General features: G+C 43.4%; 4 protein-coding genes and 1 long non-coding RNA gene across 5 annotated transcripts in view; 3 read left to right on the forward strand and 2 right to left on the reverse strand.

The window, feature by feature from the left end:
- Positions 1-17,478: 17,478 nt before the first annotated feature.
- Positions 17,479-30,204, forward strand: LOC309673656 (embryonic protein UVS.2-like; the record flags this gene model as incomplete). Its single annotated transcript, XM_082485505.1, has 11 exons — positions 17,479-17,547; positions 17,716-17,740; positions 18,673-18,810; positions 20,250-20,367; positions 20,916-21,094; positions 24,791-24,872; positions 25,573-25,700; positions 27,446-27,561; positions 27,988-28,213; positions 29,321-29,439; positions 29,974-30,204. The coding sequence occupies 11 exons, from the start codon at positions 17,479-17,481 to the stop codon at positions 30,202-30,204; spliced, it is 1,431 nt and encodes a 476-aa protein (XP_082341631.1).
- Positions 19,196-35,523, reverse strand: LOC309673657. The gene is made up of 3 exons (XR_014269331.1): positions 35,513-35,523; positions 33,345-33,414; positions 19,196-19,467 (listed from the first exon to the last, which is right to left on the reverse strand). It is a non-coding gene; the product is annotated as an uncharacterized lncRNA (long non-coding RNA).
- Positions 35,524-36,016: 493 nt separating this feature from the next.
- Positions 36,017-48,155, forward strand: ZFYVE19 (zinc finger FYVE-type containing 19). The gene is made up of 11 exons (XM_082485567.1): positions 36,017-36,128; positions 37,159-37,280; positions 39,708-39,761; positions 40,273-40,433; positions 41,369-41,514; positions 42,411-42,525; positions 43,068-43,277; positions 43,759-43,838; positions 44,552-44,662; positions 46,081-46,223; positions 47,630-48,155. Exons 1-11 carry the CDS (start codon positions 36,075-36,077, stop codon positions 47,694-47,696), a joined length of 1,263 nt encoding a protein of 420 aa, XP_082341693.1. The 5' UTR covers positions 36,017-36,074; the 3' UTR covers positions 47,697-48,155.
- Positions 48,156-53,270: 5,115 nt separating this feature from the next.
- PPP1R14D (protein phosphatase 1 regulatory inhibitor subunit 14D) lies at positions 53,271-60,255 on the reverse strand (the record flags this gene model as incomplete). Its single annotated transcript, XM_082485568.1, has 4 exons — positions 53,271-53,357; positions 55,397-55,429; positions 55,643-55,738; positions 60,073-60,255. The coding sequence occupies 4 exons, from the start codon at positions 60,253-60,255 to the stop codon at positions 53,289-53,291; spliced, it is 381 nt and encodes a 126-aa protein (XP_082341694.1). The 3' UTR covers positions 53,271-53,288.
- Positions 60,256-70,110: 9,855 nt separating this feature from the next.
- Positions 70,111-71,106, forward strand: part of SPINT1 (serine peptidase inhibitor, Kunitz type 1) — a gene marked incomplete at its 5' end in the record, with an annotated part of 18,091 nt that continues 17,095 nt past the window's right edge. Inside the window, one exon of the mRNA XM_082485323.1 lies at positions 70,111-70,540. Within this exon, the coding sequence (XP_082341449.1) occupies positions 70,111-70,540 (430 nt within the window). The remainder of the gene's footprint in view (positions 70,541-71,106) is intronic.

Here is a 71,106-nt window from a genome sequence, read left to right on the forward strand (position 1 = left end):
GCAGTAGTTGTCTCATGTGCTAAAGGGTCCTGGTAGAAAGGAAATTATTTCCAGACAATGAAGCTGCTGATCAGTAATGACTGTAGCATTTACAACTCCTCCAGACATCTCTGTTCCAGATCAAAAAATGCTCCCTTACCTTGAGAAAATAAATTGGCCGCTGGCCTTATCAAGCATCCCAAGAACACCCAGCAAACAAATTAGCCACAGTTTTGTAGAAAAGTAAGCAGTAGCCTTTCTTCATGCTTCGTCTTCGTGAAGGACTTGTGTATTGAGATAGCTACCCTGAATTTCTATATTTTATAGGCTTATAGAGCTGTCAGTACAGCAGCATTTGAGTCTCTTTCCTAACTTCACCCTTAGAACACCCCTGCATTGGGTAGCCGGATATTGGAGAACACTCCAACTCCAGCAGAAAATTCATAAAATTCTCTCTGAGAATGAAGATCAGATTTCTTAAGGCATAAAGGTGACTAAACCAAAGGAACTTACGTATCTACAGCTGTCAGTTGCCTAAACACTACCATACATTGGAATCTGAATGAGGTATTAGGTGCCACAGAAAACATCTCTGGCAGAGCAAGGAGCATCACTTATAGTCTCCTACGTCCTGGACTGCTAACAGCCTAATTCAGGAACTGACTCCTTTTAAATACTTGTCCCTATTTATTTTAAAACATGAATAAATCACAGAGTCACAGAACAGTCAGGGTTGGAAGGGACCTCTGGAGATCATCTAGTCCAACCCCCCTGCCAGAGCAGGTTCACCTAGAGCAGGCTGCACAGGGCGGCGTCCAGGCGGGTTTTGAATGTCTCCAGAGTGGGAGACTCCACCACCTCTCTGGGCAGCCTGTTCCAGTGCTCTGCCACCCTCAAAGCAAAGAAGTTCCTTCTCATGTTTAGATGGAACCTCCTATGTTCAAGTTTGTGCCCGTTACCTCTTGTCCTATCACTGGGCACCACTGAAAAAAGACTGGCCCCATCCTCTTGGCACCCTCCCTTTAAGTATTCATAAGCATTGATAAGATCCCCCCTCAGTCTTCTCTTCTCCAGACTAGAAAGACCCAAGTCCCTCAGCCTTTCCTCATAAGAAAGATGCTCCAGTCCCCTAATCATCTTCGTGGCCCTTTGCTGGACCCTCTCCAGCAGTTCCCTGTCCTTCTTGAACTGGGGAGCCCAGAACTGGACACAATACTCCAGATGCGGCCTCACCAGGGCAGAGTAGAGGGAGAGGATGACCTCCCTTGATCTCCTGGCCACACTGTTCTTGATGCAGCCCAGGATGCCATTGGCCTTCTTGGCCACAAGGACACATTGCCATGACATGGCTTATGGTCATCCTGTTGTCCACCAGGACTCCCAGGTCCCTTTCCACAGAGCTGCTCTCCAGCAGGTAATCCTAATGGTCTAACAAGAAAAGCACAGACAATCTTGTGCTTTGGCTGTGGCAGTGGAGGCCACGAATCATAGGAAAGGAGCATTCAGAGGTCCACAGGTCTCTGTCTGCCCTCTCCTGAGAGGAGCCCATGGCACTCAAACTGAAGAGTTTGGGATGCCAAAAGCTCACATGCGATAGGGGTTTTTCATCTGTGAGGATTTCAGTGTTTCACATGGCATTTTAGTGTTAGGTGCAAGGTGCATGGCTATATTTAAAAGCAAAAGAATGGCTTGGTGTTGCATGAAATAAAGATAAGCCATGGTTCCCCGAGGAAGAGGGAAGTGTTCTTTATCAGTAAAGATGAGAGGTACCAAAAAGGGGAACAGAATTCAGTGTAGCCAGGCGACCAGCATATTCTTGAATGCCTGTTTAGGGGATGGTAACAATAGGAGATTTATTGACAGTTTCTGAAATTCATTAGAGCTACATTTGCTACATTATTGCCCAGCTTTGTATAGATGACTTCTGGGTCTTGCAGATGGAAACAAAGAGATTTTGACATTTCTAAATAATCTGTTACACTCCTTATGTTTAAAGCAGATTTGGTGACCGTAGGCTATTAAAATGTACAACAGTACTGCTGTGCAAATTAATGCAAGCAACAGCAAGATTTGAGAGCATTTCAAATCTAAAAATAAGGAAATATTTTTCTACCAATATCTTTTCAATATCTACGCTATAGAACAGATCTGTTTAATAAAATACTTCATAATAAGAGTAAGGGTAATGTCGTGCAACAAAACATACTCATGACTGAACACCGATGCTGCATTATTTGGCAATAACAGGGAAGGTGGAGACTATACAGCCCAAACAATGTCCCTGCTATATCTGCATGTCTTAAGCCTTACTGAGAACAGAATGAAAAGTTGGCAAGGGGAAAACAGATTTAAGTAGCTGTTTTCACCATCTGAGGTGAAAGGCAAAATACAAAGACCAGACAGTGAGAAACGTTCATTAAAATAGCAAACTTCTTTCCCCCTTACAGATAATAATTGTAAGAATAAATTATTTGAACTCTCAAAGCTATTCTCTTCATGGATATTGCACACAGCTCAACATATCTGTCATTAGTTTAGAGTTCATTGTTTCTCCAGGTTTTTTGCTTATAGTCACACCTCTTGCATGCATGAAGAGACAGTGCAGTAGCTCCACTGTGAAGTACCAAGAAAGTTTAAGAGGTATTTGCAGAACAGCATAGTAGACTCTGCTGCTGCCAAGCCTTCAGAATTTGATAGACCTAATTCTCTTATTCTGCATCTCAGCTTCAGGTCACCGTGAGCTCCCCTATTGATGGGAGAGTGAATAACAAAGCTATTGACAGATTTGTCTCTTGTAACTAATTTTTACTATTGATGGCAGTAATACTATATTCTCCTTTTTTACCATAAGTGTTTAAAATAAGGTGAAAAACGACTTGTGATTGACCTTTGCTTTCATCATGTTTTAAATTCCTCTTTTCCCCCCTCATTTGGTGTTGTTACGTTAATAACAGGTTTGGGCATGTTAAACACAACCTTATTTTTCTTACAGGGGAACCCTAAGCACAACTATAAAGATGTGATGTATACAATACTGAAAAATGGCAGTAATAAAAAGAAAAATATATCAGCCCTCTTAGTAAGCTGAAATCATCTAGCTATCAAGTAGATATATGAAAAGAACTCAGTACATATTGCTGCTTTGGATTACAAATGGTACTTTGGCTTTACGCTGTGGGGTTTTTTTCCTCTTATTGGGAAAGTTTTTCTATAAAATCTATTTCACATATATTTATTACAGATCCTTCTGCACATGGATACAATACTTACCCGTTACCTTCTAGAGCTGTACTTATCAGTCTGCCCACTCCTCTGAATGCAAATGGTTTTTGCTCAATCGTGTAAAACCCTGAACTCCAAATATCAGCTTGGCTTATTGTGTCATTATTTTTGGTTCTTTGTTGTGTTTCTTTATAGCTCTTTGGAAGAGCATTGTTAAATGAGGCTAGATGTTTAATGCCTGTGACAGAGCTTGTCACAAAATGTTACATGACAAAAAGATAAATACATCAAAGATGATATGAGGAGACACTGAACTATGTCCATGGTCTGCTTGTTCTCAGAGCACCAGGAAAGAATGATTTTCTATTACACTATGGCAGGCAGTATTTCATATGCATATATTAAATGGCCAAAGCACTTCCACCAACAGATGATGGCATCTTCTAGAGAGATTTTTACAAAATGGGTTGTATAAGAAAGGGCAGATTGTTGGCAACCAAGGATTCTTACAGCCTGATTTTTCACCTGCCATAAATCTTGTATCATGCACATACCTGCAAATATAGTACACACTTGATTGATAGAAAATACTACCACCTGGAAGGACAGCATAAAAGACAAAGTTAGAATAGCCATTATAGATGCGTAACTATAATAGTTGCACCTCTTGCTCATTAGATAACAGTTATAGGAGCATTCAAGGAATAAAATCCTTTCATCACTGAAGTCATATGAAATTCCCACTAATTGCAATAGGGCTGGTCTTTTGCTTCAGTTTGATAGCAATATATCAGATACACCATCTGTTTAATTCTCAGACTGGTCAAGAATTGTATTTTGTCTGAAGTTCACATTTTTTCTCCTTTTTGTTATAATTTGCCTTCTTTTAGAATGAAGAAGATACAATTTTAGTTTAATTTTAAAATTTAATAAAGGTAGTCAGTTTGTTCATATAATAGATGGTTAGCTTTGCATCACTTTGAAAAATAAACTGACAAGATTTGGAAGCAATTTATACCAAATAAATTGTGAAAGCATCTATGTTTATATGGTTCCAAAATTAAAACTCAGATGAGATTAATTGAAAAATCTATAGAGATTCACCAGCCTTAAAAGCAACTGGAAGCTGCATCTCATAAAAAGCCACGTATTTGGCAATGAAAACAGGTTTTGATAATTCTAATGAGGAAAAAAAGTGAAAATAAGTGGGTTTTGAACTTTTGGGTTCAACTTAAACAAAGCTGTTGTATTTCATATGCCTTTAGTTGTAGAGCATGAAGGCAATTTATTTTTTTATGTAGGCTTCAAAGTCTTGCAATAGAAAATCATCTCTGCCAAAATGCCAGGATACATAACTGGATTCACATAAGGTCTTCTCAGACTTCAGAAATTTTCAGATTCGTTTTTACTTTGAACTCATGCCAAAGAGTCGGAACTGTAGAGGCGGCAAAGCCCTGCTAGTAGATTCTGCTGACATTTGGAAGCACCAGTGATTTGTTCTAAGGATGCCAGAACAAGGCTCTAGATAATATTTCACCCCTATCACGAACAACAGAATTTACATGGGCACATCTCTCTTTTCAGGGTATTTTTGACCTTTTCATTTTAAGTTTTGGGGTTTTTTCCACCTACATAGGCAGTAAGATTATTTTACAGGAAAGAGACATTGACATGATAACACTTGCAAAGTTATGGTGTTTCTTTAACCAGTGCTTCTGGCCGAAATCCTGTGATGAATTTATCATCCATTTGGTGATCTCCCCTCCCTGCAGTAAAGTTTCTTAACATTGCTAACAACAGGGATGAGGAGTCAAACAGCCTTCAAGCTCAGGATCTGTGGTCCCGAAAGAATAATACTAGTGGCACTGAACTGAGATAGTGAGACTTTCATTCTAGCATAAATTGTTCCTTACAGTGTTAAGGCTTAATTAAATATTGGCCTGGTTAAAATTCTGCTGAGTTTCTGAGCTGCTTTTGGAGTAGGTGGAATTTTCCCTTCCCTCATTCTTCCTGTGAAACACTTTCTTCTTTCTGCCATCTTGCCACTGCTGCACACACATGGACATGTGTATCTCTTTAAATTAAATTGCCCCACAGTTGCAGATGGGAAAAGGAGAGCAATCTGTCCCTGGAGACGTCCTAAAGAAGATCTTCTCCCAGATTATCTCCTGGCCATATGCTGCAGCGGTAAATATGTGGAAAAATTATTTTCTCCTTCATTTTTTGGCCTTCTTTACAAATACTGTTCTTGATGATCACTCCAGGAGTTCATCATGGCAGCTCTCGCATGTAGCATTTGGACTCTTGAACTTATTGTGTAGTTTGAGTGGGCACTATTGCCCAACCAACATGCATTCCTAACATACCCACATTTCCAGCACTTAAGAAGTCAAGGATGATACACTGACATTCCTCAGGCTCTCTCTGGTGCCCTTTCACAGGTAAGAGCTCCTGCCCCCAAAACACTGAGTCTCAGGCCCCTGCTCTGCTCATTGTCCCTGTGGAGACATGCCTGTGCCCAATTAAGCAGTACTGGGTATTTATAAATTATTAACTGGTGTGTCATTCCCTCTACTTGCTGTTAGATAGTGGGAACCATGGGGAAATAACATCATGTGGCACTACAGCAGGTAGACTTGGGATGTTAACCTGTGGCTTCTACATACTGTCAGTGGAGTTTTGCTGCTTCTGTCACCAGCTCTGTAGCTCCTTCTGCATCAAGGATCTGCACCCTGAGATTCCAAGGATTTTGTCTTACAGCCCAGTTCTGCTAGGCTGAATTGCATCTCCCTTACCTGCAGAGGTATCTACCACTAGATTTAAGATGCTTGGCAACATTTGCAAATCTGCATCTTGATTAAGCGCAGTCACATGGCTTTATGCAAATTGTGTTGCAAAAGTAGACTGATGGCCTAAAGTACCTGCTGTCAAAAGAGGAGATTCATTTGTTGTTGGCAGTGCTCTCAGTGGATTCTTCTGTCAGGCCATTAGGAAAAAGGCATTAGGCTTGGTGGGGCTATCCCACAGTATGACATCTTGACTTGTACCTGTTTTTTAGACTGCACAACAGGAAAGGATTGCATAAGTATTTTTCCTAATGACAGGTAGGTTCCAGTGCACTGATCCCATTACTTTTTGATCAATAAGTGAGTTTTGTAAAAATTAGTACTCCTAGAGGGAGAGATTAACAGCAGTGGCTTGTTTCTCTGCTGGGCACTGTGTGAACTCTTCCAAGCTCTACAGGTACACTTGGGGCTGTAAACTAATTCCAGATCTGCTTGTCCACTGCAGCTTTAGCCACATGCCCTTGTCCTGGCATAGTGCCCTGTCATGGTTTAGCCCTAGCCAGCAAGGAGGATCACATAGCTGCTCACTCAACCCACACCCTCCCCACAACCACCCCCCCCCACACACACAGTGGGATGGGGGAGAGAATCAGAAGAGTAAAAGTGAGAGAACTTGTGGGTTGAGATAAGGACAGTTGAATAAGTAAAGCAAAAGCCACACACTCAAGCAAAGCAAGACAAGGAATTCATTAGCTACTTCCCATCAGCAGGCAGGTGTTCAGCCATCTCCAGGGAAGCAGGGCTCCATCACATATAACAGTTACTTGGGAAGACAAAACACCATAACTCCAAATGTCCCCCCCTTCCTTCTTCTTCCCCCAGCTTTATATACTGAGCATGATGTCACATGGCATGGAATATCCCTTTGGTCAGTTGGGGTCAACTGTCCCGGCTGTGTTCCCGCCCAAATTTTTGTGCGCTCCCAGTCTACTTACTGGTGGACAGTGTGAGGAGCAGAAAAAGCCTTGACTGCTTAGCAACAACTGAAAACATCAGTGCGCTATCAACGCCATTCTCATCCCAAATCCAAACACAACACCACACAGGCTGCCAGCAAGAAAGTCAACGCTATCCCAGCCGAAGCCATTACATGCCCTCTTACTGCCTTTCCCAGATCTTCTTTCCCGCCTGACCACTGATCCACAAAGCATCCACTGCTCTGGATTAGACCCATATTAATGTTCCAACACACCCTCTGGAATAGCAACGGTGTTGTTGAACTGCCTATTGAAACAGGCAGAGACTAATTACCTGGCAACCTACAGTGAAAAGAGGAATGTCAGTGCCACTGTGCTGATACAGTAACTGGCAGAGATGCTTCACTTCTCCCACAGGCACACTTTGTGTAGCTTTAAATACTACATACATTCAACAGCTTCGGCTCAAAGCAAGTTTCCACTGAGAGCAGCTGACAATACACATTAATATTGAGGGGAAAGTCCAACCACTAGGCAAAAATTTTCTAAAGAAAACCCCAGACAGCTTCCAGAGATGCAGGTCTATGTTCAAGCTACCCATTGTGTTAGACTATGGTGGAAGTCAGCACCTGTAATGGTGTCTAGTCCCAGAGGGTGTTGAACGTTTCAAACCAACTATTTGTAATCACAGAATGACTAGCACTAAACAAGGAATGGGGATATGCCTTCCCTTATTTGGTGTAATATGCAATCCACATGTAGCTTTTGCAGTTTATGGTCAACACAGATATTGCTGGCTGCCATAGGTGACTCACTCCTGTTTTATAGATTAGGTTTAGAGTCAGCTCCAGTCTTTGACTGATAAATGAAATCCAGAGTACCTTCTTTTGTTCTCGAGATGCTGGTCTCACTTTTAGTAAGAACAGAGGCTCCCACATAATGACTCGGAGCAAAAGCTGCATGAAAGAGGGAATAATTCACCATGAATTAAACCACGCTCTGGGGATGCTGTGTGAACAGGAATGACGGGGGCATACATACAAAAAAATGCCTGGCAGTACATCAGTCACAGGATGCGCCTTCTTATATTTAAGAACATTTAATTGAAGTTGCACACAAAGTAGGCGACAACAATGCTTCAGAGCTGACGGTATAATACATAACCACCGTTTTGACAGGAATCCAGTTCCATCTCAGACCCAACTCACAGCAGTGGATTAAGGGGGGTGGGGGAAGGAGATTCCTACCTTATCGGCACCACAAAACCACATAGAAGTATTTTGCACAGACTGTTTAAATTCCTGTTGAAGATCTTATACACTCTTAAAAATCCCTTGCAGAGCAAATATTTGTTGATGTTTGTATGCTTATGTGCTTGCAAGAGACAGCGCCCATATTCAAAACTCTGTTTCTGCATTTATGCATTTATGCATGCACTTATGCTTTTATGCATGCACATGGGGATTAGCATGTACGATTAGTCCTTTTTCTAATTGTAGTGAAATGCAGTAGGACGATTACTGCCAAGAAAGGGAACTTTCCCCCCCTTCATACCCTTCATATTATTCTCCACTAATGGGCTGTGCCTTGGTAATTATAGCTGTAGAAGGAAAAATGTTGACCTGGGTTACCTGCTGTAGAGCTGCCATGGAGACAGGATATTAGCATTGCCCTGGAGATAAAAGCACAGGCAAGTTATATGGATTCTAGTAACTGTTGAAAAAATATATGAACTATTTAAAAAGCAAAATGCTTAAGGTGTAAGGTCTCAGTTCTCTGCTGCATCCAGGCAAAGTACTAAGTTTGCACAGCAGAACTGCAAAAGATGCCATGGCAATCCCACAGCTGGCAGCCAACCTTCCTGAAGCACAGGTTCAGATACAAGACTCCTATTCTGCCATATTCTTTTTCTCTTCCTCCTTTCCCTGCTTTAATTTTACTGTTCCCAAGGTATTCAGTTCTTCAGCTGATGGAGATAGCCACGTACCTTTATATAGCTGTTTCAGCCCCTTTTTAGTCTCCAAGTGAAAGACAGTGACCAACCGAAATACTTCCCTCCCCCCTGTCGAATGTTGGGATCTAAAATGCCTGACTTTAATATCAACCAGCACTACGATAACACAGTAGACTCTCAGATTTGCCTTTTCAATGATTCTTTTTTCTCCCTACTTCATCTATTCCACTGACAAAAAGAGCCTAGAAATCAGCTGCTATTCATAAACATCAGGCAGGCAAGGCAGAGGATCTCTGGGAAGGGATAACACACTAGAGAGAGCGACGCCTCTCCAAGAATCCCACCAACCTATTAGGAAAGCAGGTAGAGTAGATGTGTGGGCTGAATCCAGCATGGCTCCAGAATGCAGCTGGAGATTATTTTCTGTACCAGCACAGGCTATAGGGCTGCTTCCACGACATGGCCCCAGCGTGGAAACTGCTCTTGAATGGATCACCAACAATATGCAGTTGAAAAGACCCAGTTTGAAGACTTCTGGGATAATGCAACTCCAATCTTTGAATTGCTTCTATTATCAAATCCCAGCAGTGCAATAAACCAAACTCAAACTGCTAGATGTCTAACTCCTGAGAGTCTCCAGGATTAAGGTTATAACTGGCATATCTCCTGTACAAGCTGTAAGCCCATCAGGTTTCAAAAGCAAACAGAAACCTGGAAAATACCTGTGTAAAATCATTTTTCAGATAGTCAGATAAATAGAAGAAACTGTGCTGATTACTAAATATATTCTTTTTCTCCTGTGAATTATAACCAGCTGATACTCACAGCTTGGTGTTTGAAGTACTTTTTGGCTGCAAACTCCACATTTCAGATGAGATTAAAGTTAGGGCCTCAAATATTTATTTTCATGCAAGCTGTCCTAGTATGTGATGTCAGGTCTTAAGCTGTTGAAAACATACATATCCCAAAACTGAGGAAGGATAATGGGGTTATACTAGCTCCTAAATTTCGCTTCTTTGCTTTTGCAAAGAACATTATCGTTTTCCCAGGGGACAAGTAAACTGTCTTATGTCTCCATGTTGCCCCATTCCTCCAGCACACCTGAAAATATGCATCCCTCTTGCGGAGCATAAATCATTTCGCTGTTTGACCGTTTATGCCTTTTTGTCTCTGTTCTGGGCACTTCAGCTCCATTTAAGCTGCCTAATTTTTCTGTGGAAGGTGAAGGATAGGAATACTCAGAGACCACAAAAAAAAAAAAAGCCTCAGAAGCTGATTTTTTTCTAATTGAAAATACAAAAATTCTGCCTAAGACAACCTAGACTGCTCTTTTTAACACTGTCCTTCACAGCACAGTGCCCTCAACATTTTTCCTCACTTGAGAAAAGGGCACCTTAGAACTATTGGACTGTAGAGATGTATCCCCTCAGGTAAACAAGTGCTCTAACAGTCAGCAATGGCGACCAGAATACAGCTATTTTAGTAGTAATGATATGCTAATCACCTAACCCCGAACTGAGCTTCTTGTTACAGTCCATCTTCATTACCAGTCTTTACATCAAACAATAGTTTGGGTCATTAGCCATGCTTCCTTGGACCCTGTCTTCTCCCAGGAACTCTCAGTAAACCATCATTAGTACCTGCTCGATTCACAGAATCTACTTTCAGAATAGTAATCTAACAAGACCGCATGTGTGATGGGGGAAATGGGGCAAATTTTAAGTTAAAAAAAAGCTAACCTATTACATTAATATCTGGACCAGCAGAAGCTGGACTAAGTGGCCCTAAAGGGTCCTTGTAATCCTTTACTTGTGCCCACTTATACCATCAAGCATCCACAGCGCTTGTTTTGTGCTGACAGACTTCACTGTACATACTATATTCTGATTGAGACTTTTCAGCACTAAAACGACAAGTATTTACTCACTTACAATGGTGGCACAACCCTCTCCCATCACATAGGAAAAGCCCATGCAAAAGACCCAGTCCCTGCTGTTAATTACACACGATCCAGTGCCACAGCAACTACTACCTGCACTCCTTGGGATTCAAGGCAAAGTACTTCACTGGCAAGTACAAAGAGATTAACCAGAGAAACACTGACTCTGGCAAAGCTTCCCCTGTGCAAAGCTAGACCTAGACAACTCCTTCGATACAACTTTTTCAAAGCTGCATCCCTGAACTCTGTGAAAGTCACAGGTATTGAGCACTCCTGAGAAGTAGCACATCTGTTTCAAATCCTAAATGTGGCTGAAGGTGCTTCTCTTTAGCAATCAGCTTTGAAAACCTGACCTTAATTGCTTGCCTAGAACAGAGGTAATAGCACCCAACTGCTTTATAAGTGCTTGCAACAGAACACTCGGAGACTGGAGGCTCTGTTCCTTTGCCGAATATTACTTGTCAGGGAAGTGGAGCAATCCCCATAAAGAGGGATGATATGGGACTCCTGGCTTTTAATTCTCATTCTGCTACTGAGAGATCCTGGATAAGCTTTTTCATGAGTCAGCATCTGAATTTCTTTATTCATGAAATGTGGCTAAACATCCCATTTTTCAGTACAGTATTTCAATATGTATTTCAAAATAGTTTGCATGAGACACGCTAAGAAAGTGCTGAGCATTTTTACCTGCTTGTACGTTTTTCACATTGTTTTTTTAGCCCAGCAGTGTATATTCCCAAGAGGTACTGTCCCTACACACACACAGAGAAAGCAAACCCATTCTATTTCTGAAGCTTCATCCTGACAGATTTATGAAAGAAATGTTTGTTCCTGCCCGCTTCCCTGATGCTCATCTGTTAAGAAAATTCATCTGAAAGTAGTCTGTCGTGTATGGAACCAGTTTTGTTCCTCAGCAAGGTTTCAGGTTTCTTTCCCTGAAAGCTGCTGTGGAAATGCATATGTACATGTATATATGTTTCCATATTTGTATAAAGTCAAAGTTCTGGTTACACAAAATGCACAGTTGTAACATGACACTTTTAAAAGTGTAACACCCTAAAAGCAAAGAAGCTAGATGAAAGGATAAAAACTTGGAAATGGCAAGAAAATATCATTATCTGAGATAGAAATAAAAGGTATACTAGACATTGTAAAAAGATAACAATCATGCTTAGACATGGGGAGCGGCAGAAATAAAGAGTGGAAGTCATAGCTGAGTGGTGAAAATAAAGAGCAGTGTAAATTCTGACAAGTGACAACATCTAACACAGGTAAAAACATTTTTTTTTTTTTTTCAAATTGGAAATCTGTCAAAGTTGTTGGAATCAGTAGATAAGCAAGATATAGAAGGGAAAGATAAGGCTATTGCAGAAAAGCAGTGCATCCCTTAGGCTGACATGGGCTATGGAGAAGGACCAGGATGTTCCTGATCAGATCATTCCTTACAGGGGTTGATCTGAGGAAATCTCAGGTTCAGGAATAATGTTTCAGAGAAAATATCATTGCTCAGAAGAAAGGGGTTTTCAAATCAGTGCAGTGAACAGTAACAACTTGCTTGGAGCAGATGACGCTCAGGAGTTCAGAGGCAGCTCACGTATGACGCTGCTCAGCTGCTGAGTGAGCTCAGTAAGTGCCACTTAAATCACCGCAGTGCCAGAGCCACGGGAAAGTGCAATCAAACTTTAAAAAGGATCCAGGATGAGTGATTGTATTTCTTCCATAGCCAGGGTTGGAAGAAATATGTAATAAAAATGGAAGTAGTAGACTCAGGGATAAATATCATCTGTTGGGGCTGAGTCAACATAGCTTTCACAGAGCCTGAAATACAATCTCTGAGAGGTCTCTGAAAAGGACAATGATGATCCAGTAGGTGATCCAGTGGACATAGTTATCTAAGCTGCAGTTGTGTTTACTGGACAGTCCACACAAGGGCCTAGGGAGTGAGGAAGGCTGTTGCAACATGTTGTATCTTTTAGGGATGGAGGATGCCAAAAACCAGTGGCTCCTGACTGGCCTCCACCCACAGCCGCTGTCCATTGGCCCGGGTGGTCCGTTTAAATTTTGGGCTTAGCCTTTGCTACCTGTTTGGGCTGTGCTGTAGGAGTACATACAGGACCTTGGACCTGTGTTGTACCCTTGCCTTTAGTCTTCTCTCTGCCTTCAGCTCCTGGATGTGATTCAACACCTTGTCACCAGGCTGTGCTAGCTGCCCATCCCTGTCATCCTGAGGTGCTGTGAGACTGTGCTGTGGCCACAGCTCCTAGGGAGCCCCCCTTACAGAGCAGCCCTTTTCTTACTGCTCCCCTCTGGCCCATTTGTCTTGGTTCTTTCAAGGCGAACCAGGGAATGGGGCAATGACCTATGTTGTGAAGTCAAAGTGGAGCTAAGGCAGAGCCAGAAGAGTATTTGGGTTCTGCAGTATAAGCTTTCCAAAAGCTTTTAGTAAGACTCATCAATAAAATAAATCTTAAGATTTAAAAATCCTTTAGGAAAAATGGTGCAGGTAATCAGCTCCTTTTCCTAATGGGCCATCAGAGCATCTCAGAAATATATCGTGGCATCTGTATGTATAACCTATAAGTATCTGGAGAAGTTGAATAGTGAAGTAACAAGCTGCAGATGCTCAAACAAAGTTTTGTAAGATGGTTTGGGCTAAAACTGAGGCATCACTTCTCAGCACAGATTGCAGGACAGACTCTTCACGCTTGCAAGCATTTTCTGCAGGAAGCAGTTATTGGTCCATACTGTGCAGACAGGGATCAAAGGAGTGAACTGGCTCTGAGTGGTGATGGGGAGTTCCTGACTGTTACTGGAAACATGTCCCTATTGCACAAATGGCAAACCACTAGAGAGCAGCATTAGATCAAGACTTCTGTTAAAAGTGCCTGAACAATTTGTGAATAAAACAAAGCATTAGGGAGATATTTGCAGTTGGACACTAGTTTCAGATTAGATTTTATCAGAACCAAGGACGCTATAGACCAGCCAGTCTCATTTGGCTCAGCCCTGGGGTACTTAGATACTCAAATACTGACACCAACCTGTGTAGCTTGTCTCCAGGAACCCAACTTTCCGCATGCATCAGTTTCAAAAACGATAGTAAAATTCTCTTCAGCCTACAGCTACTGCAAACCACATAAAACCAAGTTAGCTGTAAAAGTTTCAGCTGATTCTTGTCTCTAGCCATTATCTCAGGTTAAGGTTCACTGACACTTGTCATTATCTCCAGCGCAGAGTCTTTGGACTTGTGCCTTACTTTTCTAGCATTATGGTGTCATTCTGACACGGAAAAGGTAAAAGACAGATGGAGGTAAAATAGCAGAGATCACACTGCTGCGGGAGTGGTTTAGGAGGAACAGAGTCCAAACACCAGTTTCAAACTAATTTCAAGACATCTCAGTTAGTATTTAGACTGGATATTTTTTTCTTTTAAAGAATAAATCCTTCATTTAAATAAACAAGTACCTAAAATGTGGAAATATGTCAATATATGCTATGGCATAAGATACCCTAACCTACACTAAAATTGACTAATTGCATAAGCACTCGAATGCTAGTTTTAATATACCACACATACATGCTGGATAGTAACCTTTTCTGTGAAAGGTTTGCTTTTGCTAGCGGGGAACTGGAACAAAGTAAGGACCAGGCACCAGGGACCAGATTTACAAAATCTTATTTTTGTGATTTTGACCTTTTCTGAAAAGTCAAAACATTTTTATTGTATTGGATCAAGGTCAATGATTTAATTATTCTAAACTGATTAACTGACTGGCAACTGAAAAGCAGGGAAAGCTCATTTTCTTCTCCCAATCAGTAAATAATGAGGCATGAATGCGTGCTTTCACTAATCCTAGCATCCTGAAGGACACAAAAGCTGTAAACAGATAACTGTTTAATAATATCATTTTAAACACAAAGGAAGTTTTGTGCATGTTTTTATTATTTAACTCTTTTCAGCCTGTTATAGTATAGTATAATAGTTTCATGTAATGGCTACAAAGTTATTTTTAAATGCTCTTCAGCAGGATCTGATTTCTGTCCAAATGCAGTATCACACAAAACAAGTTTAAAAAGAATCGTCATCTAGTAAGGGCAATACTTTCTATTATCATGACTTAAAAAATTAGGACTCTTCATGTAGTAGGAACAATTGGCCTGTTTAAACATGTAGAGATAACTGAATCCTCCTGAAAAGTGATAAGCTTCCCAAGATGAACACATAGCTGAGTTAAGCCAACTGCTTGTTCACCAGCAATTGACTGTATAACCTTTGCTGCTAATAGCTGAGAAACTGAGCGTTAGAGTGATATTCCACTGAATCCTTAGACAATCGCACGGCCCTTCACTCTCCTGGATTTTGTTTCCCTTGAGGTTCATACACTCTGGTTCTTTAGCCAGGGCAAGTGCCCTTTGTACTTTCTCATTATGGGAAGATCTTTGGACTTACTATTCCTGTTGCTTCTGATGATACCTACTAGTGATACAGAGCTAGGAAAAAAATCCATACTTGAACACCAACAGGTGTTTGGATTTTCTACCTTTGTCATTTAATATTTTGCCAAGAGAGACTTGGATTACATGGTGAAAGAAGCACTCATTCTCTGCTGTGGAATGAAGGTGAAACTAAGTAAGCATCACTAAGAATGTGATAAACATCATATTAAAATTACTAACAAACAGCAGTGATAAAATATCTGGGAGATCAAGGGCAGCGTGGCTAAGAATGAGAAATGTCAAAAGACAGCGTAAGAAAAGGCGTACAGGAGGAAAAGTGCAAGTTACAGCTGTGTAATCAAATTATTTGGATAGATAATGAGACTGAGACCTGAACATTATTCTGCCAGAATATCAAAGCAGACAATGTAGACAGGCAGCATCAAAAAGGAAATTTGCATCTACGAGACAACTTCTGATAATGTGTGATATGAGACTTTGGTCTATTAATTAGCCTTGAAAAATACCCAGTTCTTTCTGGCAGTCAGGAGAATGAATTAAGCCATGGGATAAATCTCCTGACTCAACAGTTAGTCTGATCTGTGGTGTGCAACTGGAGTCAGTGAGGTATTACAGCCTTCCACGGAATGGATACGCAAATCTGCATGGCAGAACTTCAAAGGGCTCTTCCATCCCTCCTTGTTGCACACCTGGAGTGACCCAGCTCCAGGCTCTGCACAGTGATCTGGTCTTCTTCTCTTGCTTTTATTGTCTAATAACTTCTGCTCTCTCCCTTGTCATTTTGTGATCTGTAGCAGCAGAAATGTTCTCCTGTGACTCTGTCTCTCTTTTGAACCTGATCTTGAATAGACACGGAGGTCGCTCGGAACTGTACGGGAGGACCTCTGGTTACTAGTGTAACAAACTGATGAGGACTTCTGAACTTCACGCTCTTATCGACCAAAGCAAAAGGAGTCTTTTTTGTCTGCACCTTCTTATTGCAGTGTAATCTACATGGAAATTATAACTGTAGGTGAGTTGTGGAAGTCACAGAAATGTGGAATATTTTAGAAAGTTTAGGGACAAACTATTAGTAGGGTAAAATGAAAATATTAGTAGCCAAGCTTTACATAGTATCAGCTAAAATTTGTCTAGCAAAGTATTCCTTAAAAACAAAGGACCAGCCCTTACATCTGTCTGGAAAGGCACCCTCTGCCACCTTGATCTGCCGTGAACCACGTAGATTCCTCTGAATTTTGCCTTTGCAGGCAATTCCAAAGATCTGATGCAGCAAATCCTTAGGATTTTCTATAGCACCTAGGTATTTGTGCAGGGGCTGAAGCTGGGAGGAGAAAGCAACATCTGCCTGCCTACGGTGGTGTTCGTATGGCTTCAACATGAATATTCCCATTGTATGGCTTACTCCTACAGTGTGGGTTTTCTAGGATTCAGCCTGCCTTTCTAGGCTTGTTTCTATTCACGGACATCAAAGGAAAGAGGGCTTCCCAGAAGCTGGGAAGCCAAAACTCTAGGACCTGGTAGTATTATTTATTTGTAGACTGCAGAAAGACATACAATCACTGCCAGTGATGATTATATTGCAAGATATGGTGTTGGAAAAACAATTTCAACCGACAATCAGATTCGTCTCTGGCTCCAACAGATTTCCAGCGCTGCTGGCCAGCAATGCCTGGCTGAGAGCTGCGCACCGAGCGGGTAGGCTGACAGATGGGCTCTGCGGAGCGCGGTGGCTCCTGGCAGCAAGCTAAGGAGTTCCGAGGACAGGTAGTCAGTGTGGATGGATCAAAGAGTTCCTTGACATTGAGTTTTGCTCTAAACAGACTGCTACTGGATATCCTGTCTCTTGGTCGGCAGTGAGGGGACCTGCAGCAGCTCATGGGTTCTTCTTAGAATTAAAGATGAGTCACTTTAAAGGTTGCTGGATTTTCTTTCCTATTACTCCACTTCCTCTGTTGTCTGAAGATAAATAAGAAATGAGAGCCTGGAAATTCTCTTGAGAGTTACTGCAGCTTGTTTGTTTTGTGAGAATAGTTCTTGTTATCTAATTTTGTTACACTTGTTAACAACAGCAGCAGCTTTCCCATAAAACTTGCCCCAAGTAAACTAACCACAACTTTGAGAACTGAGCTGCAGAGCAGAGAAGATCATCTCGGAAACTTGAAGATGAAGTACTTTCTTCTGCCAACTCATTTAGCATTTCTCTATAGCTTTGCACTAAGTAAACCTGTCCAGGTGTGTCTCTGCTCTCAGATGTTGAGAATTTACATTGCTGCTGCTGAGTTGTTCTGACTATCTTAAAATTAGTTACAAACTTTAACTGCTGTGATTCTGCATGATAGAAGTTTTCTGCTATGCAGATAAGCATGTACTAAAAGATATGCTTTTTTTTTTTTTTTCCAGATAGCTACAAGAAACAATGACTTAGGTGAGTTCGACTGATTATTATATAAATAACTGTAGGTTTTGGTGGGGTTGCTTCTCTATACTTCATTCTTATTATTCGGTATATTTTTCTCTTTGAAAATATTTTTCAGCATCAGTGGAAAACAATTCACAGAACTCAGATGTGTTTTAAAGTTGCATTCGGTATGATTATTTATGCTGTCATGATAAAGAAATTAAGAAGACTTACTGAGCAATTGCTACATGGAACGTTCTTTTCCATATGTAGCATCAGCAAATCAGAATACTTTTCATCTTGATTTCTTTCCTATGCGATATAAGGTACTTCCCTGTCTGCTGTACCCAAGACTATCGTACATTTCTGGCATAATAACCAATAGCTCTCATCTGAGAGAAATGTATTCAAAGTATTTTGGAGTCAGAACTGAGGACCGTATCACAATGTCTTATGTCGAATTAACAGTTAAGCTGGAAATGAATAGCTTTATGCATTCAATATGCATGATAAAAATAGTAATTTCTTTTGTATGATTCATCACATTTTTACAGGTCAGTTATGATTTTTCTTTAATTTTTCTTTAATTCCACAAGCTCTAATGAAGAGAACAATGGCTTATAATACTTAGCCATCCACTCTGAAGCTTCCCAAAGCTTCTGAAGCTAAAACATATTTAGTCATGACTTTGATTACAGCTGCACTATGACATCTATATTAATATTAATCTTTTCTATCCAGGAAGCAAGGCAGACCTAACCAGTTTTAGCATATTGTGAATGCTAGATTCATTCAGTCTTAATTTACTAATCCTTTTTCACGTTATTAGGAAATGAACTTCAGTGAAAGACATTTCCAAAGGTACAAAAGCTTGGTTAGTATATACCTCTCACCTCCCTTTTGCACATCTATTTGCCTTCTCAGTGCCTTGTATGTTCTTTATTTTCCTCACCTGCCAGGTAGTGAAATAGCTGTGTATGAAGGAGACATCCTCTTGAGAAGAGGACGGCGCAGTGCAATTAACTGTGAGAGTTGTTTATGGCCCAAGTCAGAAGATGGACTAGTCAAGGTTCCAATTAACATCTCTTCTGATTTCTGTGAGTGCATGCAAATGGATGCTGTAAAGTTAGCATTGATCTGCTGGTCCCTGTACTCCTTGTTATTTTATGTTTCCGGGGTATGCACCAAAAGCAATCTGTCCAAATGAGAATTTATCGACATGCCTCTTTTGCTAATCTGTTAGCCCTATGGTACTTTGGCTAAGACTCCAAACATTTCAGTTACAGACACTAAAATGTGTGGTTACTTGGACAGTAGTTGTTATAAATATACCAGCTAATTAATTTTAATTACAAATATTAGCTCATTCCTGCACTTTGATATTTAGCAAGTAGAGAAGAAGAAATATAATTTGTTCACATTATGAATGTATTTTTATCAAAATTACCACTAGGAACACTTTTTTGAACACTATGATTTTATTTCAAATCTCTCATAGAAATATATTCCCACACTAGAAATCCTGTAGAGGAAAAAATGGAGGAAAAATCCTTGGAGACATTTTTTTCCCTTATTATATCCCTCTAGTCAGTCAATAGCTCTGTCCTGTGCAAAAGGCTGCAGGACCGATGCCTTAATCTAGAAAATTTTTTTCCAGAAGACTTTATATGGGCTGTGCAGGTCTTCCATCTCTCCCCTGCTGAGGCTTCTCTGGTGTGAGGCTTCCATACTTCCATCTTCTTAAAAGATCTTACCTTTGGAGAAAATGGCATGGAAGTGAAATACAGCCCGTGCCTGATTCCCGTTCCTGGGGAAAGGGAATCTGTGTTATCATTTGAGCCAAGGAGAGCCCAGTCTCTGCATTATCTGGGCTGCTCCTCTGCCTGCGTGCTTCCAAAATTGCAGCATATACTCTTGTGGTTCGGTGAGGGTTATTCCATCTACCTCCCTCTCTCCAAACTTTAAAGTTGAGGAAATTAAGATACAAATCCATTGTAGATGATTCATAACTGGGGAAGCCAAATTAGACCAAAATGCTCAAAAGTAGATAAACACTCCAATCTTTATTTGGTACCTGAATAGAAACACTGTGATCTTCAGAGCCTCTGAACGCTGGCTGTCTCAAATGATTCCAAGGGGTGTGTGGAAGCCATTTGTTATCTCCGATAAACAAAACAAGGTTTTGGTGCTTAGCTATGGTTGGATGGCTCATTTGGGATACTTTAATCCAATTATTTGTATCTGAAACTATTGCATTTTTTCCCGTTCTGTCTAGTGGAAAAAACAATGCCAGTCTTTTGCTTTCCATCAGCTGCTTTGTATAGAATATGCATAAGGGCCAGCTATAAATCTTACATCTCCCCTTAAAAGTCTAATCAACTTGAAGATCTCTGAAGGCTTTGTGCTATTTTTTTTATTATAGTTGTATGACAAAAAGCTAACAAGTGTTGTGAACTTTTAAAGGAATGCACCCCATTGATGCACCTTGGGTTTGGTTAACCAGGGAAGATTTCTCCTGGCCCCTTTCTCTTTCTAGCAGTGACAGAGAGGTCTTGGATTGCTGATGCTCTGCAAGAAATCTCCACACTAACCTGTGTGCAGTTTGTAAATCGCACTACAGAAACAGACTACGTGTATGTTGAACGTGGGCAGAGGTAAGCTCCTTCTGTCCCGGGAGTGGAAGCACTCAAAAGGTCTTTCAGCTTCTTTTCTGTTTTGGCCTGGATTTAAGTAATTGCCCTTTTTTATCCTAGGAGTCGAGGTTCACAGAGCAGGTGCAATTTTCCATTTTTTTTAGATATACTGGTAGTTACATCAGTTAATAGACTGCAGGAATAAATGTGTGTGTGGACTTAAAGATAATGGGGTATAATTCAAAATGAGATATTTTCCTTAATTGTTGTAAATATTTAAAGAAGTATAATTGTTTCAGGTTCTTTGCTTCACTACTTAAACTGATTCACCTTAGTTGGATATAACCATTTTACTGTTTTAAAATTTGCCGTACTCATCACAAAGGCTTTATTTCTCCCCCTATGCAGTTTGGCAGCTTTTGGAAGCCTAGATATCTCACACCAGTGACTATTTGCATGTCCCCTTCTGTGGCCGCACATCTGGAGGTCCTTAGTGGCATAATCAGTACATCTATTTCTTTGTATTTTGCTGAATGTGATCATTTTGCTTATTGATTGCCTATTCTTAGCTGCTGGTCTTACTTTGGAAAAATTGGAGGACGTCAAGCAGTAGGCCTGGTGAAAAATGGTTGCATGGATAAAGGAGCAATTCAGCACGAAATGAACCATGCACTGGGTTTCATCCATGAACAGGCACGGAGTGATCGGGACAGGTTTGTCAAGATTATGTGGGAACACATTGTGGCAGGTATGTCCACTAAATCTTAAGAGAAAACATATACTTTCAGGTAAAGGAGAATGTTTCTTCTGTGAACAGCCATGCAAATAAGAATCATGATTAATGCTGGCTGAATTGCAGCAGCAGCACATTCAGTGTGATGGAATTTCTCATTCAGCGTTTGTATTAGGGGAATTTCTGTGGCTACACCTATGATGGTGTGGTCCTCCAACACAGATGCAGCCTAAAATTAGCTCTACATTCTTATTTTGATTGCCATCTTGAGCCCAGGCTCACCTTATATCCAAAATACCAAGATCACCAGGAATGCAAAATGCTGTTGCAAAGGCTGGGCCAGGAGGCAGGACTATGGGACTTTTATCTGAGGTGGGTGAAACATGATGTTCAGAGATCATGGTGGGGAATCACACAGCAACTCTATCTTGGGGAAAGCCATGGTAATAGGGAAGGCAGCAGGTAGTCATGTTGGCAGTGGTGGTGAGTGAAATGCACATAGTCTAAAATGTAGATGAACAAGGGACTCCATGTGGAGAGAATGGAAGCATGTGCAACCACTAGCATGTGCGAAATTCTGGGACCTGGCATGACGTGGGAGGAAGAACTGTGGTTATTTCCTCCTTGAGGAGAGAACAATATACACTGCCATGAAAAGAAGGAGCAATGGGGAGCAATCAGGACTGGTAAATTCAAGTGAATGTTATTTAGGGAAAGGAACGCAGGATTAATAGTTTGAGCATGTGCCCTTGATCTGTGTGCTGGGAACATGGGAGTATATACAGAGGTCCAGGCTCTGGGGCGGGCAGAGAGAATGGCAGGAGGTCCCAGAGAAAGCAAGAAAGTATTATATAGAAGGAAAGATGCACGGAATCACTTGTCTGATGGCTATGAGAGAGCTGGACAACCCACAACATTATAAAAAGATAATAGTGTAGTTAGTTCATTATAGAAAATAAAAGTAAATGAGGCTGGACAACTGAATACCAAATTCTAATAAGTCTCTTCAACAAATAAGATATTCAGCTCTTCAATGTCATGCACAGCTGAAAATATATCTATCTTTTTCTCCAGATGGAACTTGATTGTTTTTATTGCAAATTCCTAACACACTGTTCTCCAAACTTTTTTCAGCTATTCCCATGGTATCCTAAGTAAATTCCATTTGGGCTGTTCTTTATTGAGGTTTCAGCTCTAGTGTTAAGGTGTAATTTTGCTATGAATTTTTTGCCATCGTACAACAAGGGTGTGTCATGTTTGAAATGCTAGGAAAGGATGTGCTAGGAAAGAGGAGTTGAAAACATGAAGTTATGCCAAAGATACTAGACACACATAAAATCTTACAGTAGTTTTGCAGGGGGAAGTCCGCAGGTTCGGATGTCATCATTCCTAAAGGATATAGATGTAACCAAACTCTGATTCAGGCACAGTATCATGAAAGGGTAAAAGATAGGGAAGAGGTGAAGAAGACAAGACTGTGCAAAAGGGGATGGGGTGTATCTTCAGTGTTTTAACAGCACTCACCAGGAGTGAAGGATGAGAAGGTTGGCGTGACAAGGGAGTTAGAATGCAGAGTGTGTGCAGCAGAAGCACTGTAGGGAAAAAAATGCAAAGATATGCCGGGAAAAGGAAATGAAGAAACACAGGTATGTTCATGAGGACTGTTAGGGTACATCTCCTGTAAAACCATGCTGCTGTTAACAGTGCTGATGGCAGAGCTCCCCCTGATCTTAGTGGTGCAGAACTAGACCTCAAGACCTTTTGCAGCTTCCCAGCTCTCCCACACAAGCTGTTTTTCTCTTGCCAGGACTGCAGTACTGTGGATGTTTGCTGGGTTTTGTTTTTATCCAGAAATTCACCTTGGAAGCCATCCTACTTCTTTGTTTTGACAAAAGGCAGCCTGATTGGTTACTGTCCACTTAGCTACTTGAAACTCAGCTTGTTTTTCCCAAACTTTTGTGGAAAAAAACTGTACTCAGAGTCTTCAGCCAAAGCTTCCTTTTCAGCTCTTCTGAGTCATTACACCTAGATTCTGGCAGAGATATATATTTTTTTCAGAGTGGAAAAGATGGGGTAAGTCACCACATGTGTGCAGGTCTAGACAGCCAAATTTTGCTGGCATGTGATGAGGCAGATATTAGTTTGCTGGCACCACCTCTGTCCAGCCAAGCTGCCGTTACTTTTCCTTTTTCAACAAACCAATTCAGCAAAGCACTTATGTGCCAAACAGTAGCCATATGCTTAAATGTTTCACTGCATTTGAACTGTGTTCTCTGTTCATCACCTCAAAAGAAGCTGTGCACTTGCTGATAATTCTTTCTGAAGTCAATATAGCTGATAAGAGGAACCGAGATAAGAAAACCAATGCTATTGAGACCCAGTTTGAGACTTAACTGAGTTTTTGAGCTATGAAAAGCTCAAAATTCATGTGTCTCCCCAAACTTTCTAGAATTCAGGATTGTGAAGCCTCTTTTTGCATCTCCTAGCCCTCATTGGGACCAGTGCTGAAGGACATTACTGGAAGAGACTGGCTCTGATTGCAAGCCTGCCAGCCAAGTTGAGCAGACTCCAGAGATTTTTCTGACAAGCTTCCAACACTGAACTCTTGTCCAGATGGTTTGTCGTTTACAAAACACTAGTTACAATAATGAAGGTACAGATGTTGAACTGGAAAGGAGCGCTCAGTGGTTTGGGCATTAGCCTCAAGGACAGGCTCCCTGCTCTTACATTGCTTACTTGCCTGCCTTACCATGGACAAGAGACCAGGGTGCAATTCATATTCATGCTCTCTAGTCTATGGAGAGAAATAGGCGCCTTCAGATGAAACTCCCTCCACTGCGTCTCTCTTTCTGTCCCTCTCCTCCGACTATCCTGAGAGCTATCCTTGATGAATAGCTTCAGTGCCTAATTTAGAGAAATGTAGCTGGGTGACATGAATTCCAGTCTGTGTCTCTGGGCCCCAGTCCTGTGTCAATGCACCACTTTCTTCATACGGGCTTTTTAAGGCTAAACAGATGAAAAGTGATGAGATGCTCAGCAGCTATGGTAAGAGGGGATATATCAGCAGCTATATTCAGACAGAATGTTCCTAGCTGATCTTACTGAGTGCCCTTGCTTCATGCAAGTCATATTACTTCACTGTAGTCATTGCTGATGGGTTTGACCAGAAACAGAGCCAGAAAATGGCTGATAACATGTCCTTTGGTGTGAGTAACAGGCAAACTATATCCCTTTCTTTTGTAGTCTTATAATCCTTTGGTGGAAGGACTCAGCAAGACAGGTTAGTGGTCACCCACACACACCTCTGAATTTTTGATCTAGGTGGTCAGCCAGATTTCCCTCTCAAGGTATCGACGCAGATTTGGAGACGTAGGTTGGATGCTTATAATGCTCAATGTAATGCACTGAAGTATACTTGGAGACACCCTAATGAAGATGGACAGATGAATACTTTTACTTGAAAAGTGGAATGGATTCATTGATTATATCGAAACTTTTACTTACTTGATTTCGGTTTATATTCTGAAACGTACTAGGCTGAGTGAAAATGGGTTCCCATGGGCTTCAACATGCTCTGGTGGTTTAGATAGTTCCAAGATCTCTTGAGAACAATTTGTATCCTAAGTTACTCTTAGGCTTATGACAGCAGGCAGCGTACTATTAGAGCAGCAATAATTGTTCTGACTGAAATGTTGCTTTTCTACCTTACAGGGGAACAAGGGAACTTTGGAAAAGTAAATTCCAAAAATCTGGGCCTTCCCTATGACTACTCTTCAGTGATGCACTATGGCGCGTAAGTTGTTTTCTGAGATGTCCTTTCAAAGGAGCAAACAGCTTTCAGACCTTCTGCTCAGATCTAGGAAGAAGGAATTGGTCTGTGCAGGGAATGACTTTTGCTGTTCACTTAAAATTGAGTGAATGGACATAATTAAGTGTCACCTCTTTTGTCAGCAGGATTCCTGGAAAACAGAGTTGATATGGATAGAAGAAAAAATTAGGACAATGTTTTCTTTCACTGTGCTCCAGTCTCTTGCCAGAGTCCTTTGACACGGCTATGGTCCAAAGTCTAACTCTACTGAGTCACTGATCTAAAACAGTCATGAAGTCTAAATCATTTCATTAACGTAGTAACAGCCAATCATAGACAACAACATTTAGGTAGAGAGAGAAGAAAGATGGGCTTTTTATATCATTAAGATGTTGTGTGCTGCTCATATTCATCTGGGAACACTGTCTAAGGTTACATTTTAGTCCATAATGTACAAGCTTGTATCATGTACCTTCTCCTTCATTTCCACTAGCAAGTAACAACTTCTTTGCACACAAAATGGCTGCCATGCTGGTCCTCTTCAGCAAAGACTAACTAGGCTCTGAGAAGCTTCTTGCCCTTTTCCATTGAAATTCTGTGTATGTGGTACCTGAATATGATTATGCAGTTACAGAACTTCACTGTTTAAGAGAAGTGATCTAGAAATGTGATCTTATTTCTACAGGTATGATTTCTCCAGCACTCCAGGGAAACGAACTATTGTGCCAGTTCCTGACCCCTCCATACCCATTGGGCAGAGAGAAGGGCTGAGTAACTTGGATGTAGCTAAAATCAACAAGCTCTACAAGTGCAGTAAGTGCTGTAGATCAAAGGCATGTGAATCCTTATACAGCTGATGTCTGTAGGCACTGTCAGACATCCCCCAAAGGAACTCAGCCCACAGTCTTTTCAATACATCTCTCCCTCGCCCTACAAGAGGGCTGGTAAGTGTGTGGAAACACACCCATCCCTGTGCTAAACTGCTTCCCTCTTGGAAAAGACAATTTACTTTCAAGAATTCACTGTCATTCTGTGTTATCTTTACCTAGTCCCTGCTCTTTGACATAAGCAAAACCCATCAGAGAAATCACGGTTGCTACCTCCATCAACTTCTCATTTCAGGAAAGCTCTGAAGGTTGCAAAGCACGTAAGCTATCCTCAGCCATGATTATAGCTTAGAGTCCTGTGCCTCAGTAGTGCCAGTAGGTTTGTGATTTCTTTCCATTAGAAAATGGCTGCAGAGTTTTAAGTATGGGTGCCATTTAGGCTGATCAGAATGTCTCTTTGAGGGTAATTCCCCAGGCTCTTTATATAGTTATCTACTTCCTTGCCCCATCCATTTCTTAACTCATCACTGTGGTATCTTAAGGTCTAGAAATAGCTAGCATTCCTCTGTAGCGGGGACTCTTCAGCTGAGATGCACAAAACAGGTAAGACACCAGATGTGCTCCTGCAACACGTGATTTTTGCCTCGACTCCCAGTACATACACTAATGGCTTTATACGGTATTTGACTTTTCTTTTTCTGCAAAAATATCAAGAAATGTTAAAGTGGCCTAAATATAAGTGCACCAAATTCTCCTCTAAATTGTGTTACAACTTAGTTAAATAAACATCAGTCATTAGTGGGAATCCGCATTCCTTCAGTTGGATAGTTAGGTACAGAAATCATTGCTGAGAGTGGTTCCTCCCAAATTCTTAACTGCAGATAAGACAAGTTTACAATTTAAGTGTCTGTCATGGTCTCAAAGATAGTGATAACAAGTATTTAATGATATTTATTCTTGATAGTGGGGCTGGGAATGAATCACACTTCAATAACATTATTATGTAATTTCATAATTAGAGCTGTATGTTTTGGAAGAAGATGGCTAAATTAAAAAAAAAAAAGGAGAAAAACTCAGGGGCTAAAAAAGACAAAAAGTCTGTTTGTCTCAAGGAAAGTAAAGACCAAAAGAAAAATGTCATGAATTCATATGTTCAAATGTCATACATATAAATATTTTGTCATTTGGGGAATTACGCTTAGCGCAATAAATGATGGCTACATGTGGAAAGACAAAAGACAGATGAGATCAGACTGTGTACCAGCCACTAGGTTTACAGCTGTTAGTCTTTTACCGCAGTGACTACCCCTCTCTGCTTTGACAGAATCTAGTTTTCAAGCTTGATTTTTGCATATAGTTATGAATACACACACATTTGCTGATGGGAATTGATGTACTGATGTCATTGAAACTACTCCTGTGATTGAGGTTAAGGAAGTTCATGAAAGATCCAGGCCTTTTTTAGTAAACTAAAATATGTGAGTGAAGCCGTACTGTCTTTAAAAAAAACATTAGTAGCTGAAGCAGGTAAGTACATTAACTAGCTTTACTTCACTTGCAGGTTTGGAGTAATTATTAGATTAGGAACATCAACACAATTCTAAGCATTATAATTAATTTCTCTTTTGCAAGCTTGACTGGTGCAGATGGTTGGAGAGACTTGTCAGGCATTTCTGGGAGATTTTTGTGCAGTTTTCATTCTCTTCAACAGTGTTTGGTTCTTCCCTTCAGATTGCTGTAGCTCTGTGTTGCCTAGATCCAAAGGCTCGTTCTCCTCTGTCAATTACCCATCCCCATACCCGAATAATAGCAACTGCCTGTGGTTGATCCGCATCCATCGAAGTAAGGTAATTTTTATTAGGAGAAAAAAGGTTTGAACCACAGTGTCAAGGCTACACAGCAGCATTTCATTATTATGACTACCCTCTGGGAGTCATTTTCATGGACCAAGACATTTATTTTGTTATGCAGTGAATGAAAAGACAGGCTCAACAATTTTCATAAGACTTATTAAGACTATCAGATGCATTATTTAACTTAATTTTTATCCAGTTAAGATTGGATGGCTTTTCAAAGACAAGCAATAGTCAAAAATCAATCACTGGGCTCAGTAACAGGGTAGCTATGCTCTTTTTATACAGCTAGTAAAGTTTCAGTGCTACATGGATAGTAAAATGAATACAAAGTCCTAGTTAACTTCATAACAGTTAGATGGTCTGAATCTTTCCCTGTATATAACATTTCACCCAACATCTGTCTTCTTGTTTCTCAAGATTTTCCTGCAGTTTGAGGCTTTTGATCTCCAACCCTCCTCAGACTGTTCTTCTGACTATATAAAAATTTACAATGGCAACAGCAAGAATTCCCCTGTCTTGTTGGACAAATACTGTGGGAAGGGGCCACTGCCCTCCTTAGTGGCGTCTGGATCCTCAATGCTGGTAGAGTTTGCAACTGACGAGAGCATTACAGCCGCAGGATTCAGAGCCTCCTACAACAGGGGTATGAACACTCCTTTATAGAGCTTGGAGAACAGTATTAATAGTATTTGTATAGAAAACCTGAACATTTTGAACGTGTGCTCCAGAGTAGGTTTTTTCTTTACACTTCCATAGCAATTGCTAATGCAGGTGGCTAGGCAATAATGGGGCTGAAGGTTAGCAGGAAACAGAAAACGGGATGTTGCATGGGTCTCATGTTAGTAATCCTGAGAACCCACTCACATTCTTCTGAGAGCCTGTGCTAGGCTTCTTCACATCTTTAGAACAATTTCTTTAAATAAAAACAATGCAACGACTGTAACTAATAGGAGCAGCGCAGCCAAAGAGGATAAAGACTGCAGAACTTGACAAGAAATCACAACCAATGAGATGTAAATCCAGTATCTGGGCAATACATTATTCAAGGTTTTGTGGCATTTTATGCAACTGGAGACATACTAACCTTGGCTAACTTACACTTTCTGAATTAAAGGCTTTTGTTATGTTACATGAAAAACAGTGCCTACTGCAGTCACTTGAGGAGTGCCTGTTTCACAAACATACAAATGCATTATGGACTGCGGGATAAAGTTCTGTTGTGCTGCAACATGCTTTCAGTTAGAAGGCTGCAGCCCAAATAACTTGTTATCGCCTTATTTCAACTGAAAATGGGAAGTTTTTTAAAGCATAAATTGAAGAAGTCTTAGAAATGTGTCACTTTTACTCTTTTTGGATTAGTTTTGATGGAGTCATTTCTAGGTAGCATTAGATCAAGCTTGATAATGCAATCTTGAATACTTGAGCTAATTCTTTTCTGGGAGTGCAGTAAGTTAGTACCATTAGAATGCTATGCTAATATGGTAACAATTGTAAAGACGGATATAGCTTTAGATGCAGCTGTTTCCCGTCCTCCAAAGGTTATTTAGCATCCATGTTTTTAGTTCCTTCAGTACAGCCGCTGATACAAACACTAAGCAAAGATATAAAATATTTCAGTAGTGGATTGTCATGGTAGCACATTTTTTCTTGGCTTGAAGAAAGAATACAATAGACCATAAGCAAACTCACTCCTACTGCCAAAATACTCTTGTTAATATGCCTTTCTCTGTTTTTCTCCTTTACTCCTCAGTGAATTGTGGAGATACTTTCACAGACTCAAATGGAGTCATCACCTCTCCAAACTACCCCAATAAATACCCCAAAAACCAAGCGTGCTTCTGGGTCATCAGTTCTCCAGTAGGATACAAGGTAAGTAACCGATTTTGTGGGTTTCATCGGTGTTCTCTAATGGAATCTCTTTTTGCCTTGGAGAATAACAGCTGTAATGCCACTTTCTGAGCAGACATTCTCAGAGTAAAAATCTGAACACAAAAATCCAGTTTAAGAACTTATGCTAGATCTTGCTTTCTGAGGTGTTCAGCAAGTCAAAGCCTTTACATGTGCATAAAGGTTTCGTTCAGAATAATCCCTAGGTAAGCGTTCCCACTAGAAAACTGAAACATTGCACAGGTGCTGGTCTTATATTTCTCTAGAGAAAAGAATTTAAAGCATACAAGATCAATCTTGTCCCTTGGTTCTCCTTCCAATCCAAATGCTGATGAACTAAGCAAATAATTTGCTACTAATTTGCATTACAGTATGGGATCAGGATGTAGTGCAAACACAGAATAAAAAATGGTGCCTGAACATAAAGAATTTAGGCTATTTGTGCTTGCTACATACAAAGGGTGAGAGAAAATGGTATAACCTGGAAGCAAAGTGCTGTGGTTGTATTTTCTCCAGATATCTCTCAAAATGTTATCCTTTGAGCTGGAAGATAGTGACAGATGCATCTATGACTACTTGCTGATACATGATGGAAGCCGACCTACATCACCTGCAGTTGGCCCTTACTGTGGGACAGAGAAGGTTGCAGACTTTACTTCCACTGGGAACTTTGTGCTGGTTGAATTTCACAGTGATATAGTTTGGGAGTTGCCTGGATTTTTGATGAGTTACACATTTGGTAGGTAGCACTATACAGATGGGAGTTGGAAAACACAGAATTAAGGCAAGAGGCCAGCTAGCCACAGGTGAAAGTCAAGATGCCACCAATTTCAGCAAAAAAAAAAATGTAGCGCCCTGATACCTTTAACAAGCTTGAATCTTGATCTCTTAGTCTCACGTCTACAGTGGTGTCATTTACATGGTGAATTAAGGACGAGAACGTTCCTGCCCATGAGATGCTTCTGTCTGAGACACTAAGCTTTTTGTTATAGTATTCCCATTGCTGGTGTTGCGTAGTGAAACACAACAGCAGAACTGAAACTATGTAAGCAGATTTTCAAGAACTTCTAGTATTAGAAAACGTGCCCATAAAAATTTCAGAATGCGTAGCAACTTTAACCTGTATTCTGACAAATGTTATTACCAAACCCTAATGTGCATTCCAGTATGCATACAGAAAAGCCTTCAGACACGTTTGTTTATCCTTTGAAGCAATGCTCACTTATACAGTTCGTATACAAGCTACACCTTAGCTTAGCCTGGAAATCACCACTTTACACTGAAGGTGCAAACTAGGATGTTTGAACAGCATCTCAGCTCAAAGAATTGCACTACTCCTCCATGAGATGAACCAGATCAGGGAACAGATTTAAGTAAAGAAATGATTAAGAGTGGCAGGAACAAGCAGTGAGGGAGAGGGAACAGAGTGTAAGCACCTATTTTTGCCACTTTGCTGTGGCCTGAGTCAGGTATTGCAACTGTCCATGAATTGACTAATATTACAAAGATATTTTTAAAAAATGAGGCCTGAAAACCTAATGCAAAGTCCACCAATGTAAATGGAGGCAATAACTTTGGATAACATATTAGGTGTGAAGTACCTTGTCTGTAGAGAGAAATCTTCCACCTCTGACGAAACATCTGAAGAGGAGAAAGAAATCACCACTGTAGACAGCTAACACTTTGCCTTAACTTGATGTATTCAGAACTAAATGCCAATGCCAAGCTGGAAGATGCCAAAATGCAATAAATAATAAAAGTCCTTCCTGCAATTATGCCTTCATGAAGAAGAGCATGTAAAAAATACTAGTTTGCTTTCCTGGTGCTAGAAAGGCAGGCCAGAAAATTTTTAATTGTGCTGACTTTTTTTTTTTTTTAAGAATATGTAATGTTTGCCTTTTTAAGCACTGGTTAATTTTCACCCTCAGAAGAATGATAATTGGTAAGTTGTGGATGCCATGGTCTAGAGCTTACTTGCTTCGTGGTGGGAAGGTACATGTGCAGCAGGCAACAAATATTTATAGTTCTTACAAGCTCCTGTCTTCTGGCTATAAAAAGTATTCCTTCATTTAATTTGGCTCACTATTTAGATTGGCACCTTTTTGGAAGATACAACAATTTCAGCAGTGTGAGACAAAATGGACCTCTATTTCTATTTTTAACCTCAACTTCAGGCTGTACAAAAGCTAATTCTTCTCCCTGAGTCTAAGGACTTTCATAGAGGTGCAAAAGTACTAACCCTGTGACAACTATCATTGTATACAAAGTTAAATGGGTCCCTATTTTAAACATACAGTGCTGAACAGCTTTCTAACTTGAGTATTACTGTAGATTCTTATTAGATTTTAGTATTACTTTAGATGGGGAAGGACTTTTTACTAGGACATGTAGCGATAGGATGAGGGGGAATGGCTTTAAACTGGAAGAGGGCAGGTTCAGATTAAACATTAGGAAGAATGTTTTCACTTTAAGGGTGGTAAGGCACTGGAACTGGTTGCCCAGGGAGGTTGGTGAGGCCCCATCCCTGGTGTTCAAGGCCAGGCTGGATGTGGCCTTGGGCAACCTGGTCTAGTGGGAGGTGTCCCTGCCTATGGCAGGGGGGTTGGAAGTCAATGATCTTCAAGGTCCTTTACAACCTAAACCATTCTGTGATTCTATGATTCCCTTCCCATGTCCAGATGTGGGGCTCTGCATAGATACCATGTTTTAGATGTTCACCCATATTTGGGAAAGGGGTATGAACAACATATTGAAACAGCAATGTACCACATATAGGAATATTGGTCTTGCAACTTGTCCCTAGAAATATGGTTTTAAGTAGGAGTCTGAGACATGGCAATGTGACTTGATCAGGGTGTTTTACTTGCAAACAAGCCCTTCCTGCAAGAAAGTTGTAAGCCTGGGCACACAGCCTGGCTAAAGACTCGAATCTCATTTGTTTTGAAAACACGAGTTCAACAGTAATGACATAGAAATGCATTCCTGAATGTACAGACAGCCTGAAATATAATGTGATGAATAAGTTCTCTTTTCATAGGAAAGGCTTTCCAGTCTGAGATCTAAAGGTTCCGCTTTTCATGAGTTCTGTTAGGGGTCCTTGTTAACCTCTTTCCTTAAGGGATATGCACGTTAGCTGGAACTTCCACATATGCTCCAAACCACCTCCTGACCCTCTGCAGCTATAAAAACCTTCAGCTTTCCTCTAATTATTGCTAAAATCTCTGGTTTCCTGCCAACAGTCTCCACTTTAGTCATACATTAGTCATCTATAAATCTGTGGCCCCAGGAAAATGCAAGATCCAAAACATCCTGATGAATGGCATCCTTCTTATGATGACTGCTGCTCATTTTCACCCACGGATAGTTGCAAATCTTAAATTGAGAAGCTGTAGAATTCAGAAACCCTGCTAAGAGCTTAGGTGTACCCAACTACACAGTGTAAGGGGACTTGCATCTAACAGACAATAATCCTCCCACAACAGGCACTGCCCATATATAACAATGATTTATAAGCTTGCTATTAACATTCATATTCTGGAATATATGAATTAAGAGTGACCAGCCAGTAGACACAATGGACAGTATAGCCAAAAATTTAAGACTCAAATACTAGCATATAAGGATTTTGAGAGTTTCTACTGAAAGTTCAGCATTCACTTAACACACCTTTGAAATTCAACAGGTAAGGATTTAACCTTAAAAAAACAGAGATGTCTAGCAGTGATGAATACATATATGTATTCCCATATATATACATACCTCATGATACAAACAGGTATGACCTTAACTGCGTACAAAACCAGATCTGTGCTAAGAGAGAACCACTTCCACAAGCCTGTACACATGGAAGAGACAAGAGTGTTTGTGTCCATGTATTCCAGTCTTACCTTCTTTGGGACTGTCCAGGTTCCTATATGGGAGGCAAATCAGGGCCTTGGAGTGGTGTGCTTTTGTAATCTGTAAGAACCAGAACAGAGCTCTGTCAATTACTGCTGTAGGAGAAAAACAGCCTGGAATAAAGCACTACAGAAACAGACAAAAAGTGTACTACTCATAGGTCTTTTTTGGTGTGTTTAATTCAAAACACATTTCCTTTACATAAGTAAATAACTGTGGTTGAAATGATGCTTGCTTGCATGACTAGAACCCCAGACAGAATATGAGGACAGCTTTTGGCATGCTGATAGTACAGTTGGTTTGTCATCTAGAAGAAAATGAGCCTACTGAACAGCAAGAGAGTACTGGAGTTCAGTTTTCAGTTTCACTGTGATGATGATCTGCCCTTTTTATCACACTGAACTGCAAGGAGACACATTGCAGCCTGGGAGACCAAGTAGGCAGACAGCCACATTTTGAATTAATTTGAACTTTTTCAGACCAAAAGTTTTACTTTTAGATGCATTCCGTTTTAGTAATCAAGCCTCAAGATTATCAAGGCCAAGTCTAATACATTGGGGCATAGTTTCACAGCAAGTTAGAGAAGAACACAGCATTTGCAGCTATAACTATGTAGGACAGAGAAGGTACAACTTACTGTGCAACAACTGAGTTTGGCAAGAAGACATATGAACCGAAGACCATTTAATCTCTCCTACACTTCAAACAGAAATTGAAAATCTTATGAGCTAAGTCATCACATAAGATTTTAATAATCGGAGTTCCCTTTATCATGGGAAACATCTGCAGGCAAGAGAAGAAATAAAGAAAAGCTGCTGCTGTTCAGCTGCCAAACGGCCTTCTGGTACAGGAGCTGGAAGAACTGCGGGGCCCGGGCCCCCTCTGGTGGACACCAGCAGGGGAACGTGAACCGGTCTCCTTCCTCTTCTCCAACCACGGGAAAGTGAGGTCCTCTCCTGCTCTGGTCACGACTCTCAGGTCCATCCGGCAAATTCAGCCGAAGCGTTTCTAAACGGGTAAATTCAATTTCTTTAATTGTGTTGCTCTGTCCCGTGCACCTCTGTTGGTGGTGCTCTCTGAATAGGAAGATTGAGTCACTGCTCATATTTTCTATGAAAGAGCGGCGCTCCAAATTACACCTGTCAATTCAGATTGAAATGTCCTCTTCCTCTTTTCCCATTGACCAGCTCAATAGCAAAGACAACATCAAATGAAGTCTTTTATTTGAGTAAATTCTGTTTTATATTTGTCTTGATTCCCTGCTTTATGCCTACGATATGTGGAATTTCCAGGTGGTCTTTAACATAACTGCTGGACAGGTGCAAAGTTTAGTTTCCAAGTCTCATACAGTTGTCTTTCTAATGTTCTTTACCATTCAAAAAACCTGAAAGCTTGAGAGGGGAAGCCCCAATTTTTTTTCCTTTAGCTTTGTTCAGATATTAATGTCTTACTTCCTTGAATAGATCAGTCAGTTTCCTAATTTAACTGTGCAAGTCTTTACAGCGTGGACTTAGCTATTAAACTGGAAAGAATGCAAAATGTAATTGCAAACCCACGCGATTAACAAGATGACTCATGGGAACCAATGGTACCTAGAAATACACTCATACACTCAGTAGCTTTTTTTTTTTTTTTTTTTTTTTTTTTTTTTTTTACAAACACTGTAGGACATTGACTTCGGAAGGCATGCAAACACTGGCAGAAGTATTGGCTGGGGATAACTGGAGTTTTGCAGTTCAGCTGATTTGAACCCAGATCTCACCACAGGTTTAAGACAAAAAAAAAAACAGAATAACTGGAACGCAACCCCGTCAACATTAGAAAATACACTTTTTGTCTTATTAACACCCAACAACAGCTTATGGGCAAAACCACAACACCCTAATAACTATGTCTGCTGTACTGGGAGTATGGCACGCATCCAGGCAGAGATGCCACACAAACTGCTGTAAGCAATTGCTTAACGACATAACGAGAAACCAATGAGGCACTCAGCCTGAACCTGGAAGAACCCTGTTCTTCCTGCAGATACCTTTCAGGCCTGAAACCTTAGAACTGGAAAGCGGTCCAGCAACGTTACGCTCATTCACTGCTACACAGGCCTTATTAGCACAGCGCAGATGGGTCTGCAGCTCGCCCACCTCAAAAGCGGCAATACCTTTCGTTCCTCCGGGAGCAGCAAACACCCGAGAACGAGAGCTAGGCCCGGGCACCGGGGAGTGGGTTGGGGACGAGGGGCGGGTAGGCTGAGGCGGCGCCCACCCCGTGGCGTCGAGCCGGCCGCCCTGCGTCTCCTCCTGGCGAGGAGAGGCGCTGCCAAGCCCCCCTCCTCCCCGACCCACCGCAGGGCGCAGAGGGCCAACGAACCGGCCGCCACAAGCGGGACCGTCACCTCAGCCCCACCGCCGCCTGGCGCCACGGCGCGGTGCCTGCCGGGAAATGGAGTCTTCGCCGGCCCCAACTGGCGGGGCGGGGTCGCGGCAGCAGACTACAGACACCACAATGCATCGCGCGGCAGAACCGGATGTTTTCGGTCCCCGGGTGCGGCGACGGCGCCCTGGGCAGTGTAGTTTGTCGGCGGAGGCGCGCCCGGCGGCGGGAGGCGGGGAGGGCGGCTCCGAGGACTACAACTCCCGTCGGTCCTTGCGCGGCGGCGGGGTCGTGGGGCCGCGCCGGGCGGCCCCCGGCTCGGTGTGTGAGGGGCGGGCGGCTGTCGCGCTATGGATCGCCGGTGTTATGGGTGCGCGTCCAAGTTCTCGGTCTTCAAGAAAGAGGCAAGTCCGGCTGAAGGCCGGGGGGGGTAGGGGGCAGGTTGGGGAGCGGCTGCGAGGCGGAGCCCGGCCGGTCCCCGCCGTCGCCTCCCCCGCAGTGCGCGGGGCCGGAGAGGGGAAGCGGGTAGCCGGCCTCCCTCAGCTGCCCCCCGGGCACCCGCCTCCCTCCCTCAGCGCCGCCCCCGGGCACCCTCCCCGACCGGCATCGGGGCGTCCTTGGCCTTGCGTGCTTACTGCGCTCTGGGGGTGCCTATGTCTTCAAATATGTGAGAGCACTGCAAAAAAAAAAAAAATTAAAAAAAAAAAAGATGTTAGGAGACTGAGGGGAGACCTTAGCGCGCTCTAACAGTTCCCTGAAAGGAGAGTGTAGCGAGGTGGAGATCGGTCTCTTCTCCCAATAACAGGCAATAGGACAAGAGAAAATGGATTCAAGTTGCACCAGGGGAAGTTTAGGATGGATATTAGGAAAAAATTCTTCACGGAAAGGGTTGTCAAACATTGGAACAGGCTGCCCAGGGAAGAGGTTGAGTCCCCATCCCTGGAGGTATTTAAAAGATGGGTAGATGTAGTACTGAAGGACATGGTTTAGTGGTAGTTTTGGCAGTATTAGGTTAATGGTTGGACTCGATGATCTGAAAGGTCCCTTCCAACCAAGACGATTCTATGATTAAATGTCATCCCTCTAATCCAGCTTTCATTCATTGTCTCAGAGAATTCTCCATGTATACACTTTATTGTACTACAGCACGAAATGGTGTCCCTGCCTCTGGCAGGAGTTATGTGCTGGTGCTCTAAAGTTCTCCAGAGCCCCCATATCTTCAGCAGCCACTAATGGTACAGTTCTCTTAAAAAAACAAAAAAAAAAACAAAAAAAAAAACAACAACAAACAGAATAGTCCCAGCGTCGCTTTCAGCGGACCTTGGCATGGGCATGGCTCCTGTGTATGGCCAGCTGGAGTGACGGGGGGTGAGTGGTGGCTGGGTGATGAGGGCCTGCCCTGCCCCCCTCTCTCTCCGTCTCGTGTCTCTGCAGTGTGGATGCAAGAACTGTGGGCGGTCGTTCTGCTCAGGCTGCCTCAGCTTCAGCGCTGTCGTTGCCCGCTGCGGAAGCGCTCAGCAGAAGGTGTGCAAGCAGTGTCACGGAAAACTGACTGGGTAAGACAGGAGCGCTTCTCCACCCGAAGGCGGCATCCCGCTTTGTTTCTTCATTTTTGCATCCCAGTGTTGTTTTGCAGATTTCTGTGTGAGAGCTGTGCCTCGCACTTGTACGTGCACACATTGCCTGTACCCTGGAGTTCCAAGCCAGGCCATTACTGAACTGTTGTTACGTGAGCTGTGCAGTCTAAAGATAGGAATCAAGATTTGTGAAGCTGTTCTCTATGGTGACAGAGTAGTCTGAAAGAACCAGGTTTAAATCTTCATGGATGGACACTGAATGCCTGTGGATATCTTAGCTAGATGAGATGAGGTTAAACCCCACCATGGTTTTGACCAGGAATCTACACCCCTTTGAAAGCACTGGTAGTCATTTCAGATGTGTAGTAGTTGAATGGCCTGACAATAAGATATTGAAAGTGTGTCCTGGTTTGAGTGACACAGGACTAATTTCTCTTCTATTTCTTGGGAAAACTGCACTTTTAGAAGACTCTAGTGTCTGAATTTGTGAAAATATTTACTTTATAGCCACTATGGTGTGTGGGTTTCAAGGTCTCAGTGTTTTTGAGTTAGCCAGGTACAGGGATGAGGAGGAGCGAGACCTGAGCACTTGACCCAAGCTGGCCAACAGGATTATTTCATACCATGAACGTCACGTTCAATATAAATTAGGAAGTTTGCTGAGAAGTTCTCTCTCTCCCTTGATGGCAGCGACCCAGAGAACTTCTTGCCCCAGTGCTGGACCCCTGAGCCCTTTCCTTCCTCTCGAAGCCGTAGTGCTCGCAGTGTCTGATACTTGCTCTCCACTGCTGGGAGTGCACAGCTTCCTACTGATAGAATTGGCTGAGTATAATCCCTGTATATTTTATATTGCTATGGGAATCAATATTGGTTCTTTCGTGTTATTAATGTTAATCATCTAGTCTTATTCTGTTAAATCTGTTCATATTTCAACCCCACGGTTTTCTTGTTTTTTCCCAGTTCCCCTTCCTGGGTGGGGAGGGGTCATCGGGTGATAGAATAATTGTCTAATGACCATAAACTGTTGTGCGTTTTCTCAAACCATAACGAAGTGTTATTACCTCTGTGGGTAAACAGTGACACAAATCCTCATTGTATCTGCTGTATGTAGCCTGAAGACTTAAATTTTTGTAGTATAAAGTCAGTTTGCTTTTAAAAGAGAATAAAATATTTGCAAACATAACCTGTAGATTGCCTGTTGAAAACCAAAAAAAATGTAATTCAGTAGCAGTATGGGTTTTACATGTGAACAAGTAAACACAGAGCACAAGTATATACCAGAACCCCCTCAAACAATTCTCCTGTGTCCTCTTCCTTGCATTTCTCCTACCTCTCTTCTTCATTTCTTTCCTATAGCAAGGAATTTCCACCAGTGAGTGGGGAATTTTCTGGCTCTGCAGGTGTCGAAAGGAGAAGAGCCTCTCATTAGCAGAGGTCTTCACTTCAGAAGCACTGGCTCGTGAAAACAGTGTGAGCTATTGATGGTGAAAATACAGTATTCAGTCTTTCTATTTTGAAATTTTCTGATTTCCCTTTACAATTCCAAAGCCATTAAGAAAACAGGGCAGCCTTTCTCCATGTTTCCTTCTGTCGTCCCTGACTGGATAGCGGGTAGATAATACATGTAGGGTGCAGCTCTGTAAGGTGCATATATTGTTCTTCTTCATGCAGATAGCTTTTGGAGCTGAAACCATAGATCTGGAAAGCGTTCCAGCACTGTGGCACTCATTCGTTACTGTACAGGCCTTAGCATAGCGCAGATGTGTTTGTAGCTGTGACTTCTAAGAATGAATAAGATATGCTAACTACCTTACATAAGTGTGTAGTTTAGCAGCTCAACCTGAATGCAACAAAGTAGAAGATAGTTGCACAAGATGTGTTTGTGGTGTGCAGTGTTCAAGTGTGCTAGAAGATGTTGTTATGATACTGGTGGTTATATAATAATTTTTGTAACATTTTGTTTACCTGGTGCATTATATAATTCTGTGTTGTTTGCATGCCACAGCTCCTTTCAGAGTGTCCTGCTGCACGGAAACTAATTACACCGGGACTCTTACCTAACTACTCTCTATCCGCTCTCCGAACTGGGAGGTACAGGCTGTGGGTGGCAAGGATATTTCAGCCCCTCCTCCTTTGGATCACTGGTGACCATATTAAATCACGTTTTGTCCAGATGCAAAACAACTGGACCAGAGGACTAGAAATGAAGTCCCCTGCTGTCTCAGCCAGCTATATTGTCCTGATCCCTTCCATAAGCTGATCGCTCTCCATATTAATGAGGTTATGAAAGGGGCTGTACCAGGAGGTCAAGAAATGCATACTGATTCCTCTTGAGTTGAGAGACTAGATGATTGAAGCATTGCCAGTATCTTGAGTTCAGAGAAATCATTGGTTTTTGTCTTCCAGAGAGGGATCTGAAAGCAGCTCAGCAAAATGGTCACCACCAGAAAACTACAAAAAGTGAGTTGCACTTGCCAATCAGACGGTTGTTTCTGCCGCCGAGTAGCCTTTCAGGCCCTCACTCCTCTTCCCCTACAGAGACCAGCAAAAGTGGGGGTTGCAGAGTTAGATTAGCGATAGGGCTTTTGTTTTGTTGTTTGGGTTTTTCATTTGTTTGTTTGGGGGGGTGAGGTGTGTGCTCTTTTGAATAGACTCCTGAACAGCCACCTGCTTACAGTTATCCGTGACCGATTGGGGTTGGCGTGGAAACGGGAACCTGATGGTGAAATGTTTCTTGTCTGCTTGGAAATGGTGCCAGTTGGGCTGCTGCTGTTAGCTAAGGTTTTCCTTATTCTTCGGAGTACCTCATTGTGCTGATATGGGAAAGCCTGGTACAGGAGGGAGTGCTTTCTGTTCTGTTCTACACCAACGTTCTTCAAGTAGCTTGTTGGGTTCACAGAGGATCTTTTCGTATCTCAGGGTTTAAACCTCTGTTCTCAATTGTCATGTCTTTTTTACATCCTTCTCACAGGCGCGTAGCAGCTTTTGAGGCTCAGCAAAACCAGCTGAAAGAACAACAGAAGGCAGCTGCAAAACCTCCAGGTCAAGCAGGCTCCAGATACCAGGGGCTCTCAAAAGAGGATAGAGCTATTGCAGAAAGACTGGAGAGGCTCAGGGAGGAAAGGAAACCGAGTGAGTTTTGGAGGATACCAGAGATACCTTGGGTGGGAACACTGCTACTTGGGAAACATGGAATCTGGAGGGAGAGGGAAGTGCTGGGCTTTCAGAGCCTGTTTAAGATTCCCTAAAAATAGGGAATTGAAGGGTTAAAATTGGACAGAGCATCCATGTCCTGCTGCCACAATGGACAGATTCTACAATGATTTTAGGTTAATGTTCCAATTTCTTCTTGCTTCTTGGGGTTTCCCTTGAAACTGGCTCTCAGTTTTGAGGCAGTATCTTACTTGTAAAATTACTTTCTCATTTTCCATTATTTGGGGTAGAAGCCTGTGTCAAGTGCAACAGGAGCAGAATGAAATGAGGGTCTTTGGCCAAACTGTTTTGCAGGTTTCCTGTGGCTCATTGCCCTGGACAACAGCAGTGCCAGTATCTATGGGATTATGTTTTGGCCAGCCTTGCCTCACAGAGGAGAAAAAGGACTCTCATCCCAGCCTACAGCTGTCAGGTTCTGGGACAGCCTTGTGGTGCTTTTGGGAGAATAAACTATTTTAAAAATTATATGTGTTCTCTAAAAGGGAAAGAACACCCTGCAAAGTGGTTACCTGATTATCATAGAATCATTTAGGTTGGAAAAGACCCGTAAGATCATCAAGTCCAACCGTAAACCTAACACTGCCAAGTCCACCACTAAACTGTGTCCCTAAGTGCTACATCTACACGTCTTTTAAATACCTCCGGGGATGGTGACTCAACCACTCCCCTGGGCAGCACAGTCTCCAAGTCACTGTGGTATGAGCCCTCATTCACATCAGGGACTGAGGGAGGTTTTTGCTCAAATGTTCAGAGTCTGATTCCAGAAAGCAATAAAATTTTAAGAAAATACAATTTGAAGCCTTTTGTTTTCAATGACAGAGTAATCTCCTCCCTTGGGTTATTCTGAATTGCAGAGTCCATCCCTACTCAGGCTGAGATCGAAGCTAGGCTGGCTGCCCTGAAGGAGGACTGCCGGGGACCTGTTCCATCCACACAGGAAATGGAGGACCGGTTGGCTGTCCTGCAGGGGAGAGATCCTCCTTCCCAGGCTCCCAGACCTGTAAGATCCCTCAGCTCCTTGGCCAGCAATGTATTCTGAGCTGACACAGTAACTGCTGTCCCAGCATGTTAGCTGTTCTTCCTTCTTCAGCTTTTTTGTGTCTAGGTGGCTCCCTTCAGAAATGTGCGTTTCTTGTTTCTGTCATTGCTCCAGAAGCAGATGTCCAGCCTTTACCAATTCACTGCTTCAGGTTGAATGCAGTATGTTCCTTTATGTCAAATGAAGTTTGTGTGTTTGTTTTTAACAATAGATGCTAAGTTTTTTCCTCTCAAACCCATTTGTATACCTAAGTGTTCTGATATTTTTTCAGACCTGCTTGTCTGTGTTTGGGACTTATCAGCCCTACCTTCTCATTGTATCTTGAAGTGGTTACTGCATCCCAGCTGAGCAAAATCCTGTTAATTATTCCAGAAATGGAAGCATGGAGTTGTTAGTCTGAGATTGCAGAGGAATGAGTTGGATATATGCCTTCAAAGCCTATATGAATCATCTTGTCCCTGATAAATCGTTTTCCTCGTGCTCCTTTTCCAGCAGTGCTGCAACGCTCAGCTGTTATCATAGGCTGCTGGCTGGCACTGTTGAGAACGGTACTTTATTTACATTGGAGATAGTGGCAGAGCTGGGGTTGGGACCCAGCAGCATGTACTCCTATATATTCAGCACCACTTTGCCTTGTTTGGGTGACTGCTTTTAGAGTTGTGCGCATTCAGCGCCTCTAAGAATGAAGCCCTGAAAGTCTTACACCAGATAACTGTAAGCCGAGAGTCTCAAGATCAATGGATATATCTTTTTATGCTGCTCCCACCAAGGATGATCTTGGTTACCAAACTTTATCTTTGATTGAGTATGCTAGTGTCCTCTCATTTGCCTTTTCCTGTGCCCACCTTGTTTCTTAGGTACACCAGCCTCCTGATACCAGAAGTCTGGTCCAGCAGACAGATGACCTGTTAACTCAACTGTCTGAGGAAGTTGCCATTGATGAGCATTACAGACCAAGAGTCCAGCCTCAAGGTATCTATTTTGGCTTCCAAAGACCTTTTTCTGTCTAATAATGTATGTGCTATAGTGAGAAGGGAATACATGCCCCCCTACCTAGCTTACAGGTGAGCTGGGTGCCCGGTTTGTCCTTACCTCCCCCATATGACTCCCGAATTGACCAAAAGGAGCCATCTGTCTCATTGTCTTTGCTTGGAGATGGTTCCTTTTTCTCAGATTTGTTGCTCCTCTCTGTTTCTCTAAGGTGACCCTTCCCTGGGGAGGAGCTGTTGCTACTCCTAACACACCTGTGCTCTGTTACAAAAACATCGGAACCTGGGATACCATTATCTTCCTAGCTGTGGTGCTCTCTCTGTAATCTCACTGTAAAACACAGATTATCTCACTTTCTTCTCTTCATGTACAGTGCAGATCCTACTGTGGCATGCCTTCTCCCATTATTACCCAGATTAATGGAGAGCAGCCAGCTGCTCTCATACCATTGCTTTAGTCATGTTATCTGTGCCCAAGGAACACTGCTGCTGAGTCACCAGCATGTTCTGTGTATCTGTTTGCAGCTGTTAGTAGCCAAAGATTAAATGATCTCAATCGGGAAAGTGAAGATTGTGTTTGCCCTGCAAATCTGGACCCAAAACAGTTAGAGGAAGAGAAGAATAAACTTCTGGCAGAAGCTGCTGCTGAGCTGCGGGAAGAGAACACTAGGCAGGAAAAGATCCTACAAGTTGCCAAAAGACTGGCAGCGCTCAAAGGCGAGGACCCAGAGAAAGGTGGGTAGCAGATGAGAATACAGTGCCAAGAGAGAAACCAAGTTCCTGTGACAGTAATTTCTTTCCTAAGAGGTGTTTATCCATCTTATTCTTCTGTTCTGCAAGAAACAGACTGAGATTTGGTTCTGTCTGTAGAGTTATATGGATTGGATCTTAGCTGAGGGTAAAGGACGGAGCTGTAAGGTCAGACTGCTTTGTCTTGCACCCTTCTTTGAGATAATTCTAGCATGCTCTGGTGATGCTAACAAAGCTTTTAAAAGCAAAGCTCTGGTTTTGGTGGGGATTTTTTCCTTCCCTCTTCCAGTATTAAAAACAAACAGTAACGCCTTTTTTGAGGAGTCCCCATCTGAAAATGATCTGTCTGTGCCAGAGCCAGAATACCAAAACCAGCTCCCACCACAAAGGATTGTCTCTGGCCCATAAGTGGGCACAAGCTTTGAGGCAGGTATGGGTTACAGTCTCCTGTCTCTTACTCTTGCAGTTACACTGGAAACCTATAAACTCCCTGACAGTGATGAGGAAGTGGCTGAGGAGGAAGCCATTCGCAGAGTGCTAAAACAGGTCAGAAGTGGCAGCTGTGGCCTTGTTTATCTTCCTCTTAATTATTCACAGTGTGTATGTTACCTGGTGAGCATGCCAAGGATGTGTTTCTGTTCCTGGGCAGAGTTTCATTCCTCCCCCTCTGAGTGCGTTTCCAATACTAGCTCCCATGGGCCATTCAGCTACAGGCGATTGACAACATGACTTCTAGTCTGTCACATTGTCTTTCTCATTCATAGTTAGTGTCTTCTTGCGGTATGTGTCTCCTCTCCAGCTCCACTCTGCTGGTACTTCCTTACTTCTTGTTTCATTTTTTCCCCCACCCAGCTAGAACATGGATGATATGTGTGCTGTTATACCTAGATTTCTCTCTAAAATGTCTATGAATTGTCTTGCAGGCAGACACAAGCTTTCTGTGCTTAAGTTTCTGCCTGATTACGGACCACGCACACGTGATTACCATGATGTTGAGGGTCTGCTGATAGCTGTACTGCAAAGTAGAGTGCGTTAGCTGAAGGCCCCCTGCTGCTATGCTGACTGTTTGCAATGTACACACAGTGTTTAGAGTGCAGGCAGAGCGAGCTCACAGCTGTCTGGATAACACCAGATGTATTCAGACTTGTCATCTCCTGTTACTGCATGAGAGCAAGGACAAGGGCAGGAGGTTTAGAGCCTAGAATGAGGCTCCCAACTGTGTTTGAAACAAGAGGCTTCTCGCTTTCTGTTGTTACCAGCTTACAGAGGAAGCAGCCTTGGATGAAGCAAGTGGATTCAACATTCCCCCAGATCAGACCACCCAACCAGGACCCTCACAACAGAACCTGCGTAAGAAAGCAAAGCAAAAGGTCAGTGAGCTGGTCAGGATCTCTTGAAATGACATGTTCCAGGGTCTCAGGAGAGTACAGTTCTGCAGCAGAAGTTTGCTGTATCTTAGGCTTGATGCAGGAAAAAAAACCAACAAAACAACCAGCGTCTCCAGTGTAGATAAGCTGAGTGGTATATGCAAGGCTGACCAGCCCTGAGCACAGCTGTGAGTCATCTTTGTACTTTTAAAAGGAATTGCTCCCTGGAATACAATTCCTTTCAGGCTGGCTTTCTGCTGAATGGGATGGTGTCCTCTAAACCCAGAGAAGTAGCATAGACCTTGCAAGATTGATATTAGAGAAGGGATTTTAACTCGCCAATGTAATTAGACCAAGAAGGCCACTGTCTAGTAGCATACAGCCTGAACCAGAGTAAGTGGGAGGTTTGCCAGTCCTTTCAGCATGTGCAGAATAGAACCTTTAGATAGTAATCGACTGTGTTCTCATATAACGTCAGAGGAAGGAATTAGTAACAAGATATCCTATGCTTAGAATGGATTCCAGCCTATTATGGAAATACATACACCTTCTGTAATGTATATTACAAGAATTAAATGGACCTGTGACTCACAGACACCTGACAGGCCTGTCTCCAGTGGAAGAAATTATTTAATTGTAAGCATTATTGAAAACATCCATCTCATAGGTATGCCACCTTGCGCTTCTGGGATTACTGATGTAAAAGATAGTGCCATCTTAATGCTGTCGTGTTAGGAAGCTGCCTCTGCCAGTGTCCAGGCACTGTGTCCCAAAGTGTGTATGGCTGTTCAGTTCTGCAAGAGTTTTCTATAAAGCAGAAGGAGACAATAGACGGCCTTATGGGTAGCTTTTTAGATTATGATTTCAGAGAATCTTTCTGGGTCAACCTCACGTACAAATCAATAGTAGGTGCCTTTTGACAAATCAGTTCCTTTGTCCCCCAGTTTTCTTTCTATAAGAGGGAGAAAACAACCCCCCCACCTCCCCACTGCTGTCCCTTCCCACATAACTGCTTTCAGCAAAACTGCTGGACTGCTTGCTTTTGGAGCCAGGATTGTCTATCACTTGGTATTGCTGTGGTGCCTACCAGAACATCTGTGCTTCATGCCCTTAATGCGGTGTGGCCAATGTTGGTGTAAATTGTTGTAGACACTAAACGAGGGTGAACACCTGTTTACCTTCTGAGCAACATAGATTCACGAGCAAATGACAGAGAGTACCTTGGGTTTTTATTTAACAATCTAGATACATACAGAGCCTATCCTTGGCCTCTGGGCAAGTTTATCTCACAGACTTAGGATCAACAGAATGAACTATGGACCATGTGAAATGTCATTGTGGCCGTCATGTATTACAATGAAAGTCCTGTATTGTCTCTGCTGGGGTTTGAATTCCGTGTCTCTGTTTTCTTTGTGAATCAGAGCCAGACTCCAACCACCACAGCTCTTGCCAGGGCAGATGACAGTGATGAGGATGAGTTACCCTGGTGCTGTATCTGCAATGAAGATGCCACTTTGCGCTGCCATGGCTGCGATGGGGACCTCTACTGCCAGCGCTGTTTTCGGTAAGTCCTGCAGTTCCTCTTGATCTGAGAGGCAGGTCACAGGCAAGCTTGGCTGCTTTTGTTTGTTCTTCCCATTGGGCAGAAAAGCAGGCAGTAGGAGGGAAGATTTGAGGAACCCAGATCTGACCTGAATGCTAGTCATTATGGAAATACTTTGTGCGATAAGTAGTTATCCCAGGCTTCATGGACTAAACTGGTCCTAGGCAGAAATGTTCTGTCTGTACTGCTGCGGTGCATGATTGGGCACATTGTCTTGAGTGTTCTCTGGAGCAGCTGATGTGCTGCATTGCGTGGGATGGGATAAGTGAGACCATTGTTCAGCGACTCCTGTGGCTTGTTAATGACATTGATGGATGATCTGGGCTGGATTCCCATAAAAGGGGAGATCGGATATTATAAATTCCTGAGGCTTTTCTTGTGTTGAGATTCTGCAGTCTTAAACCATATAAAAAAAATCTTTGTTGAAATATGTATGGGTGAACATTTTTTCCTCAGTCAGGCCTTGAAGCAGCTATAGTCTTGGTTCTTAAACATCTGTAGCTTGATTTTTGACAAACAAGTTGCATGTCTTGGATTTGGAGAGTTAATTCCTTTGAATACAAAGCTATCTTACAGCTTGTGTGGCTTCTTTTTTCATGTCTCAAAAGCATTGAGTAGTTGTCTGGGTTCTCAGATTAGTGCTGGATGACATTTAGACAGCAGGATACTAACAGTCTGATTGGGATAGTAAGAGGTGCTTTCGTGTATATTCTCTCATTTCCTGCAAATGTTTTTGTAGAGAGATGGAAATGGAGTGGGGAAGAATGTATGAAAATGGTAAGAAAATATATGACTGGCAATACTAGATGATTAAAAATAAAACAAACAAACAAAAGTATCAGACAGCAAACATCAGTAAAAGCAGAACTGGCAGTCTGGCAGGTGAGTGAATGCATGCTGCAGAGGCGAGCTTGTGTCTTACTCAACACTAGCTGCTTCTAAGCATGGTTAAGACAGCTGCCAATACACTGCATTTTAGCCACAACAGTTACTTTTCAGAGTTTTGTGAAGCAGACTGTCATTTTGACTGTTGTCATAGAAGTTGCTAATGTGCCTGGGAGTCACAGACATGGTGCTGAGAGTAAGCCACCAGTCACGTGAATTTCTCAAAGAGGGAAAGAGACAGAGTCATTTGCTATTCCAGCAGGCAAGGATGAGCAGACCTTTCCACAAAGCACCTCAGAGGTTTCTGTTACAAGCAAATATCTGAAGTAGTCAGTCCACCTGGCTGCCAGTGGGGTCCTCACAGCTAACCCTTGGGATAAGTTTCTAGTTAAGGGCTGCTGGGAGACATCTTGTGCAGTGGCTAAGGGTGAGTTCCCTGCCTGGGTATTTAGTTCTGAATGCACTTTGTGTTTGCTTCTCAGGGAAGGCCATGATGAGTTTGACCTGAAGGACCACCACACCTCCCGCTATCATCTTCCTTGCAAGTAGAAGTGATCATACTCTTCATGGGCAGAAAAGGAGATGGAGAACGGGAAAAGAGAGGAGTTGGCCAGATGGGAAGAGTCCAAGTGGATTTGCAGCCAAAACGGGTGATGTTTTGGACAGTTAAAGGATGTGCTGTAATCTGAGAGAGGCTTGGAGGGCATGTGACTTTCTCCTCACAAATACAACCAGAGGAGTGCAGGGTTTGCTGTGCATGCTCGGGGATAAATGAGGACTTGATATGAGGAGGTGGATACAAGTCTATAAAAACAGATGGTAAGGCAATGCAGGTAACAGTAAAGATGTGTGTTTATGGCAGTACTGACTGGCTCCTAAGTAACTTCCTGCATTTGCTAACAGCTTTACACTGGTTTAACAGGCAGCAAAGCACTTTGCACTAAGAAAACTGTCGATGTCATGATCACGTGTGTGATGGGAACTTCCAAAGCGCAATAAAAACTATATATGGAGCCCTGTGGTTAAAGTCTCTCCTGGAAATGCCTGACAGCCTTTTACAAAGTGTTGCCCTCTTGTAATGGTATCTTAGTCCTAGTGTCAAGTGGCCTAGGGAAAGAAATGAAGGATCATGAAGTCATCAAAAATGTTTCTGTGGTGTGGCTGGAAAAGGTGCAGGGGCTACTCTGCCTTGATGGGCAGTGTTGCTCACATAAATGAAATGAAGGATGCTTTGTAAAGGTAATTGCTACTGATACACAGTGTTGTGATCTGCAGTGGCTGTTCCAAGGTCTGTAAGAGCAGCATGTTAATCTGGAAGAGTTGTGTATTAATCTGAAAGCGGGTTTTGGCTCCGTTTGTTATTTGGTCCTCTGGTAGGATAAAGATGTTACCTGTGTGATGCTCTTTATCTGGCTATGAGAGAAGCTCAATTTAATATGCTCATATCCCTCCTTGGAGACAGTCCAGATGCAAGTGACACTTGCCAGTGACTAACGCATCCAGAATTGCTTCAGATACCCTTCAAGCTTGCCCTAAATTGGCTCTAATATCCCATCAGGATGAGCTCTTCTCAGGACTATAATGTGACTTCTGAGACAGCTCTCTAAGGTTGACAAATTCCAATTGCAAAAAAATCAAGGATTTGCCTTTGACAGGGAGTTTCCAATGAATCTTGCCTGTCTGGTTTGACACTGCCGTTTACAGGTGTCTGCCCTGCCCCTGCGCTTAAGGTCACTGCCTCTGTAGGTGAGTTGACGAAACAGGGCTTGCCTGCATCTCAGCCACCCCTGGTCAGAGCACAGCAAAAAAATTAAACTACTGCTGAAAATAGGTGTGTGCTAACATGCTGGACTGGATCAGGCCCTTCAACAGAAACCTGTATCAAACAATGCAGAATAGTAAAACTATAGGTTAGCACAATAAAAATTGCAAGTGTATCCGGCAATGCCATCAAAACCCTTTGTTAGGAAGAGGTGGAAAAACCTGACTTGTGGAGGATCTTCTTTCTCCTGGCAGTCCTTGCTTTCCCAGTGCCTGTCTCTTTGGGACAGGTGGGTAGGAAAGCTACTTGAGTTGTCTGATGCAAGAGCTTACAATGACCCCTGTGTTACACAAAATTTAAGTAGAGAGTTTCTGCCCTGAGGAGCTTGCAGTCTTAAAAATGAAAACAAAATGCTGTTCTGGCTTTGTGTTATTGTAGGAATCACACTGTTTCATTGCTATTTGACCTGTATAATTAAGTCTGATAGCAAGACAGCCCAGTTCTGTCTTAGGTTAAATCCTCTGTGTTTTGCATGTACAGGAGAAGATACAAATACCTGTTCTTACATCTCTTCTAAGACTGATCCACTCCTTTGGGCTTCAGCCTGTCTCCTTTCCAAGCAGTTAATAGACATTTTAATTCTTGTTTTACAGCTGCTTTTTTTTTTTTTTAACATCTTAGTATGTGCTGGTGTGCTACTTGCAACATTTTGAAGGCTTCATCAGCCACAGCCAAACTTTGAGCTCCTTGTGTAGTTAGGCAGCCTGTGTCTTGTAAGCCTTGCCCTGTTCACATCAGTGGTAAAGGAGCAGGTTACAGCCAGAAGCAGTTTATTTAGTTTCCCAGATTGGTTTCTGTGGGGTCTTCCCAAGGAATCCAGAAATGCAGCCAACCCAATACCTGAAATAGAACTTACTCATACATGGAAGAGCCTCTTCAGTCACACACGCACATGCTGATGCTTTCCCTGCACCACTAATGGACATTTTTGTGGCTCCTGAGCTTTCGGCATATAATTGGCCATTTCAGTGGCAGCCCAATCACTTTCCCCTGAAAGCCATTCCCACTGTAGCTGTTGCCTCAGTGACCTCCATGTAGGAGGGGTAGAAGGGGCATCTAGATCAGCTCTCTGCAGGAAGCAAACCTAGTTGAATCCGTCGTTGTGAAAGAGGAATGCTGCGTGACCTTTAAGTGGGCACTTTTAGCTATGTTGCTTACTCCCTGTTCTTGTCTTTGAAAAGGTGCTGGTAAACCATTGGTTCGTGACAGGCCACATCAGCTTCAGTCATAGCCATTCAAGGGCTGAAGAGACCTTGGTATCTTCAAGAAAGAGAATCAGCTTCTTTGCTGCCATCTTTGTAGCATGCCATGAGGGCACAAGAAGATTTTCTTTCCCTCTCAAAATGTTTTGTATGTGAACTATCAAATGTAGGCTCCACCCCAACAAGAACTCAAAATAATGATAACACAGGATTTAACTCCAATTAGCTTATGAAGAGAGGTCTCAGCTTAGTTAAACGGCATTAACTTGCATTTACAGTGGTTCACAAGCATGCACTCTCATGTGTTACATCACTCTCAAGTGCTGTAACATGGTCATGGGTCCAAATGTAGCAGCCAGAATATTTTTAAAGGCAATGTTAAGTGTTGATCTTAACTAAGGAAAAATTGCATTAAAGGTTATTTTATACACCTTCATGAGCCTTCAATTAGAAAAGCATATGAGCATTCATACATTCTGAGTTATCTTGATATAATCAAGAGGGCAAAGTTCCTTTAAAGAAACATTCTTACACAGTATTTGCATACCAAACATGACAGCCCAATGCGAGCAATGGTGCTGAGAAACAGCAAAGTTAACTGGAAGGTGTTTGTAAAAAAAAAAAAAAAATTCATTTAATCTATCCTATGGTTTAGGCTGAGAACAGCCAAAAAGTAAATAAAAGCAAGTATGATTTCCTACTTTTAAGAACTAAACAAAAATAAGTTGCTCTGATTGCCTTATGTTACTTTTTCTTTTGTACCAGTGAGCTAAGAAATGATCTGGCACTGGCCACATCTTGCTTTGTTCCAAATGATCACACTGAGATGATTTGAAGCGCTCTCATGTGGTAGTGAAGTCCTTATGTATCAGAACCGACTGCCCATCATAGGGGCTGCAGCTTACTCTTTTTCTGCTACTTGTAGAATAAGCACAAAGACAATTTCTGTCAAGCAGAGTTTCAAGAACCTGCTTTTTCACGGGTTCGAACAATGTCTGCCTTAAAGCAGATGTTTTCTTTCCATATTGAGAGAATACAGAACAATGCCCAGGGTGGAGAAAATCTGTCTCTTGGGCCAGAGGAGAGGCATCTCGGGTCTTTGTGCTGTTGCAGCTCAGCAGAATAAAACAAAGCCTCCTGGTGGGGTACGTAATTAATCTGGGGTGCTATGCACTAGTGTTCTGCAGCTAATTACAGCTCTAGTTTAGGACACTCAGCTCGTGGCCTGTCCACCTAGATCTTCCCACCTGAACTTCTGTTTGAACCTAGTCTTTGTTTTCAACAGTGCTCAGAGCTCTTTGTCAGTGTGCTGCTCTCCTTTCTCAAGGGGTCTGATACATGAGCAATGCCAGATCTACAGCCAGTGCAGCTCTGAATTTAATTTTGTTGTTGTTATTTTACTTACAAAGTTGAGATTTTGGGGGGGGGCATGCATGTCCTATTAGCCCCTTACTAAGCCAAAAATGGCATGTCTCTAGGGCTACCATAGATATATGTGGACCTGATAAAGAAAAGACCATTTCTCTAACCTAGTGGGTGAGGCTTAGAGCCTCTTGGAGCAGACTTAGGACAAGGTACAAGCTGCATGGCTTGCTACCTTCCAGGAGGCTGTCGCGTACAAAAACAGCACGTGAAGGGAAGCAAGCCATTACGTCACAGTTGTTATGGCAGCTCGGATTTTGACCTCTCAGAGACGTGCACAGCCCACAGCTTGTTCACTGACACTTCTGCTGGAAAGTAGGAGGGAAGCAAGAGGTAATAGTCGTCACCCTGTTACTGATAAAGATGAAAAGGCTGATCTATTTCAGATATTGCTGGTCAAACCTAAGAGTTCTTGTTTGTTTTTGCTAGCTAACCTGCATGTCCCTTTTTTTCCAGAGTTGGCCTCTTCTGTCCCTGTCCGACAAAACCTGTACTCAAAAGCTAGCCTTGAACACACTGATACATAAGAGCCCCTCTGGATGTGATTCAGCAGCTCATCTCTTGTGTTTGAGTGGCAGGCATGAGAGCGTAGGGGCAGGACACAATGTGAGAGTCTGCTCTGCCTAAGCCATCAGCCTCCATTTGCTGTCTTATTTCCTGGCCACATGTGTCAAGTTACTGACTTGCTGAGAGGCTGGATGTAGTTTCCTCTGTATTTTTCCAGCCACGTGTTAGTTGTAGCCAGAAGAGTTTGTGCAGCAAGACAATGTGTCCTGCTTCACTTCTCATTTGTGAGACCTAGCTGTCTGCAAAAGACTCGCTCTGAGATGCTCCCTGCAAGGAAAGTGGGAGCAGGTATTTTTTCACTTCATTTTTTTTTTATAGTATCTAAAAAGAGAAACAAAGCAAGCAGTGCATGGCTGGTTTTCTCTGTTTTAATATATAAAATAAGCATTTTTCCAACATCTTTTTAAATTATGAGAAAAATCATTCGCAGACCTTGCTCATTTAGAAGACGCTTCTAATTCATTAAGTCCTAAATTCCACAAAAAGGAAAAACAATCCGTCTTCCATTATCCTTAGCAGCTGTTTCACTAAATTCCCCTTACTAGACCAGGTGCACTCAAACGTTTTCCTTCCATCCTACTGTATATTTTCTGTCCAACCTTCATGAATAAGAGACGCTTAATAAGACTTACAAAGTACGTGCAATGCTGTAGAGTCAGGCACAACAGTAACAGGCAGGAGATCGCAGCTGGGTCCCAGCCAGACTGAAACAGAGTGCAGCTTAACAGTAACCGATTTTCCATGTTGATGAATGAGTGATAACCAATGCCTTGTTTTCCTTGCAGTGGATGGAAAGAAAGAAGTCTTGATGAGCTCCTGAGAATTATATTCAGTGCTCCTCAGCCAGCATGGAAATTCCTAGAAGAAACTAAAGGAAGGACATCCTGTTCCCCAGGTTAACATGCCCTTTAAGAATCAGGAAAATGTACAGTCTAGCTCCCTGTTCTGTGTGTAGATCTGGAAGGAGTGGAGACTTCAAACCACTGGTACAAACTTCACAAACTTGGTGACATTTCTCAATAACAGTAAGTCCTAAACATATTCTGAAGCGATTTTGCTGATCCTGGTTTTTGTGGGGAAGACACACGTTTCCTTGTGACCAAAGCGGGGTGTTCCATGTGCGCAAGGTCATTTCTTCTGAGGATTGGTAACTCTCCGGAGACCTTTCAATCGACTAAGCAATTCCGTAATGAAGTCCTGCAATGAGAATTGGTTGAAGAAGGATGTCATATTAATTCCAGTGCTCACCAGCCCAGAGAGTACTAGGGTGCTTTCATTATTCCCACATTCACCTTCACGTAGAGCAGAAACCAGAATTTTGACATGTATTGAGCATATCTATCTTTTACCTCAGGAAAGGAGACCTTTTGATGGATGAAAAGGGTCTAAAAGTCCCTCTACTTCCCTTACCCTGTCTTCCTCTGGAGCAGCCATGTTTACTTCCTCCCCCAGAGCCAGCCTGCCCCTCTTCATCCCAGATACCTGCTTTTTCCACCTTGAGATTACCTCAGGATGCTGTTGTCCTCTGTTAGGTTCCACTGCTTCCTGTTGCCATCATAACCTCCTGCCCACTTTTGCTGCCCTCCCAATCTAGGGCAAAGCAAGCTGTCCCTCTTGTTGAACCTGTAAAGCTCCATGTTGTGGATTGCAAACCATCTCGGAGCTGTGCCAATTCTACAAGGAAGTGGCTGGCAGAGAAGAGGTGGAGCAAAACACATGTAGGGCTAATGATAACCTGGAGCCGGGGTTTAGGACAGGCAGAGCAGATAGATGAGCAGTTAATGGAGATAAACCCCGACTACTTTGCTGACACAGCCAAGGACTATGAACTAAACTGGACTATCTGGTTATTCCAAGCAGAAGTCAATGTGACAAGTGCAAACTTAACGCTCTGCATGACAAGCAATATCACCGTAAAGGAGTGTGCAGCCTTTCTTCACCCAAAAGAATAGCTACCTGTCCTTGTAATTAGGCAAGGTCACTGGAAGTATTGCAGCTTGTTACCATTTGCGCTGTGTGAAAGCCCAGCTTCCTTACTTAGGTGACCAGAGGTTGCCTGCCACGGCACGCTCTGGAAGCGAATGCCTAGAATCATACATACCTTTTCGGTCTGTCCCTTCAGAGGAATCCCGTTTGTTTCCTCTGTCTGCTTTCTGAAAATAGGCTGCTGTGATCTTTCAAGGGGACTGGGCTCAGTATCACCAGGGTGAAAGTACATATTTTTGCCAGTGGGACAGAAGTATCTGTTTGTAGTTTGCAAGTACTATGTTGTCCACAAGATACTTTCATGGCTTATGAATCAGTGGAGCAAACTCTTTTCAGTTATCGCTCTGGGAATGTGGGGTTCTTCCCTAAGTTCTGAAATTCAGACACTGAAAACTATTTCCCTATTGGCAGCCTTGTCTGCTGAACCCCTGCTAGGAGACTCTCTGTAATGATTGCTACAGCTGAGTTTAATTTCAGTGGTAGTCATGCATCCACCTCATTTTCTGTATGTTCATCCCTGCGCACATACATAGGCTCAACAAGATGTGGACACTGATGAATGATGTCCAAGCACGATGTTCACATGCAGTGCATGTGACTGAGGGGGTGATGGGGACCCCATTTTGCACAGGTATGCAGTGCAGTGAAGGCAGCTGCTTTGTGGTGCATGCACTACACTGCGAAGTATTAGGCTCCACTCCTTTGGACATTGTGACAGCCTGTGGGATTTCTTTAACTCTCTAGCTCAAAACTGGTACTTGTAAAGTTCACATGGGAAGAAAAACCACATGTAAAACTTACATGGCCACTGGTCAACAATTATCTGCCCAATCCAATCTGAGGGCCATCCTGCATTCTTGTCACTCAGAACACTAGAGTGGCTTAAGCTAAGAATGTGTTTAGTTAACAGTGTTCTGTGAGCTGTATCACTGCCTATGGCTTTTCTACACTGAGGACCAAATAGAAACTCAGCCTGGTCATCTTAGGATGTCCAAAACATGGAATGAGCTTTCTTTGGTTGTAAAGTGTAATTCCTTATTTGCTCCACTGCTCTGTCTTCAGCTCACCCATGTAGATTTACACATATTTTTCTAAAACAGCAGAATAAAGTAGCAAACACCTTTCATTGGGAATTAAACAAATCTGCAGCATCATGTTAGGCAAAGTAATATCTTGGCTATTCAGCCAAGCAGCAACAGACACTTTTACAGCACAGTATAACATACATATATTGACGGTACTTCACTCACCTCTGTTGGGCTGGAGCACTCATGGAGGATTTCCTAAAAAACAAGGAGGAGTCATTTTAGTATTTTATGAGTTGACCTATTCTCCCCTTTCTACAAAAAGGGTATATGATCTTACTACATTTGGCAAGCTAAGACACAGGGAAGCATCATGCAACACTGCATACACATATTCTGTACCCCACACACCACCACTACTCTTTATGAAAGAAGTCCCTAACTTAAAGTCAGCAAGTCCCACTATCTGACCTGTAGTTTTAATTTCTGTTCTTCATTAGGGACCTCCAGGAGATCTTCAAGATCAATTTGTGGTTCAGGAGCTGCTGCCTCTGTTTCCTCTCTTAGCTAAAAAGAAAAAAAAAATACACAGTTAATAAACCTTCAAACTCCTAAGAACCCTAGAGGCCTTCCTTAAAGAACTGAGCAGCTGAGAAGGAACTAGTTACAATAAAATAATGCTGCAAAGTTGAGGTCAAGATATAAATTGTCTCAAGGTAAGGAGGTTCTTATAAAGGGGGCACGGATTCCAGCCCCTCTGTGGTGTCTGCTACAGCCACACACCCTGATGTACACGTCGTTCATCTTTTTCCACCTTAACACTTGATACCACTGCTCAGGGATCGTCGTCCATCATGGGAAGACGCTTCCAAGAATATCCAACTGCAGTTGCCAACTGCAATGCAATGTAAGCCAACCTGGGACAACCCTCATCTATGAAGAGTGTGCACAAGCGTTCATCAAACAGAAATCCAGTGGGCTTAATCTTAGAGAGGTACATCTAATAAAAGGAGATTTTAGGCTTTTAGGCTAAATACATTCACATAGTTGGTATTTATACTAAGGCTTTTTGCAGTGATGGAGAGAAAAACAATTACACTTTTGAAAGGTCTAACAATGTTTTGCCAGCTTTCTCTAACGGACATGAGAGGGATAGAATTGTCTCCTTTAATGTAAGCGAGACCCCAAGCTTTGGTGATTGGAGTAATAATCTTGTAATGCATGTAAGGGTGTTAGTTGGGAACACTTGTAATCTTGATCACAGACACATTTGAGCTCCACATGTCTCTACAAGACTGTAAGGAAAGCACACCGTGGCTTCCAAAATATTTGCAAAATGAATCTTTGACAACACAACACTAGTGATATTTCAACATAATAATGAGCAGAATAAGGATACTGAGTAAACAGCACAGTACCCAATTGCTGGTAGCATTTATGGATGCGTTTGTAAAACATTAAACAATAAAGGCAACACTTACAGGAAAAAAAGAAACTTGTTCTGAGCAGTCTCTGATACCAAGCCAGAGAGGAAGTAGAAAACCTTTGTTCAGCTTTGTTACGCAGCTGACTTGACAATAAGTAACAAAACAGAGTTAAATATATTGTACTGTGACCCACACAGCATTTCTTCTTAAGAGTAATATTTATCATGTGACTGTTTAGACACCAGGTGTTGATCCAGCCTGACTTTGTCTCTGCCTAAAAGACAGAGCTAAATAGACCAGGAGGGTGAGACAGGGTAGGAACCCCCTACAGCTTTCTGGTCCTAGTGTGGATGGTGTTCTGGCTGCCACATGCAGGGAATTGTCTTGACAATCAAAATTGTCTCCTGAGTCTTAGTTTTGTTGGAAAAAAGCCTCATGACAGTAAACAGCATAGCGTTCAGATTATCTGTGTCAGGAGGCAGTGTTTGAACTAACCTTCCCGGCATTTGAATCCGCAGTGCTGTTTATTCTGACTCAGTCACCTGGGTTTCTGGAAGACGCTAAGGAATATTGCACTGCCAAGGGCAGGTGGAGCAAAGGAAGACGCTGACAAAGAGACAATGTAATGGAAGTCGATGGATCCACGAAAGCCCAGACTAGCAGGGCTAACTAAATAATCTTGCCGTGATGCACAAAGGAGAGCAGGACGATCTGCTGGACACCTGGACTTGTAATCAAGTCATTTACTGTAGCACATGTATTTATTTGAAAAGATCCTGTGTAACCCCCTGTTGTACCCTATTAACAGTCTCTGACCTGGCGCAGCATCGTGTTATGTAGTTCCTGGTAGCAAATCTCTTAGGTTGGCCCAAATACACCAGGAAGTTGGGAAACCTGTTGTGCTGGAGAGGCGCTAGCAAAGGCAGGCCACCGGCAATCTGTTCCTGTAAGGGCATGGCTGGATTTCTCATTTGTGCCTGCAGGGATTTTATAGTAAGGAAAAAAAAAATCCCCTTTGTGCAGCTACTCTCATGACAGTAAGCAGCTCCTAATTCTCAGAAAACCAGAAATGATAACGTAACCTTACTTGTTTTTCTGAAACCTTTACAAGTGTACATCTGCAGACTTGGACGAGTAAGAGTATCACACAGGGACCCTCATGCTGGGTCATCTTACTGGTGGTACCAAGTGCTTCTCATCAGTCTTACAAACAAACAAACAAACAAACAAACAAAGAAACCACCAACCCCAAACCCAAAACTTCTCTTTAAAACTGCAATAATTCCTCAGAGGGCAAAATGTTCTGTTACTCAAAAGAGCAGCCATTCTCCTTGCTTATCTCTGGCAAATCTCAACAGTCAGGTGAAGGGCTCTCTGAACTGAGCTACCAACCCCAGGGACAGTCCCTCAAGTGCCACTGCAGGCATGGTTGGCAGGTGATGCTGTCACTGCCACTGTTCTTTTGAACAGCCTTCGCTCACCAGGACCACCACTCTAGCACTTCGCAGACACGCTGAATTTTGCCTGTCTGACTAGGTCTAGCGATAACATCTGCTCCTGTGTACGCTATATAACGTTTCACAGTGCATTATCAGGAGGCCTAAGATACAGCTGAGAATTTATTACTATCATTTTATAAACTAAAGAAAACAACCGGAAATTCAGAATTAAGTCTTGAAGAGATTATGAGCTTTTATCCTTTATCATTTTTACTAATCAAGCTATGAATTTAAGGGTTTAAAAACATTAATAACAGAATAAGAGCAATAATATACTCATTTTAAGAGGAGCCATGCATCTGCAACAGAAGGATGGACCTTTTTTTCCATATTTGTTTTCTACTGCATGTTCTTTGCATATGGCATAAATTAAAGCATAAATTAACTATTTTTCTCTCCCAACGTGGCATAAGAACCTGGTACATTCCCACAAATTCCAAATGGGAAACAGTCACACAGAAAATTATTATAATAATGATGACAATAATAATAAACAATAACAACAGCAACAACAATAGTAGAGACAGCCTCAGAGACAGTTCCTGAAGTTTGGCTCTTCAGCTGTCGAGCTGTCATCGTTCTATGGCTCTCGGGCCCAGAAAATCAGCCTGGAGCTCTCCTGGGGCAGATAAAAGCTTCTCTGTACCATCACGGCATATAGCACAAAAATCTCCTGTCCTGGGCTGTTCTAACATGCCCACTTCCACCACTGATTTTAATTCGAGACTGCCGATGCGGAGAGTGGAAGACTCTGAGCAATCATCAGCTCTTTTCTCCTTGTATCTCAAAAACATGCTTAACACTGTGCTGCGGTGCAAAGACAGAAAACAGGGCAGAAAGGGTTTGACAGTTCTTTTAGTCCCTCTGCATCCAGGACAGGAATAAGCTGTTTTACACAATTTGTTAAACCCATCTATGTCTTCCGTTGAAGATGTTGTACTGGGTTGCAAGTCAAGAAATCTATGTTCTCTCACTGCAACAGCCATTGCCCTACAGATAAAAGCAAAACCCTCAGCCAAGCTATTTAAATGGGTTTAAGACCATGATGTACAATGCGGGCAAATCCGTTTCCCTTTTCCTGTACCATACTGCAAAGGAATTATCTCAAACATGGAAAAGCACTGTCCCTTCTGAAAGCTCCCAGCATAAGTGGCATCCACCTGAGCACAAAATAAGCATAGAAGCGATATGGCAGGTTAACGTTTAAATGTACCCAACCAACGCTGGAAATTGACTTTACTGAAATGTCACACCACCCTGAAGAAAAAATGTCATGTACCTTGCAACAGCTCAAGTAAAGACTGGTACCATTCAGGGGCTGGACCTAGGTGCTCCGGGATCTTTCTTAGCGGGACAGATCTCAGATAGGCAGGAAGAGTTCCTGGTGCAGAGGGAATCTTGGGAAAGGAAGACAGCTATGGGGATTTGGGATTTGTGGAGTTGAAGGCATAAGATCTCTACATACATAATTTCAGCATATATTTTCTTTCTTTCTTCCCCTGCTGCCAGTAGTGTGTCCAGACTCTGCAGCTACAGATAACAGCATTATCTGGAGTGTCTCATTCCAACAGCAGCTATAGCTACCTTCTTGTGACCAAAAGGAACAAGAACGCACGGATAATTCTAACCCAGCTAACTTAGATACTGCTTGCAGCAAAGCCACCCAGCATGTGGAGCTCAGCAACAAGAAGCATCTGAGGTTTGTACATCTCTCCAGGTTCTGCTGCTCATGCTGAGCACTAGCTGTCCCCCAGCAGGTGAAGCCAGTTGGATTATATCTATGGAAGCTTCTCTGGCTGCAGACACACCAGTCAGAGAGAGTGCTGTAGCGGGTGGCAATTAGATACCTAATGGAGACTGAAGACGAGAAGCTATTTCCAGTAAGGCAGAGTGAGCAAACTTCTGTCCTGGCACAACAGGGTCTCCGGTCCCATTCACCTGAGGAGTGAGGGGCTGATTTGCCCCAGCTACTCACCCGGCATTGGTACAGCTCCTGCAGCTGGGTGTTGATCCATTCCTCCAGGTCTAGCCAGCGCTGTAGGTCTTTGCGGTTGTACTTTATGGTTAACTTGCCCAGTTTCCTGTGTGATGATTCCTCACCAGGTTTCTCTGGCGTCTGGAAGGTCACCCGGGGCAGTGTGCTGGAGTCGCTGGCCATGCTCACCGCTTCACCACAGCAACTTGTCTTCCCGCCGGCTCCCTCGCTCCTTTTCTCTGGCTCCTTTGACCAACCCCTTTCTGCAAGTAGAGGCTCACAGCACCAGCTACTCGCAGACGCCAAAGGTGGGCAGCATTGGTGATCCCAGGGAGAGAGGTGGGGGAGACCAGGGGACCGGGGCAGCAGCCAGGCTCTGCGGGCAGAGTTACAGCAGAAGGTTCTTGGATTTCACCATCGGCCGTGCTGACAGGAGCAGGGAGGCAGGCAGAGGAGTCGTTGTAATAACATCTGCTGTTAAAAGAAGCCAAGCGAACCACGGAATTGATGAAACGAGCTTGTTAATATTTAACGCAAGTCAGCTCCAAGAGGTGGGGAAGAAGGAGGTTTTAAATTACTCTTTTCCTACAGGCATAACTTACAGGGATGTGCAATTCCAGAGGGCTGATCTATACATAATGTATTGGACCCTGCTGTGTTCAAGCTCCACGAGCCTCTGTAAACTACTTTTCTGCAGCTACAGAGTTTAGCTCCCATTGAAATGGTGTATTTGGCATTTTCCAGCTAAAGCGCTGGACCTGGCACAGATAAGGAGAAGTGGTCTGGAGCCAGGTGGCTACATCCACTATTTTACAAGGGTGGGAATACTCAGTCGGTGACACTGTAAGCCAAACTTGGACTCAACAGTCCCATTTTACATTGTTCTACAATCTGTACATTTATTCCAGCTTTCTCAAAAATTTCTGTAGAAATCCCAGTGGCCTGAATTTGAGATCATTTGAGCAAGGTGTTTCTGAGACAAAACAAAATATCTGTGCTTTCATTTAAAAAAAAAATCACAGTATTTGATGTGATGACACTGCAGGGAAAGGCCCATCTATGGATATATCACTATCTCCTTCCCACAGAAAAGTATTCAGGGTGAACAGGTTCACCTGCTGAAGCATCATAAACTGCTATCATATTATACATTATTTCTTGCCTTACAATCGCTTTCTTACTGGAAGACAGGTTAAAGGTCTGCAGCATTATTGCCCTATGCCATTTTAGAGGGATACGTGTGAGCAGTGCTGTTCAGAGGAACAGAAATCAGTCTGGCTGTGTTTATGGGGTGCCAGGGCACTGGGACACCTGCGTTCCCTCCAGACGCTGTATCACATCTCTTTATTCATCTGTTCCCAGAGCCCTCCGGCAACCTGCCCAGGGGGCTGACCTATCAAACGGACAAACCAGCTGAGACCCTCCATCATGAAGCGGATCCAACAACCCCAGGCTCGTCGCTTGTGTGGAAAAAGCAAGTAAGTCTCTGCTGCTCCTGGCGGCCAAGGTACTTCCAGTTTGGAGACCAAGAGCTAGATAAACCAAAGGAAAAGGGACCAACCCTTCTCCCAGTGACAGCTGCCGCCAAGCAGCTTGGGGCAGTCTGCAAGGGGGGGTGGTCTCCTTTGGAAGTTGTGCCCAGTCTCCCTGCCAAAGCCGCATTCCAGTGCCCAGAGGGATGGTGGTACAGCCAGCCAGCAACATCTTGTACGCAGGGTGATAGAAAAATGGGCACGGCCATTCCAGCCCTTCTTTTCATCCTGAATTTGAGCATAAAAATAAAAGCCTCTTCTGACAGAATATTCCACAAAATGCTGATCCTGAATCTTGCTTCCACATCAGTGAAAGATAAAGTATTAAAGTATACCTGATACCTGGTACCATAATTTCTATTCAGAAGACAACTGTCAGCTATTTAATTTAAGCAGCTTTACCCATTTTTCCTCACTGCTTGGCTGTATCCCCCCTCTAATCTCACTCCTAAAACTGTCTTATTTAGACTAACATTTCCCACAAAAATCCATGTTGTGAGAGGCTAGAAGTGTACGCCAGGAGTGCAGATTCCTCAGAGATTCTTAACTGTTAGAAATCTTGCAAAACCCCTTGAACATCCTGTCATGTGTTTACAACTATTGACTTTTCAAAGGTTAATATGCTGGCCCGACACAGGCAGATTTTCACAAGGTAACTCTGGACCAAAGGACACACATTGCCAGGTGTCAAGTTCCCGTCTCCAAACAGAAGTTCTCTATTTTGTTGTTCAAGGACTGGCATTTTTTAACAGGGGAAAGCAACACATGTTTTCCTTGGTTCTGAGGACCTCTGGAGAGGCTGGCATTAAGAACAGAGAAAGAGGACCAGACTTACAAGAGAAGTTACCTGGCACCCCTGAGTCAGCCCAAAAATTTGCAGTGGCTGATGGTGCTGGCAGGGAAGTTGTCCCCTTCCTCCATCCCCTGTGCTGATGCTGGTGCTCTTCATTGAACCAGTTCAACTCTACATGGAAGCTGGCATTTGCCCTGTTAGTTCTCTGCCAGCATAGCTGAATTTATGAAGCACAGGATCCAGAGGTCACAGGATAGGGGTGAGGAAAAGGGAAAGGAGAACATAACCTGCCCTAATGGCCCTTCAAACAGCATGAGCCGCTGTTGACTTGTAACTTCACTTCAATATGAGCAATGTGGTGAGATACCACATCTGAGAAGGTCCACAGGCAGACTCACCCCACTGCCTGTACTCTATCGACGAAGTAATAAGCAGTCCCTGGTGCCCTCGTGCTGCTCTGTCAGTGTCACCCTACAGCAGAGTAAGACATTCAAGAAGGGAACATCAGAGGCCCTCTCAGAAAAGCTGTTAACCAAAACGAGCCAGATTACAGGATGTTCCTCAAACTGCTTTGTCTTATATGAGCTTAGTCATGAATTATTTGTTATGAAGAGGTGGCAGTATAGAAATAAATGTTTACAGATAAAGTAGGCCTCCTCCAGTAATAAACTCTTTTAATCTATGATTAAAGCAAGAGGAAGAAACAAAAAGACTGTGTGCAAGATCACTCCGTGAGGGTGTGGTAGAAGTTCCTGCGGGCACTGGATCAGATGCCTCATGCAGGATACGTGATATTCTCTCCTCTGAACAAGGCAGCATCTCCTGTGGGTGCACCAGGACCTGCCAATGCCAGTAACTGCCAGCTGTCACCAAACAAGAAGTGGCTGCATGGCTCTTTTCACCATGCTGCACCACATCCTGCCCTTTTCCTCCATTGCAGCAGATTCAGGTGGCCAAAGGGACAGAAGGACTCACCATTTTGTTGGGAGATGCACAGCATGAGGATCTCTGAGGTTCCCAGCATGGCTGGTAGATGAGATCCTATTTTCAACCTAGTTATCCCTCCTCATAGCCTTGGACATACAACCTGAACCAAAATTTCAGAAGTGAACGCACATACCTGGGCAACTAAGTCATCTAATCAGACAACCTGTTTTTTCACAAGAGCTGAGCACATGTAAGCTCCAATGGACCTCTCTCCACAGTTGCTGGTAATCATATCCTCTGCAAATCTGCTTATCATTTTTGCAGGTGAGTAAAGAGGTTTGAAAAGTGGCCAGCGTGTTTGAGCATTAGACTGTAACGCTGTGCCTCAGTGTCCACGTGCGTGACCTGGGGTCACTGCTCCTCCAGACCTGCCATAAGAGGGGGGTGAGGGGTTGCCTCTGAAAGGAGGGAGGGATTCGATACCATGCAGTTGGGTTTTTGTGACCATCTAGGGCCCCAGAGAGGGGCACCAAACCAAACTGAGCATCTGCGCCGTAGCGCCAAGCAGGCACAACACCGATGCAGGCAGCAGAGCAACCAAGTGCATGAGGCAGATCTGGTTACTCTCCTCTGTTCCTGAAGCTCGTGATCTCCATCCCACACCTGTGACCTAAGCTGGTGCTCCTCTTTCTCTCCGAGCTGGCGACTGCGGTACATGCTCAATAATTCAGCAGGGCCCCGGCTTGTCTTTCTGGAGAACCAGGTCAGCCTCTGTCCCTTGAGTCCCAGTCTAGAGAGAAATGTTTCCCTTCAAGACAGCCAGAAGCCACTCTCCACCTGCTTTAGAAAATAATCACTTTCCCTGTGGTTGCAAACGTGGTAGTTAACACAAATTAAACCAGGGAAGACAGCAGAGGTGACTGTATCAATACTATGTTGACACCACAAGGGAAAGAGGTTCTGCATCCTCCTGTGAGCAGGAACAGGCACAGAAACAAGTGGCACAGATCAGAAAATGTAGCCAGAGCTGTAGATCCAAAAAATCCAGAGCCTCGAGTGAGCAGCCCTGGTACATCCACCATCCTGACATCCCTCGTCCACTCGCCTCATCCTCCCATGTCTCCACTGGAGGGTGGAAACCAAAAAAGGCTGCACCATTGCCCCAGAGCTCCAGCAAGAAGAGGGAGAGCACATCATCTCTTGCCTTCAACTCCTGGAGAGTTAAGGAAGCAGCCAGGCATTTCCAGCTCACACAGTTCCCACCTCTCACCCAGGCAGTACTGCTGCTTTCCCACCAGCACGTGGAGAGGAGCCTATATAACTTCAGTCAGGCAGTCAGTAACCAGTCTTACTCCTCTACCCCGACAGTTTCACCTTTCATAAGACAGCGAAAGGGCAGTGAGGAGGAAGAATGCCAAGAGACGGAGGAATCTGACTAGTAGTATCTGACTGATCAGCCCAAAATTGCATGATTTGGCACTGCCGCAGAAAATAGACAGGTCTCAGCAATAAGGGTAAGAGGTGAGACAAGTTTGCCTGCCTGCCTGCCTGCCTGCCTGCCCTCCCCCTGCCTCTGTTACTGGCAGTCAAGTGAAGCGTAAAGGCTCATGGCTCATTAGCACCTGAGAAGGGTAAATGAGAAATGATTGTACTTACTGCTTTGGCACACCAGAGGAGTAGCAAACCCTGCAATCTCTCCTTATTTAGGCAATTAATTCTGCTTATCTGTGTCCACCCTCAGACATCCTGTAGGTAGTGGGATGAGTAAGCATCTCCACCGAGGAGGAAGCCCCCTCCCCCCCATTCAATACTTAGGTGAAGCCAACAACTTGAATTAGATGTCAAATGGATTATTTGGAGATCACTGAAAACCTGTTCGTGTTGTTCTGTTGCCCTCCCTCTTGCATTGCTTTGCCACTTCCCTACGAAAAGAGGCCTGCGGCACTGAAAGCATTACTGGTGTTTTCATGAGGCACAGAGGTTTCAGCAAGTCCTTGAATGGTAAAGTTGGAGACAAGAGAAGCACTGGCTGAATAGATGAAGGGGATCTTCCTTGTTTTCCAGCCTGCTTTCAACATTTCAGGCTTGCAGAGGCTGCCTGTGTAGTTCTTGCAGCAAGTCATTGTGACCCAATCCCCGTGAAAGGGTGCAATTACGTTTGCAGGGACTGTACTGCTCACACCTGCAGGGAAATTGCCATCTACAAACACAGGGGAGAGCAGCCTTTCATGGCAGGCGCTGGCAGCCGGCCTGAAGGTGTTGAAAGTCAGAAGGTTCCTGAGGATGCAGTCACCGTAGGAAGTGATGGAGAAGGAGGGGCTGTGGGGAACCCCACGACCCATCCTGTTCCACTCACAGGCCCTGTAAAGAGCAGCTCAGGTTGCCTGTGGGGGCTTCAATGGGAAACGTTAAATTTATTCTGCAGATTGAAGGTTCTTTGCTTCGCAAAGGGAGCCATCTCCATACCTGTGTCTCTGTGAAAGCCTAGCGTAGGCAAGACAAAAATGCAGACGCTTTCTTGGTGTAACTAGTCTCGACATTATTTTCCTTTCTTCCTTTCCCAGTGCTCCTGCCCTTAAGGGTTTACCATGACCAGCAACATTCAAATAAAAGCCAGTGCTATGCAGGACCGTAAACAAGAACTGCCCCAAAGAAACAATATACCCTCATTGTAACTCCCTTCCCCAAAGCTGCCCCTGATGCAATGGGAATGGCTCTTGGGAGGACTCAGCAGCCTGTCATCCTTTCCCTTGCTTCGTTCCACAGGACCAGTGGTTAGTCATTGCCCGACAAGGTCCCTCCCCGTCTCCTTCCTTTGCCACATCTTTGTGCCGTCACTTGCATCCGGGTCTCGCCCCTAAACCACAGCAGGAGGTTTAACCTGAGGCAAATACAACAAAACAAGCAAGCAAGCAAGCAAACCTGTCTCCCAAGAGTTAATTCCACACAGAGCGGTTCCCAGGTAAAGCACAGCAGAATGGCTTAATCTGCAGCAGCCAGTGGGACAAGCCGCTGTCAGGAAGTCATTGCAAGTGGTGATGCCATGGAGCTGGGCTGCACAACGAGGCAAAGGGGGCCGGGACCAACTCTTCCTTGTTTTTCTGCCTGTCAGGGTCATTTCCTTCTGGAAGGTGGGCGTCCACCTGCTGATGGGTGCTGGGGTCTCCACAGTAATCACAAGAAGGCAGGTGACGCAGGCTCTGGCGCCAAGCATGTTACAAGCCATGCGTGTCTACGAGCTCTTATAATCTTGGTCAAATATTAAACTACGGTGCGGTTTACCCTCCCTGAGTCATCTGAATAGTTATTGCAGGACTGAGAGCAGACACTTCTCAAAGACAGACAAAAGTTAACGATGACTCACTGTTTCAGGACCCCTTAAAAAACACTCCCAAGTCATAAAATCACACACCCTACTTTCCCTTCACACTAATATGAATAACACACACTTCAGCTGAAGTCGTGGGAAATTATTCGTCTCGGAGGGCTGCGAAGGGATTTCTAGGTTAGGAGGGCAAGGAATAGGTTACTCAGTTGGAAGGAAAGCTGCTGCAACAGAGAGACATTCCTAGTAGAAGTCCTTAATCTTAGAACTAATCTCAGTTAAGATTTTAATTACTGGACCTCTCCAGAAGAAACTGGGCATGTTTAGAAACTGTGCTACTGGCGGAGAGGTGGGATGCATCTCTCCTATGGTGGAGGACCAGAAATGTGATGTTTACAGGTCAAACAAACAAGCCAGACCCATCTGCCAAGCAGAAAAAATATGGGTCAAATTTAATATAGAGAAAATAAAAAGTAAGATCACATACTTAGGAAATTGTAATCAAAATATTAGCTCAGGGCTGATCAGCTGAAAATGGTGGAAAGAACAAGACCAAGATCCATAAAGCATGTACTGTTCGTAAGATGGCTCTGCAGTGAGCAGATACTGCAAATGATACTAATATCATCCTAAGATGTATTCAGCAATGCATTTCCAGCAGAGAGAGAGAAGATTAAATACTTGGTAATGGTGATGCATTCTTTAGACTATGGCATAGAATTCTGTAACATATATTTAATAATAAAAAACCTGAAACTGGAAAAGGCCATTAGGATAACAGAGGGGAAATAGAGACTCTACCATAAAAGAAGCAATTGAAAGATCATGGCTTGCTTGCACTACCAAACCGAAGACTGAGTTAGGATATGATTTCACTAAAATAAATACAGCTGAAGATGACAAAATGAGAGAACTTTCTGAAATGAAAGGAAAATAGTGCACAAGAAAACTGAATATAAAGTAACTATAAATATGTTTAGGGTGAGCAGCAGAACACCTTGCAGCAGGACATCAGCACAGCCTTCTGCTGACAGCAGAAGCTATTAAAAGCCCCTACACTTAAGGCTAGGCTTGATCAGCGTATGAAGGGGCTCACCCCTTCATAAGCATTAATAAATTAAAAAAAGGCTAGAGATGCCAATCCAGGCGTCCTCCCACCTCTACATTTGCAGGAGTTATGTTACCTGGCACAAGCAGAAGAGACGTCATGGCCTTCAGGATGACAGGAAACCCTTGACAGCGATTTTGTAATACAACACTGCTGCTGAAGTAGATTGGGTAATTGCCAGTTAGATAAAAATACCAAACCAGACTGTTTAGGGGCAGTTCTGCCAGCGAGGAGATCCAAGTATGGTTGCTGGTTTGCAAAGGGGATGGGACTAACTGCTCCCTGAGCAGCATGCTCCTGCGTAGGGCAACTGCACCAAGTCTCACCTGGCTCCAGACTAAAGGCTTTAAGTATTTAACCAGGAAAAAAAATATCCTCCAGGTTAAATACAAGAGAAAGCCCCCAGCAGAGTGCCTCAGGCAGTGCAGAATAAAAGGAGGAGACAACCTCGTTGTTGTTTTTATTTCTCCTGCATGTATTTAGATGTGCAGGACAGGAAAGTCAGCTCTCCTTTTACTGCTGGCATGGTCTGCAGGCAGATCCTAAAGACCTGGTATAGAGATGGGGTCTGAGCATGGAGTGGGAGACACCCACACTTCTTCTGACAAAGATTCATAGAGCAAATAAGGAAAGCAAAAAAATCCCTCTGCTCTGCAGACACGCATGTTTCCTACTGCCCTACCATCTATTTTCAGTTTAGGCTTTGCCTATATTTTTTTTATATCCTACCATAGCCAGATCAAAGCAATTCCCTTTTCAAACAGAAGTCAGTACTATACACAAACATCAGCATCAGGCCATAGAAAGTAATAAGAGGTACTGGAAAATAATATTCCCACAATGTTACATTCCCGTAGTGTTTGTCTGTGACAGCCAAGAGGGGAAAACATGTGTCTAAGGACTCTTAATAATTCCTGTGAAGGTACATGAGGGTGGATCAGAGGTACAGAAAGAAGCAGCAAGAATTGAAACACCGGACACCAGAATGGTCCCCAAAACCACAAAGCCAGCTGCTCTTCAAGGCATAGCTGCTGCTCATCATCTCTTTTTGAAGATATGCCAGCCAATACTATCTGACATTTGCTGCTGTTGTTTTAAGTGATGCAATATTTCATTACAAATAATGGCCAAGCAGACTACAAGCACTCCCTGCTCTCCTAAGGACTACAACAGAGCGATAATAATTTACCCAGGGGATTTAGGACTGTTTACAGAGGAGGTGGATGACGTCGGTTTATCTGTTGAACAGAGGGAATTCGATCATGGATCCGCAAGGAGAAGCAGGGTGAAAATACATGGAAGTAATAGCCGGCTGCCTTTGTGTTCCCGTGGCTCCAAACAGCACCGTCCTGCGAGGCAAGGGCAACACAAACAGGCTGCGACTGATCTGTATGAGATCAAGTAGTGAAATGTTCCTCATCAGTGGGGGGCGACTACCAAAAATTTTCACTGCTGTGGTGCCAGAGCTCCCGCCACACAGGCAGCCTCCGGCCACGCTACCAAGTGCTTTTCACTCAGGAATAGTGTCCCAAGAGCAGGGAATTCACGATTTCCTGATGCCTGCGCTAAGCACAAAGCCCCTCGCAGCAGCGATGGCAGCTGGCGCTGTCGATGCAGCTACAAGGTTGACTCATTTGGGCTAGCGAGACCTGGGCTAATGGTGCTCTCTGCCATGCAGCTGGCCCCACTGGAGCGCGAGGGCTACCACCGGAGGACACAGACAGCGTGCTCTCCGGCTTTCAGTTCCTTCAAAGCAGCTGAAGCACAGGGATGCAGCAAGCGCCCGGCTGGTGGGATGCTCATCTGGAGTGGGTGCCTTTGCACCTGCACGAAGGAGGGTACCGCTCTTGGCTCCCATGGGGAACCTTTGCTCCCTTCGTCAGAGGAGTGGAAGATGGTATCAGCCAGCTCTCCTCCCCTTCCTCTTACGCAATTCAGCATGCAGGGGAGTGACTGGATTTTTTTTTTCCTCTCTGAGGGAGTTGGTTTTCACTACCTGTGCGCTCTGTGCCTTTGTCTCCGCTGGACGCAGCTGAAGGCGCACCTGAAGGGCAAAGGAGCGGGGGGGGGGGGAGGAACGAGGGGGACACCCTGCTCCCAGCATCGGTTTCACCTGAGACCGGCCAGGTGGGGGGCAGAGAGTGCATGCCGGGGAATGAGTTGGAGGGTGGGGGGACACATTTGTCACCCTGGGGCGAGCGGGGACCCCGAGCACGGCCTCAGCCACGCTCAGGGTCCCCGCTCGCCCTGAGGTGTCATGCACTTGGACACTGTCCCTCTTAGCTTCATCTATCTTCTTCCTTCCTTTAGGAAAGGATTAAGGTCTCGAGGAGGTGAGGATCGGGGCACCAAGATGGCCAGAGGGAGTCCGGGTCCATGGTTTGTGCTCTGGGTCTGCTTGGTGCTGGTGGTGGACTTCGGAGAAGGGCAGGAGGAAAAACCCTTCGGTGAAAAGTGCCTGGAGGACTTTACAGCAGGGATGCCGGATTTGGTGCTGGATACAGACGCCTCCGTCCAGAACGGAGCCACCTTCTTGTCGTCCCCCATGGTCTATCGGAGCAGGGATTGCATGAGAGCCTGCTGTAAGGACCCCGCTTGTAACCTGGCTCTTGTGGAGCAGGTCCCGGGCACGGAGGAAGACCATATCCAGGGCTGCTTTCTCCTCAACTGCCTCTACGAGCAGGCTTTCGTCTGCAGGTTTGGCCGGAAGACTGGCTTTCTCAACTTCTTGAGGAAGGACGTGTACGATTCCTACCTGGCAATGCAGGATCACGGATCTAGTGGTAAGGTGCCCATAATGGATCTGTGCAAACCAGGGCTGGAAGAGCACTAATGGCCACTGGTGCCAGCTCCTCCAGCCATCACCTGTGCAGCTGTGCTGCCAAATGGTCGGGATAAAGCAGCGTTAAAGATGGGGTTTCTATATGTACCGCTGCCACAAAGGTTTTCCCTAACTTTGATGAACTCACTTAAGTTCTGTGCCTCAGTTTACCTATTAGTAAATGGGGAGGGAATCGTTCTTTAACCGATTTGAAGTGGGTGGAGTGAGTATTTACCAAACACAGGCTGAGTTTTTGATACTTGAAAAGGTAGAGAAAAAGGCATTGTTTTTCTTCTCCCTCCCCCCAGGCCTTTGAGGTTGGAAAGTGAAATCCTCTAAAAATCTACGCATCACCGCATTTTAAAGGGCTGCATTAATCTCTTAATTGCTCAGGGGCTGAGAGTAGGACAAAATCCACTTAGTTGCCTTTCATTTTGCCACAGCCTTAGTCTTGTGAGCAGCAGCCTGAATGGTGAGGTGTCTCAGTATCGCTCTGCTTGTTGGGGCTGGTCCTCGCTGCTGGGGGAG

The sequence above is a fragment of the Vanellus vanellus genome (assembly GCF_965231255.1).
Source record: "Vanellus vanellus genome assembly, chromosome: 6".
Classification (NCBI taxonomy): Eukaryota; Metazoa; Chordata; class Aves; order Charadriiformes; family Charadriidae; genus Vanellus; species Vanellus vanellus.

What these genes read in the sequence shown, in the direction of transcription:
- ZFYVE19 (XM_082485567.1), top strand. Translation starts at nt 36,075, where the DNA reads ATGGATCGCCGGTGTTATGGGTGCGCGTCCAAGTTCTCGGTCTTCAAG. An exon ending in TCTCGGTCTTCAAGAAAGAG is followed by an intron (nt 36,129 to 37,158) that starts GCAAGTCCGGCT and finishes GTGTCTCTGCAG; the next exon opens with TGTGGATGCAAGAACTGTGG. An exon ending in TTCGCAGAGTGCTAAAACAG is followed by an intron (nt 43,839 to 44,551) that starts GTCAGAAGTGGC and finishes TGTTGTTACCAG; the next exon opens with CTTACAGAGGAAGCAGCCTT.